Source organism: Mucor mucedo (assembly GCF_025094135.1).
Source record: "Mucor mucedo strain NRRL 3635 chromosome Unknown EV154scaffold_105, whole genome shotgun sequence".
NCBI lineage: Eukaryota > Fungi > Mucoromycota > Mucoromycetes > Mucorales > Mucoraceae > Mucor > Mucor mucedo.
This window is the reverse complement of record NW_026252389.1, coordinates 1-72,089: the sequence shown is the minus strand read 5'-3', so window position 1 is coordinate 72,089 and position 72,089 is coordinate 1. Positions and strand designations below refer to the sequence as shown.

The 72,089-nt window shown below is 37.5% G+C and overlaps 6 protein-coding genes and 1 non-coding gene across 7 annotated transcripts; 3 read left to right on the top strand and 4 right to left on the bottom strand.

The window, feature by feature from the left end:
• Positions 1 to 592: 592 nt before the first annotated feature.
• On the top strand, positions 593 to 1,057 carry EV154DRAFT_485020 (uncharacterized protein; the record flags this gene model as incomplete). Its single annotated transcript, XM_051598717.1, has 2 exons — positions 593 to 718; positions 770 to 1,057. 2 exons carry the CDS (start codon positions 593 to 595, stop codon positions 1,055 to 1,057), a joined length of 414 nt encoding a protein of 137 aa, XP_051453902.1.
• A 9,867-nt stretch (positions 1,058 to 10,924) lies between these two features.
• On the top strand, positions 10,925 to 11,323 carry EV154DRAFT_485019 (uncharacterized protein; the record flags this gene model as incomplete). The annotated part of the gene is made up of 1 exon (XM_051598716.1): positions 10,925 to 11,323. The coding sequence occupies one exon, from the start codon at positions 10,925 to 10,927 to the stop codon at positions 11,321 to 11,323; it is 399 nt and encodes a 132-aa protein (XP_051453901.1).
• Positions 11,324 to 43,946: 32,623 nt separating this feature from the next.
• Positions 43,947 to 45,518, bottom strand: EV154DRAFT_520879 (uncharacterized protein). Its single transcript, XM_051602856.1, has one exon. The coding sequence runs from the start codon at positions 45,281 to 45,283 to the stop codon at positions 44,012 to 44,014; it is 1,272 nt and encodes a 423-aa protein (XP_051453900.1). The 5' UTR covers positions 45,284 to 45,518; the 3' UTR covers positions 43,947 to 44,011.
• Positions 45,519 to 52,027: 6,509 nt separating this feature from the next.
• EV154DRAFT_427304 (uncharacterized protein) lies at positions 52,028 to 52,240 on the bottom strand (the record flags this gene model as incomplete). The annotated part of the gene is made up of 1 exon (XM_051596350.1): positions 52,028 to 52,240. One exon carries the CDS (start codon positions 52,238 to 52,240, stop codon positions 52,028 to 52,030), a length of 213 nt encoding a protein of 70 aa, XP_051453899.1.
• Positions 52,241 to 52,425: 185 nt separating this feature from the next.
• EV154DRAFT_567453 (uncharacterized protein) lies at positions 52,426 to 53,916 on the bottom strand (the record flags this gene model as incomplete). Its single annotated transcript, XM_051606018.1, has 1 exon — positions 52,426 to 53,916. One exon carries the CDS (start codon positions 53,914 to 53,916, stop codon positions 52,426 to 52,428), a length of 1,491 nt encoding a protein of 496 aa, XP_051453898.1.
• Positions 53,917 to 64,265: 10,349 nt separating this feature from the next.
• On the bottom strand, positions 64,266 to 66,590 carry EV154DRAFT_554575 (uncharacterized protein; the record flags this gene model as incomplete). The annotated part of the gene is made up of 3 exons (XM_051605206.1): positions 64,266 to 64,808; positions 65,097 to 66,142; positions 66,340 to 66,590. 3 exons carry the CDS (start codon positions 66,588 to 66,590, stop codon positions 64,648 to 64,650), a joined length of 1,458 nt encoding a protein of 485 aa, XP_051453897.1. The 3' UTR covers positions 64,266 to 64,647.
• Positions 66,591 to 67,083: 493 nt separating this feature from the next.
• On the top strand, positions 67,084 to 67,155 carry EV154DRAFT_t101. Its single transcript has one exon. It is a non-coding gene; the product is annotated as a tRNA-Asp (tRNA).
• Positions 67,156 to 72,089: the final 4,934 nt, after the last annotated feature.

Here is a 72,089-nt window from a genome sequence, read left to right as displayed (position 1 = left end):
GTAAAGAACAATATTATTACTGTTTGGATCTACGCTTATAATTAGACCCTTTTTTGCACACAATAAACTTGACACAGTAAAAAAAAAATTTAATCCCTTCATCTTTCTTTTTTTTTATTCCATCTCTTTCTTTCACTTTCTTTTTCTTTTCCTTTTTTTGTAAAAAAAAAAAAAAAAAAAAAAAAAAAAAAAAAAAAAAAAAAAAAAAAGTTTTTTTCTGTAAGTAATATTCTTTTATTTTATAAGAGTTAACATGTCAGCTAACATTACTCTTGTATAGTGTTCAATTAAAAGAGGTAACCAGCCCAGGCCTACATATGTCCCTATAGTAAGAACCTTAAAAAATGCCACGCCTCTCATTCGAAACTAATCGTCCTCCTGCCTTTTTTTTTAGGGCGTTTTTTCATACGAAAATGCCCTATTGCTTTTGTTTCTTCGCGTCCCGTTTTATTAATAGCAGTCACAAAAAAAACTGAAATACGGGTAACTACACTATAAAATCCTGTTTTTGAATTTGTCCTTCGTGTCCCGTGTCCCGTTTTATTATTTTTTTGAATTTTTTGAATTTTTAAGAAGTAGTTGTACCGGAGAAATGGGCAGACCCAAACTAAGCATCGAAGAAAAAAGAGAGCGAGAGAGACTACGCAAAGCTAAACAAAGACTGAATCCCGAAACAAGACAAAGGGAAAATCAGAAGAGACGAGAAAGATACAATAGTGTAATGTCTTATAAGAATTCAATATAAACTAAAACTGACGCGCAAATATAGAGAACACCAACACCTGCTCCGTCACTGGTAGAGAATGGTGATCCCGGTCCAAGTACATCGTCTAATGTAAGATTGAATCTAAATGTAAAGCATCTGCACTTGCTTAAAAACTTTACGTGTCTTAGGTTCGACAAGGAACTGCAGCTGAAACTCTTAGGAAGAGAAACTACAGGTCGATTGACAGTTTTAGAGAAAACGAAAATGAGGCACGTCGAAAACGTTACAGAGACCAGGTACAGCAGAGCAGATATCGATTTGTTTGGTCCTGATTTCTCTAAAGTTTTTTAAAATAATAGGTTAATAGCAGACAATCTATTATCGACAATTATAATACAGTTATAAAGCAAGGTCCAACTGAGATATGTTCCTGTTGTGGAGGTACCTGGTTTCCAGTCCAGATTAATCGTGTCCAAAGATCTATCCTAATTGCCAAAGGATTGACAGTAGATTTTTTAGCAAGGTGTTCAAGTCTGGACATAGACAGTGATATTTTAAAATTATGCGCTACTTGTCATTGGCACATCAGAAAAGGCAAAGTACCAAAATTGTCAATTTCCAATGGATTTCGTTACGCAGATATTCCGGAATGTATTCAAAAATTAAATCGTATTGAGGAAAGACTGTTGTCTGTGAGACATCCATTTCAACAAATTTGGACAGTTGCTGGGGCAAATGGTCAATTTCGTCACAAAGGAGCTGTAAACAATATACCTGTTGATTTTGATACCACGGTGACGCAATTACCCAGATGTTTATCAGATACAAATATTATTCCTGTGCAGTTGGCAAAAAAGATGTCATCCGTTAAAAATTATATGGAGGGGAATGTGGACATTGAGAATGTATGGCAAGCAGCCATGTTTTTAAAGAATAGTACGTGCTACAAAGAACATGGTGTTACTTTAGATGAGCAGTGGTGTGCCAGAATTGCGGAACACGTACGCTCCAACCCTTACGTACCACCTAATAGTTGTGGAGAGGGGGTTGTTGATGAGGACATACCCGTAGGGACAGAAGAGACTCTATTTTCAGGAGCTGATGGTGTTAGGATGGCTCCAGGAGAGGGATCCACTCCTTTATCACTTTTGACTGATTCAGATAGCGAATTTTTATCATTTCCAAAGATATTTTGTGGCGAACCTATGAGACCAATCCTTGATGGAAAACCAATTTCATACGGAAACATTATCAAATCATTGATTCGACATCATGATAGAAGAGCTGTTCGAACAGATTTACTTTTTTACATGGACACAAAAAGGTTATTAAAACGCCTAGTATCAAAAATGACAGTTGTAATGCGTCAATCCAAAGATAGGCCGAATTTGACAACCAGTGATGTGTTGAATGATGAGAGATTGAACGAATATATTAACAATGATGAAGCATTTAAAATATTTAATTCTGTTCGCAGCTCACCAGCATACTGGAAGGTTGAAAAAAGTAACGTTATGGCAATGATTAGACAAATGGGTACTCCAACGTTTTTCATTACATTGTCTGCGGCTGAGACAAAATGGCCTGAGTTAATAGTTATTTTGAAAAAAACTTGTTGATGGTGTTACTATAAACGAAAACGATGCATTGAATTTGACTTCATCCGAAATTGCTAGATTGATTCAATCTGACGCACCTACTTGTTCCCGGTACTTTGATAGACGCTTTAGGCAATTAAAATCAACGTGGAAGCCACCATATGGTCCATTTGGAAGCATGGAACTTATTGATTACTGCTATCGTATTGAGTTCCAAGCTCGTGGAAGTCCTCACGTTCACATGCTTGCATGGATTAAGGATGCCCCAATTTATACACCAGAACCGGATAACGAATTCGATGTTTGCCAGTTTATCGATACAATTATATCATGTAAAATATACGACCCCGAAGAAGATGCATTGATGGAAGAACTTGTTCGTAATCGTCAAACACATAGACATACACATACTTGCTGCAAAAAAAGAATCGTAATCCAAATGATCGTACCTGTCGTTTCGGTATTCCTTTTTTCCCTATGGATAAAACAAGAGTATTACATCCTTTTTCGTCAGATGATGATGTTATGGAAGAAGAGCGTGAAGCGCGAAAGAAATATAGCACAGCAAAAAAAAATATGGCTTTTTTCTGTAAAAATTATGTCCTTGAGAACATAAATTTATGTTCAGAAATATGGTAAAAAGTGTCAATTTTGATGTCTTTTTATTACCATTATTTTACCATATTTTTTACAATATAGTTATGTATACGTAAGTTCCATGTAAATTATGATACTTTTATGTCCTATATTTATGTAATATTTTTTGGATTTATTTTATGGTATCGCTATTTCCCCTCCTCCCATCGCCCCTCCCATTTATTCACATTTTTTTTTTCATTTTATAAACCAAAAATGCTCCAGCTAATGAAGGACCAGTCTTTTTATTAGAAAAATTCTTACATGCATCTGCTTAATTCTGCTGTAAAAATAAAAAAAATAGTAAGCAATGACAGTTATAAAAAAACATCAATATAAGCATACCTCTTCTTCTAAACTTGGAACATTCGGAGGAGTGGTATTGTTATCATCAGCACTATTATTATTATTTTTGTTGTTGCGTCTGAACTTGCTTGATTTTGAGCTCCAGTGCTGTTGACAAATGAATCTTACAGGCCATAAGCGTTGACAGCTTTTCAGAAAGTTTAACTCTGCATTTGTCTCGACGATAATGCCAGTGGTTTTTGCTATTAAAGAATCTTTTATGTTTACGTTCAATTCCCCCCAGTTAGTATTTGGATATTTAGCCTTGATACTCGTAATGTTTTGGCGACATTCTTTTAAAATAAAATGGTATACAGCTTCGTCATCAGTTACATACTTTTTTATCAATTGTCTTATTGCCTCCCTTTTGTTCAACTCGGATGGCTCAGGTATACGTACAAATCCTGCACAATTGTCATCGCTACTGTTCGATGTTCTGTTTATACACTCGGAAAGACTTGCGTTCAAAATATCATTTGCGCCAGCCAATGAGTCCACCTTTGCTTCAAGTGCCTCCACTTTGATTTTTAGCTCTCGGTTTAGTTGTAAAACTTGGCTATTCTGTTCTTTTAAGTTAGTTATAAGGTTAACAAGTTCGTCGTGTTTAGTCATTTCTGTTAAAGGTTTTAAAAAAACAAAAAGTTAAAACAAGGTGTGTGAACAAAATTTATTCCTGATCTGCAAGATGTCAAGTCACATCTATAAATTCTATTCTGCAGCACCAAGCTGCTTATTACGCTTTTCTCCAAAAATGAAATATTGTGAAAATTGCAAAATTACAATCAAAGGGAAAAGAGCCTATGAAGCTCATATAAAAGAAGATGATTCCAAAAGAAGAAGAAGGATTATCCTGGGTGAAGACAATAAGGTTAAAAATAATTATAATCTAATCCAGAATTTATTGATCTGACAGTGCTGACATACACGTAAGATGTTAAAGAAGACACTGCATGCCACTTTGACAACCATATAGAGGATAATGTGTATATTAATCAGACCGATTCTATAGTATGTGGTTCACATGATAACTCAAACGATAACACAAGTGACACCTTCGATGAATATAATCCAAATTATGATGGGAGTAACAACAATATGAGCATTAAAAGTATAAACCATGGGCCATACAAAAAGATAATCAATATACTAATAAGTATTAAAGTGGATGATACCACGAATAATACAGATGAAACCAACAGCTCTGTCCATGATATACATAACCATTTAAATAACGAAATGAGTCGGAACGAGATTAATATCATTGGCGACAGCTTACTTGAGACAAACGAAAATGTTGATAATACTATCTGGGATATGCCAGCTACTGACAACTTCTATTATACTGTCTCCCATTCGGGAAATTTGAATGAAGGTAATATCTTCGTGACTTATGCTTTTTTTAGACTATTGATACCATTAGTTTGTAGACGATGTAATTAGTAAAGATGACGAAAATATGAACTACGAAGATGATATTTCGGGTTTCCTTGATAACGATGTATACGATAAATATTTCGCATTGTTTACTAGATACAAATCTCGTATTGCTGAATGTTTCAAAATAAATTTAAATGACAAAAATCAAGAAGAGCTCACTGTGCTGGAAAATAAGGACCTTCAAATAAAACAACAACTGGCAACCTCAAACATAAGCAATGCTGATGAAGAAATTTTGCGCACGTTAATGAACGAGTATATAACATTGCTTAGTCCTGGTAAGTTTTTTTTGTAAGGCCAAGCATATTGTAAATTTATGACTTCCCACTAATGCAACGTAGATAACAGATTGCTTATGTCTAAATACCAAGGTAAAAAGTTGATCAAGCAGCTTTGTCCCATAGTTCCAATGGGGTATAGAACATGTGAAAACGGTTGCACCTTTTTTACAGATGGGATCGATTCTTGTAAAAACACAAAATGCAGGGTTCATCATGAAGGTAAAACAATAATGTTTCCATTACACCAACAGATTGCGATGCTTTTCAAGTGCAATGAACGTAGAAGACAATTATTATACCGTACAAATCGCGCTGAATCACACGAGGAGTTGCAAGATATATTTGATGGAAATGCTTACAAAAGTCTGAAAACAAGTCTCTTTCAAAATCCGTATGACATAGCTATTGGTCTATGCGTGGATGGGTTTGCACCCTTTAAACGAAATGGAAGGTCAATGACTTTAATAATGGCAGTTATTTATAACTTTCCACCAGAGATAAGGTATTACTAGCCCGGTATAGTTATCCGCTATAATTATTGAAAGACTGATATGTGCACATTTAGATATAAAAAAGAAAATCTATTGATCTTGGGTGTGACTCCTGGACCAAAAAAGGCGGATATATTCAGCTATCTGACTCCTTTAATTAAGGAACTGTTAGTTTTAGAATCTAAGGGAATGATAATTATCAATGAAAATACCAGTTACAAGATTAACGTTCACGTTTTAAATTGTATTGGAGACATTCCGGGTCAGGCCGAATTATGCTTAAGCTCATCCCATACTAGCAAATATGGCTGTAGAATATGCCCTATGGAAGGGGTCAGTCACCAAAAAGACTCAGAAGACCAGAGCACTATGAAAAAAGTAGGAATGTTCTTTCCCCCGCCTCAAAATATGTCTGAAATGCCACCGCTAAGAACCATCGAGGAATACAAACTGGCTAACAATGTAAGATATACTTGGTTATTGCATTAATAAGTGACTTAATATTTGTGAAAATTATATTTAGCGTGAGGGACTCAAAAATCCGTCGCCATTTACCATTCTTAAGTCATTCCATGGGCCAATGTTTTACAGTATAGACGAGCTACATCTTTTTGGTCATAATATTGCCAGGCAAATATGGCAAGTAATTGAAAATAACAACTATAAATACGGGAGGAAAAATATCTTGTTCTTGCAGAAGCGATTTAGAGTTGAATTAGGCTCGCATATGGCAAAGCTACAGATCTCTGAGTCAAAAATGCTGACAGGCAAATTTATCGGTAAGCGAACATGGCATATTTATAAGTAAGTATAAATAATAATTAATGATATTGTGTAGATATATCTTGTAAATCTGGATATAGCAGAGGTGTCGACTGGATACAATTTCTATTATATGTTGTGCCTACCATCTTGCCAGAAATGTATGAAAAGCAACGCCCTGGTACACGTTTCAATGAAGAGAACTTAAGTATAAAAAAAGCGTTAAGTAGAATATCAAGAGCTTGCTTTTTATGCTTAAAAAAATCGATCTCACATCTAGACGTTGAAGAGATAGAAAAGTACGTGTACATATCTTTAGCCTTTAATACATATACAGTACTAAATATTTATCAAGTTGTATTATTGAATGGCAATACTTTTTAAAAGTTAATTTCTCTCAAAACATCAATGTTTTTACTATCAATCAACATTATCTAAATCATGTCGCTGATACGATTAGAGAGTTAGGGCCCATGCGTTATACCAGCGCGAGGTGTTTAGAAAGGAGCATTGGAATGATAAAGAGTTCAATCAGATCATCATCGAAGCCGTCTGAATGCATCAATAACTTTGTGGCTGAGGACATACAGGCGAAATATACTAAAACAGCTAACATTCAACTGGAAGATAAATTTGAATCCGGATCATGCTACTTAAAACAGAAGACCTGCAATCTAAAAGATATTATTGGGAACAACGCGTATAAAAAAAGAGCTGCTTTTGAGTATTACGGCCAAGATTTTGATATGAATATGCTGGTTACTTTGTTTGGAGGATACAAACGATTACAAGATTCTCGACAATTAGGGATAAATATAAATCAATCGGGTAGTTCAAGAATAGTTACTTTCGATGGGGCCACTGAAAAAAAAGTTGGTGTGGTGTACAGCATTTGGAGATCTAACGAGACAACGATATTCCTTGTTAGAGAGATCCCTTTTACAACTGATTCACATAATCACATAAAAATATGTCGAACTTTGGACACTACCGAGAGGCTAATAGATCAGGTTGCGTACAATTATCGAATCATTCCCGAAAAAGAAGTATCTTGTTCTGTAATTTTAATCCAAAGCCTACTCAAATATGATCAATCGTTTATTCTTGATGCCCTTCACTAGTTTTGTATAATTCGTCGAATATACAGTATGCCTTAACTATGATTAACCTGTTGTAATACATATAGCACAGTACCTTGCAAAAGTTAAAGCCTTTAGTAGATTTCCATATTTTTGGCTCTAATTATCATTTGAACAATATATACCATCAATATTTTTTTTTATACAGCCTCAAAAAAAACATATAAGTAAAGAACGTATGAGAGACATATATTTTGTGTCCTTTTGAAAGCGATCATAATATTACTATTACTTTTATGTCCCTGGTCATCAAATTCTCATATCACACATGTTCTTTTTGCGGCCGACATAGAATTTCTATTTTATTAAATTATTTTTTGTGCTCCTCCATAAAAGAGACTTATTTTTTATGTCGCTTGACAAAAATGACATCAAAAAGACATCAAAATACCATTATACGACATATCGGACATAATTTTTTTTGCTGTGTAGAGAGCTTGGGAAAGTTATAAAGTCTCACCTTGAGGATAATAGCGAAATGTTAAAATCATCTGATATGACGTTTGACGATTTTCTTGATATATTTGGATGTAATGTGGACGAATACATTTACGGGGTTCAGTCTACGTTGAAACATAGCAAAATATTCCTTAAAAGATCTGTCAAAGAAATTTACATCAACAACTACAATCCAATGATTCTCAAAATGCATAGAGCAAACATGGACATTCAATATGTAGTAGATCCATACGCGTGCTGTGTATATGTTGTTGATTACATCAATAAGTCTGATAAGGGTATGACCAGAATTCTAGAAAACATTTTACAAGAGTCCGTAAATGAAGGTGCACCCACAAATTCTATTTTACGAAATCTGTCATCAAAATTCTACAACACTAACGAAGTATCTGCTCAAGAGGCCTCGTACAATCTTTTACAACTCAGGATGAGCGAGTCGACTGTTAAAACTATATTTATTCCAACTGGACCTCAAGAAAAGAGAACAAGAATAATTAAATCAGCGGCTGAACTCAAGAAATTGAATGCTACATCTACTGATATTTATGAAAATGGGTGGATTGAACATTATCAAAATAGGCCGGATGATTTGGCTGAATTAAACTTAGCTCAATTCTGCGCTTGGTACGAATTTTCCAGAAAACGCTCAAGTAAAAAAAAATCAGCTGAGGAAGACCAAGACGATCAAGAAAACATAAATGATGATGCCGATCCTACCGAAAGTGAAGATATTATACAGGGCACAACAAATGATCAATCTACATGGCTAACTTTATCCAAAGATACTGGTTTCGTAAAAAGACGAAAGAAGTGCAAAATTATAAAGTACCACAGACCACGATGTGACAAGAACCCAAAGGACTACTTTTATCATATGATGATGCTATATTATCCATGGTCTGATCAAAAACGTGATTTGGATGAAATCGATTGTGAGGGCAAATTTAAAGACAATGCAGTGTACATTCAAGAAAGAGTTCAAGAATTTTCAAAATTAGCCGATGATATTCTTTCTCAATTTATGGATAGAGCGGACAGCGCCAACAATGAGTCCGAACCGGAATTAGATGGTAATGCTGAAGAAGACGAAGAGCCCATTGATGGTAACAATATCAATGATTTTACCATGTATGCTTTGAATGAAGATGCCACATCACAACGTGATCCTGCCCCAAGTAGTTCATCTAGTAGCAATGCAACATCTTTGGCTGAGGGTTATGCAAGGCCGGACAAGCTTAGTGACACTGATTTGCATAATCTGATATCGAAACTAAATGCGGAGCAGCGCCAATGTTTAAATCATGTTATACATCATGTAAGACATGAAAATCCGAATAACATCAATCCGCTTCGTTTATTTGTAACAGGTGGTGCTGGTACTGGCAAGAGTATGCTTATCAAAGTTCTATACCAAGCACTTATACGCCATTATGACATTAGACATGAAAGAGACTTACAAAAAAGTTCAGTTGTGCTATGTGCTTTTACAGGAAAAGCTGCATTTAATATAAACGGTCAAACTATACACTCACTTTTTCACTTTCCCGTAAATCAGGACGACTTACCCGAGTTGTCTGCAAGCGTGTCCAACACAATATCAGTTGAATTATCAGAGTTAAAAGTAATCATTTTAGATGAAATAAGCATGATAAGCTCTCGTCAGCTATTGTGGATTGACAAACGTTTACGCGATATATTCGATAGCAATCTGTCGTTTGGTGGAAAGCATGTTTTAGTCTTTGGCGATTTTTTACAACTACCTCCCGTACACGATTACGCAATTTATAGTGGATTTCCAAGGAATACAATGAAACACCTACGAGTCACTGAACTATGGCATGCTTTTAAAGTACATCGCTTGACACAGATAATGCGCCAAAAAGATGATGAAAAATTTGCTATAGCTTTAAATAACATGGCCAGTGGAACTATGACTGATGAAGACGTAGCACTGTTTAACTCTAGAACGTTTGAAACAGTTCCGGAAGAGGCAAGAACTGGAAAAAATATCATTCGTTTATACCCAACAAATGACTTGGTAGATCAATGCAATAGCGAAATTATAAATACAATGAATACTGAACGTTTCTTGTCAAGAGCTCATGACACTATTGTTGGGCAAGGTGGTAATGCAAATGCTAAGAAAAGTCTACTAGACTACGCTGCTAGCAATAATATCCATTACAACAAAACTTGCGGTTTATTATATGATCTTCAATTACAAATAGACGCACGTTATATGATAACCAGTAATATAGACACCTCGGATGGATTGGTGAACGGAACTACCGGTTATTTAAAAATGGTAGAGCTAGGTCATCTAAAATCAGGCTCCCAATCTAGACCAGATACTGCACGCGAAAAACCTATGCGAATATGGCTGCAAATGGAAGAGGAATCTTCAGGAAAAAAAAAGAGAGCTAAATACCAAAGTTTAATCGCCCAGAAAGGTTACCCAACAACATGGACTCCCTTTGAACCAGTTGAAAACAAATTTAAAAGAGGAAGGAGTTCATTACAAATATCAAGATCTCAATTTCCCGTAGTAATAGCTGAGGCTTTAACCATCCATAAACGTCAAGGCGCAACTTACGAAAGGGTGTTAATAGATTTGACAAAAGGCAGACCTCCAAACCGCTCATCTTTATATGTTGCCTGTTCTCGAGCTACTAAAGCATCGGGATTATTCATCATAAAAAAGGGGCACATTAAACCTACTTCACCTCCAAAAGAAAACGAGCCTATAAGTGTAGAATTACAGAGACTGAAAGACGTGCCGTTGGTTCCACAGTTTCAACATTTGGAAGAATCAAGCAAACATTACATCCAACTGTTATCTCACAATGTCCAAAGCTTAAATGCACATTACGATCAAATTGTTAACGATCAGGCTTATTTAAACTCCGATATACTGCTGTTCAACGAAACTTGGCTTACAGAAAACAACACTATTGAGATTCCAGGATTTACAAAAGTGGCAAACGTTCATGTTAGAGGTCAGCGTCCAAAACCTTATGGTTCAGCTTGCTATCTCAAAAATGAATGGAATTCAGCGTCGCTTTCGGTAGAGATGTTGTGGCAAGACTCAAATGGAGGATCGATCTCTGTTTCAGGCTTCTATATCGGTGACTTTTTGGTTCTTTCAACCTATGTATCCCCTTCATGTGATTTTAAAGCAGCAATTGACCAACTAAGAACATGCCTTAGCGGAAATAATTACGAAAGAATTGTAGTAGCGGGAGACTTTAACGTAAACTGGAATGTTGATTCTGAAAAAAAAAGAATACTAGAAAACTTCCTCCAAGAATACGGTCTAAAATCTGATTTATTTGCCTCAGTTTCCTCGACCAATAACAGCGGTACATTAATAGACTATATATTCCATAACTTTGATATTGTAAACGGTGGAAAGTATATATCACACACCTCTTATCATGATCCGTTGTTTATAAAGTTCAATTTGCAATAAAAATAAAATTATTATGTCAGGTGATCAGTGTCCCAGTCACATTAAAAAACGCCCGGCCTTGGAAGACCTTCAGGTCTGCGCTCGGCTGATGTTTTCTATGACAGGTCTTGTTTCCTCTACATTGGCATAACGGATTGTCTCCTTTCTCTTGGCCTTAATCCCCTTCGTTGGCTCTCTCTTAACAAAATAACAGGCTTTTTTTGGGCCATCACTCGGGCATCTTTTTTTTTTTAAAAAAAAAACAATGGTAGGATAAGCACCCCTTCTGAAACGTGTCGAAGACTGACAATCATCTTTCATAGATGCCTACAATACTCTGGTTACTACTGGCTTTTTGGCACGTCTGGTTTACGTACGGTTGCCTAATGCACCACGACAAGAAGAGGTAACGTCAACATGAGAATGGGTAAAAATAAAAACCTAATTATGAACACAGGTTTCAGGCTGCCAAGACTTTATCTATAATGATTCCAACAATGCTCTTCCTTTTGCAACTTGATATCGGTAAATTATATATACCATGCTTTTTGACTATCATATTAATTGTTTGTTATTAGATTCCTACTTTTTACTGGTGCCATCTTAATCTTCGCCTACTTAATGACCGTAAAACTACTTCTTATGACTCCTTTTTGACTTTCTTCAGGGTAAGATTTACACCATACTATCTCGCTCAGCTAACTTATTGTCTTAAAAATAGATTTCCAAGCTATGCCCCAACTTCAAGCCCCCTTTTGCATTCTGCTCAAATATCATCGTTTTCAAAAACTATATACGCACTGGCTGACAAGAATAGTAAACGTACGCTCGCCTTAGGACTCCTCGTTTTTCAGTCGTCTTGCTGATTCTCTGTCTCGCTGTCTCACTGTCTCGCTGTCTCGCTGTCCCACTGCGCCAATAGCTCTCTTTAGTAAACATAACTACGAAACGCTGCTTTCTACTTGTTTATTGTATTTGACGTGAACCCCATGGTTATAAAACGATATACTCTTTTACTTCCCCTGATGACTATAGGACCCCAAACAAGTACACGGTAAGGTAAGTTTTATAATTTGGAATGTGTAAATAGATCTAGTGTGTATACGTATTTTTTTTTCAAAATAAAAAGTTTTTCATCCCATAAATCCTATTATTAAGCCCATTTGAATACATCTTTTTCTACAATTTAATCCAATGATCGTAAAGCATATCTGAATAGATGCTATAATTAATCCAGTAATAAAAAGGAATTCATCATCATCTTGATTATTAAAGCCAATGATGTACGATCATATATAAGATATGACGAATATCAAGCCAGTAATACCAAAGCTATATTATGAATCCTCAAAGAAGCAGCCAGTATCATGTCCCCATCTATAAAATTTAGTCCAATGAAACCATGCTATATATCCAGGTATTAAGATAATTAATCCATAAGGACGGTACAGTCTTTAAGATAATTAATGCTAAAGGATGGTACAGTCTTTAAGATAATTAATGCAAAAGGATGGTACAGTCTTTAAGGTAATTAATGCAAAAGGATGGTACAGGTATTACCATAATTAACCAGTCATAACCGGAGTTCCAGGTATCTGTATATTTAACGGAGTCCGGGTATGACCCATCAATTTGAATATTTAACCAGTCATAACTGGTCATAACTGTATGTAAAAAAGTACGGGTGGTGGCTTAGCAAAGCATTAGAACCATTTACAATTATGGGCTTGACAAATTTGTCAGCATTCATCCAGCCAATGAAATAGTTCCGGTCCAAGAATCCGGTACCGAGAATTACTATGACATAATAGAGCTCACGCGACCCAAAATAAGATTCAAACCAAAATCAAATAAGACAAGACCACTTAAGAAAACAAAGCTATATGTCATAAGACCAACAAGACAAAGTTATAAACTACTTTAGTTTATAAAACAATTACGTATATATGAAATAACAACCAAACTAAATAGTATAAATATCCCCATCATATTTTAAATAAAAACAGTATCTTTTATCTCATACTTTATTTTGTACTTGTACTTTAAAGAGTACTACTTCTGGCCAATAAGAATAGGTTCACGTGATTATCACGTGTTGTAATATTACGTAAGGATTAACTGGACATCTGAGGTTTACAAACTTGTCAGTCCCTGGAATGCTGTTGCCGGAATGGCAGTTACTAATGGGGGACTGAAGATCTTAAAAGGCAAATAAAAGTTATTTTATTCAAAACTGATTTACGACTATATTTATAAAACTATTTCTTAGGCTTCTTGGTTCGGCCCGGATTGATGGGTTTGAATTCTGGCTTAACATGTTTACGTGGAGGTCTGTTTGCAGGCCTGACAAACTGTTGATAAGGATCTGACTGTCTTTTATGTTTACCTTGTGTAGAGTACGAGAATAAACAATATATAAAATGATGGTTCAAGGAGACTGTAAAGACTTGATATCAGATTATACAAACAGAGAGAAGAGATTAAAATGCACTAGTAAGCAATGGAAAGCTGCCAAAGAAGTTATGTATCAAAAATAATAGAATATAAAAAATATAAACTAGGAAAAAGATAACGTTTATTCACTGTCAATAAAATAAGCTTTTATAGCTGTCAAAAAAAAATATACACAAAGATATAAATACAAGATCAGATCGACCATTGTCAAACAAATAAATCATAAGTTAAAAATACGGATAAAATAAATGAAAGTATAAAAATAAAATAAGGGAATGAAAATAAATCAGATGTCAAAAATTCAAATAATAACATCCAAGAAATATTCAATACGACAATAACTCCTCTTCTAACTGCGACAACTAGCAAAAACCGATTCTCTGGATTTATCAAAAATAGAAGATGGATTTCTCAAACTTGACGTGACTTCTAGAAAATTCATTCGGACTTTTAACACCAGATCTTCCCAGCGCAACAACAACAAGAAAAACAATTTATTCCTTAGACACCACTGAACTTCTTCCTCGCTCATTTCGACATTAACCTTCATAACACCTTCCAAAATCTTCAACCACCTTTCTCCTACTTCTTTACAATATATACGGCGGTACGCTTGTAGTAAGGGGCTTTTTAGCCAATAATATTGCCAGAACCGCTGTAAACCGAAAAGGAAACTCGACATACTTACACCGCACGCAGTTTAAAATATACCACCTGCAGCACCCTGAAATGCTTTTTTTTTTTAACTTTCAAATTCTTTTGTAAACAAATAAACCTATTTTGACAGCTTAAATACGCAAAAATAAAAGCTACACATTTTTCTCTGTCTCTTCTTTTATTTATACTTTTCGAAAAAAAATTAAAATGTTCGGCGGTAGTCCCTCTAACCAAAATGATGGCGCTTCCAAGAAAAAACCTGGACCTAGACCAGGTTCAAAAAGAGATCTTCATGCATTACGACCAGGACCTAAGCGTTTGATGGATCATCCAGGTCTAACTCAGCAAAGACTTGACAAAATGGCCATTTTTAATACAGGAGCTGCTACCTCTTCGCGTATGCAAGAAGATCGAGAGGCCTATGCTTCTACCAGTGACAATGTTGTGAGTGTCAGCAATAGCAATTTGACTGAAAGTATTGCAGCTGCTAGTGACCATAATGGGGTAACGCATACATTTTTTCCTTGCAATTCAAAACATTAACATTATACTTACAGAACGGGAATATCTTGCCTAACACCGTAACTGATCAAAATATGGAAGAAGATGTCGGCACTTTGGTAAGCTACTTACATAAATATAATCATAAACACTTACGAATCTACTAAATCCTTAGAATGAAGAAATTTTGGATGTTGTTGCAGTGCAAGATGATAATATTGAGGGCACTGAAAGTGATGCGGAAGAAGAAATTCAGACAGCACCCAACAGCGTTAGTGATCATTATGTGGATGATTCTATTGAAAATGAGTACACTGCTGAAGATTTTGAGATTGTAGATGAAGAGGCTGGTGGGAGTACTTTAGAAAATAGCCACATCGAGAAATATCTCACCAGTATTCAGAACAGGCTTAAAGGTGGTGTTACACCACCAGAGTACCAACGAAAAACGTACTGGGTGGATGTTGAGTATGAAGGATTTGATTATGATACTCGAACAAAACCAGATTTGTTCTATCGACCAAGAGTTTTCATTTGGCTCCCTGATCTTTTAACCGGCAAAAAACCCAACGGTTTGAGCAAAGTCCACTTGAAATGCCCTGAATGTAGAGCCGCTAATTTGGAAAGAAAGGAATTTGTGAAAAAAACAAAAGCCAGAAGAATTATAGATCAATTTGAGTAAGTGTATTTTCATATTGTCGCATACATTAAAGAACACAATTGCTCAAATATTATTGTACAGTTGTTTCTATTTGATGAGCATGAATTACCGATGTGTTCGGGCAGGATGCAAAAAAACATTCAGCGGGTATGATCAAGGTATCATCAAACAGCTCAATGTTGGTCATCAAAGAGCATTCCCAGCTATTCTGACTCACAAATCTGGGATTTCAAAGGAGCTTTCAAACACAATGCGACCTCTCTTTCAACACGGCATTGGTCCACATAGACTAAGCAAAATTATTCGTATCATGCACACTCAACGATTTGACGAGCTGCAATTTGTGTACTACAGTGGTATCAGCAATTTTAAACCAAACGTGGCATCACAGCTTTTAAATGGAAATGGTCCTCAGCAATTCGAACAATTCTCTGATTTTTTTGATAAGATGAAATATAACGGCTATATTCCTTCTTCCAATTACTTGAGTTACGTGTATAGCTCGTTGGTTGCTGAGTACCGCTTATTTACTGATCAGCATACAGCGCAACTCGGTGGCATTTTTCTTAAATTGGATCACAGTTTTAAATGAATACGGTGAAATTCGAATGCAGCTTCTTGTACCTTCAAAAAGCCATAGCTGTCTTCGTCCTTCGTTTGATAACATGATGGATAGCTATCGGAAGTACAATTGGGATATGCCTCAAGTTGCTTATACTGATAATGTTACTGGGGATAGAAATTTTTTGGAGGAGGTTATTCCATCACTCACAGAAAATGTTGTTCATGTTCGAGCTTCTCAAGCCGAATTGATTATAAGAAATAATCCGTACAGTATCTACCCTGTGGCAACCATTCCTGCCAATGTTAGTGTGACCGTACTTGAAACGCAGCAAGATATAAATACAGCCTGTGACATTTTTTTGGATATGGTCCGCGGTCCAGGTCAAAGTATATATGTAGGATTTGATATAGAATGGACTCCTGCTTTTGCTTACCCAGTTGGTGCCCGCGCAAGATTAAGTGGCTCTCCTGTTCCTGTAGCTCTAGTACAGATTTACCATGGCGACTCAATATACTTATTCAGAACATACACTTTTATTGCGGTCACATTTCCAGAAAAGTTGAGACAAGTAATTGAATCTTCAAAAATTAACAAGGTTGGCAGACAGATTGGTGGAGATCTAAGAAAATTTGAGCAATACAACATAAACAATGCTCCCGGTCAGTTGGATATTGGTACTCTTTGCTATGACAAGGAAATGGCAACTAGAAGAACTTATTCCTTGCAAAGAATATGTGGTGAGGTTCTAAATCTAAATATGTTGAAGCCAGGAGATGTGAGAAAAAGCAACTGGGAAATGGACTTTCTTTCACCTGAGCATATACAATACGCTGCTGTTGACGCTTATGTATCTCTTGAAGTCTACAAAAAGTTAAAAAATTGCAAACCGTCAGAAAACAAGTCGATATGTCTACCCCGTCTGGTACATTTGTAGCTTTGTATGCTTCATCTGCAGATAAAGCTTTTCCCGCGGCCTTAGGTTACTTACGTGATGTACTGTTAGTAGATTCAGCGGTAGCAAAAAGTGATCAGTTGCTTTACCCAGGAAGTCAGTATTTGATTGGAATGGAGGTGGTCAAGGTTTTAATTCCAGGTATACTTCTGGATCGCTATGTAAACAATTTGTCACTTGATGACTTTGGGGAGCCAAGGTTTATCATTTCGGTTAACAGAGCAAATTTACTTACGGCTTCTGAACACAATTATCTATTGTCTCTGGTACCAGTGGATCCTCCTGTTGCCGATCAGGATGATAGTATTATTGATGCGTCTTCCTCTCCAAACAAATCTCCACCTGTCCCTTCGAGGGTCCTTAAAGATGCATTTCATTTATTAGACCTAATCAAGGTATCTATGAGACATGTATTAAGTAAGGATTTTATTCGCAGATTTCGTGATGCTCTATTTGTGATTGATTCGGATGACAAACAAAAGGTCGAGGCATACTTGGTTTCTATTGGTACCGACTGGAATACAAGATTGCTGGTAGACCCCAAGTTCATTTTTGACCGTGTCAGAAGGTACATTCCCCCACCTGAAGAACTCCACACTATGGTCAAGTTAGTGTTCGATAAATACAAGAACGGTTTATGCTCGAGATCGGGATTACCCCTGTTTGACGACGAGGCTGTAGCCACATCAAATCGTATATTGGAAGAAATTCGTCAAGGTAATGTTTCCGATGTAGTCGGTGGTCCTGCTCTGTACACAGAGATAGGTGAGGATCAACATGGATTGATGAGATATAGATGTAGCAGAGGTACATCATCTGTAGAAGGATCTGTACACTTCAACATTATAAGAAAATTTGCCTCGTATAACGCTGGCCCAAGATTAACTGACGCTGTGCTATCTGATTACAGATTGTTTCACAATATTAGTGTAGGTGCTCGTATTTTAAATAATGATCAATCAATGTACTAACTATATATTTAAGATGGGTAGCATTACGCGTCATGGTAAAGTTCACAACTGGCATTTTTCGCCATGGATATCTCAGGCTATTAACACTTTACGTGTAAAACTCGGTCATGATCCAATTAAAAACTATTTTGGTAACTGTATCGGTGATACATTTTCGTATAGTCAAACCAGAGAAACGTTTGGAATCACGAAGTTACCCTTAGAATTGGCAAGAAAGTATGAAATGCAGCCATTGGATTATGCCACTAGTAATTTTCCAGTCGGTGTTACGCTATCAAGAAAAAGATTATTTGATTTGTGTATTCTTCCCGTAGTTAAGCTTCCATACATTGATTATTCTGGAAAACAATTTCTATACCGCTTTTTATCTCACTGCCAGGGAACTGCTTTTGCTGTGACAGCCGTTCATACTAAAGAAGAGACTGATCTTTTTGACAATCTTCTAGTTAGTCAAAGAGATTTGATTATTTCAGAAAACTCAAACAATATTTTGTTCAACATTTTTGCCAGGCTCTGGTCCAGCTATTGTCAAGCAGGCAATAGTATTTTTTACAAAACTGAAGAGCATTTGTATGCGTATTATAACATTCTCGAAGATAGAAAAAAATACGGCAATACTGTTTTAATGAATATAAACATCTCTCAGTACGTTAGATCAGCAACACAAGATCCGACACGTTGTTATGATTGTCTTAAAGTTTCGGCTATCATTCGACCTGTACAACCTTCTTCTGTAGCTATATCACAGATGTTTAGCGAGCAACGTGATGCAAGGTACCCTTTAGTGACACCAATTCAGCCAAGGCCAGTTACTACTGTAACAAGATTATCAAATAATGTAATGAGACCACAGTATCTTCTGGCAAGACCACAGCTTAATATTTTAACAAGACCACCGCCAACTGTAGCAAGAACTATTATGCCCAATTTGTCTGTTTTGAGCCCTTTGCCCGTAGTAACAACTCCTTCACAAAAGAGAAGACGCGAAATGTGTAAAGTCTGCTACCAAATTGATTGTGGAGGTAGATCAAAAAGAATACTCTGCACAAACAAGTGTGGAAAATGCCAGCGTAATAATTGCACAGGTAGATATGTAGTAGGTCGAAATGTCCCAAATATTCCATGCGAATTTAGAAGTTAAAGTGCGAACGCAATGATTAAAGTATAGCATTAGACTTTGCTATTTTTAAAAAATGTACGCTCATTATATTGTTTTACTTAATTTAATAAACTAAAAAAGTTCAGCCCTTTACTGTTACTATTGGCTAGCATGTCGTTTTATTTCTATGGAAGTATGTACTAAAATTAGAACTCGAACTTGCTATTTCTTTCTTCTAAGTGTCATTTTTGCTCTCAAAAACGCTCAAATATGCAAAAAAAAAAAAAAAAAAAAGGGACGAAAAATTCGGGTGCCCAGGGGCACCCGAATTTTCGTGAATTTTTTTTTTTTTTTTTTTTTTTTTTGTATTAACTGTAAGTTTATTAGATATATAAAGAAATTATAAAATTAGCCAGAAGGCGTCACTAGACTATCACTACGAACTAAAGGGGATTGAGCTTCTAAAGTATCAGCAATAAGTACTGAGTGATCTTGTTGAAACATGTTAAGAGCAGCCTGTGAGTTCCACAGATCACCATCGATCACACAGCGCCAATGGTATTTCCAAAGTGTTGCTAATCCAGAGCCAAGAATAACAAGCATATCCGACGATAGAGGCTTTTGGTTTTGACCGCAGAGAGATACAAAGCCGGACCAAATATCAAATTCAGTCTCGAAAGTGTCACCAATGTTTAGAAGAGAGATCACGTTACACCAGTACTGCCACTTATCGAAACATCCTACCACAAAATGGAACAAGTCTTCGGAAGAAGAGACTAAACATATAGGGCAGCTGGCACACGGATACTTAGTAGGAGACCAACGGTGTAGTTTAGCCCTGTAGCCTATACAATCCTGAAGTAGCCGCCACCAGGGAGTGAAAGCCTTACTCGTCATATCCAAGGACCAAAAGAGCCGCCATAAGGAAGGCCGAAGTAGAAACCGGGTTGGAACCACTTTAGGTATGACGGCGCGAATCTCAAAATTCGTACGATCTGGATGCCAATACCAACGAAGATCACCTGGACGTATACCAGAAACAGTAACCATGTTACCACGGCCTTGGGGGATAGTCCAATGATAAAGCGCTGGCAGCCATGCAGGGAGCAGAACATCGCGGTTTGATTGATTATGCAAAGCTGTTGGAAGAAAACCAGTTGCAGCAAACCAGCCATCGGATGGATACAAAGCCCGTCGAACCTCTTTCACTTTGCTAGCATTGACGACACGTGTATTTTGCAAGTTATCTGTAGACTGATTCCAAGAAAAAATATCGGAGACCAAATACCGAAGGGGCACAGAAGAGGGTACCAGTGTCGGAGACCAAGTATTAACTGCATCACCAACAGTTACAACACATTGCAGAGGCAGATCTAGAAACCATCGAGCAGACCATGTGTTGGACAAGGAGAGTGGAGGAAGCTTCTGTAGAATTTTGCCTAGTTGAGCCAAAGGAACTATCCGTTTCAGTGAATTTTGAAATTTAGTCGGATATAAGAACCAGGGTAAAATTGAGGCGTGACCGGTATATAACTGGATACCACGAACCAACCAAGGAGAAACAAAATCAGTGGCCTTCGGGCCGGAGATCAACCGTTGAATGTAGATGTGTTGCAAAGCTAGCTGTTGCAGATGCACATCAACCAAGCTAACACCACCAAATTTGCGCGGGACATACATAGTAGACATTGAGGGCCGGGGCCAAAAAGGAAGTAAATATCCACGAACCAGAGCTTGGACAGAATCGAGCCACTTAGGTGGTACAGACACCACACGCAAAATGTGCCAGAGCCGACTTAAAAGCAGAGAATTGGCAACAAGACCAGATCCACGCAGAGAGAGATTGCGCTGACGTAAGATATTGGAGTGCCGCAGTATTTTAAGACGAGCTTCATCCAAAAACGAATCGAGCTGCGTGGAGGTATGGTACAGAGGGTAACCAAGATATCGCACCGCACCAACAGAACTAGAATCATGCCATTCGAGACCTTCGGATTGAGCAATGTCGACCCATTCAGCATGACCAACACCAGAGAGAGACACCAACACCGTTTTACTAAGATTTACTTTGGCATTAGAAGCTAGACCGTAGCAATCCAATAAAGATTTCAAGACCGGCCATTCACCTGGACCAGCTAAAAACACCTCCAAGTCATCAGCATAACTTAGTAATTTGACAGGACGAGGAGGGTTCACCACCGACTGACTGATAAAATCGCGATCGGATGAGCTAGGAGTATCAATCCACACCGGTAGAACCAGAGGACACACCGCCGAAGACACCGCACCACCACCAAGAGAGACACCAGAGAGACCAGAGCAGGCTAGAATGGACCGAAGAAGAGGTTCAAAGGCCAAATTAAAGAGCAGAGGAGAGAGAGGATCACCTTGCCGTAGACCTCGAGACTGAGGTATAGGCATTCCTAACCAACCATTGATAGAGATGGATATCTCCGTACCAAAGAACAGAGTACTTAGACAATCCACCAGCGTCAGGGGAAAACCAAATCGAAGAAGCACCTTGCGGAGATAATCCGGATGGACCCTATCATACGCCTTTTCTTGATCCAGCAGAACTGCCACTTGAGGAGTATCAGGAACCACATCACGAGCATTAGCCATAAACATTTGATTTAACCAACCATTGTCCGAGATCAATCGATGAGGCATAAAACCAGTTTGGTAAGGATTGATCAGCTGAGGAAGAACAGTATTAAGCCTATTAGCCAGAAGTTTTGTGAACAACTTTGCATCGCTATTGATGAGAGAAAGCGGGCGCCAATTCTTGAGTAACATTGGATCACCTTTCTTGAAAAGTAAGACCATCCTAGTTTGTTGCCAAGAAGAAGGAAACACACCGATAAGAGCATCATTTAAAATACCTAGCAGCATCGTACGAAAATCAGCCGAAGACTTGAATAGGTATTTGTACACCTCAAAAGGAAGACCATCCAAACCAGGGCTTTTACCAAGGGGAGTATGACCAACCAAATCTTGCAGAGTATCCATCAGAATAGGATCTGTCAGCGAGTCTGAATCTTCTAGAGACAACACCACATCATCAGGAATACTTGCCAAGAGAGAGTCAACAGCTGCATCATCAATTAAATCGGGTGTGTATAGCTCCTGGTAGAAACCTCTTGCTTCCCGAATAATATCATCTGAATTCACCAAGACAGAACCAGTAGCGGAGCACTTTAAGGATTGTATAGTCTGTTTAGACTGACGCTCCTTTATAACTCGGTAGAAATACTTGTTGTTACGTTCACCCAGTTCATGCCAGCGAGTAGCAGAGCGAAGCATACATTCACGCGTTTCTTTCTGAATCTGATTGTCAATCAGTTGATCTAGCTCTTTCAGTTTCGAGGAATCAACCAAGATACTTCCAGAACCAGACTGAGTTAACACAGCATCACTAGTGATAATGCCCGACGCAGTTGATAGCAGAATTGTACGTTCCTGTTGTAACGAAGCAACTTTGTTCTTGAACCGAGCCTTAGCACCTCTAGTGTACTTCCGTGCGCAGCACTTCAGTAACACTTTGAAAGATTCCCATATGTCTTGAACAGGCACAGGTTCACCCCCACCACCGTCACCAGGATTATCAACACAAACAATGGAATCAAAGAAGAGCGCCACGGTCTTATCCAGCAGAACCAGGAACTCAGCATCATCCAATAAAGTAGGGTTGAAACGCCAACAACCAGGACCAATATCAACACGGGCAGGAACAAGATCGATTGATAGTAAACAATGATCTGTATACGCCGAAGGGACTTTTCGAATCATACCATTAACCAGTCGAGTAGCCAGAGAGCGATGACCAAAGACATAATCAATGGTAGTTCTTGAGTTACCCTGCGTGTGAGTAGGAAGACCAGAAGGAAAGCAATTGTCGAAATGACTACGCACCCAATCAAACCAGAAAGAAACAGTGGAATGACCAGTAACCTTGACATTATGAAGATTCATGTTGAGATCACCCATAAGTAGCCAAGGCGCAGTAGACATGTCAGAGAAAAAAGGAAGAGAAAGAAAATTGTTCAAAAACAGAGGACGGTCCGAAGACTGTGCCGGTACGTAAACAGAGGCAACGCGACACAAGACATTATGCTGAAGATCCATAACTGAACCAACAACACAACGCTCGTCCAATGAAATAGCAGTGTCATCCAGATAGAGACCAGAATGGAGACATACAATAGCACAATATTTGGAGACAACCACCGAACAACGAGGAAAAAGAAAGGAGCAGAATTGAAGCATTTGATCATCAGTAAGATGGGCTTGATGAAAAGAAGAAACTTCTTGAATGCAAAGAACATCCAGAGACAAAGAACGATTGCGCAGAAAAGAAATAAATTCCTTTTGAATTTGAGAGCTCGTCGACTTGAAAATGCTGCGCGCATTAAGTGAGCCCAAGCGAAGAGGTTTACCTAACATTGCGCCTTATCGGCAGTCTGTTGGAGTTTCTTTTTCATATGAATACTTGTATATGGCGGAGGCACACCCATTTTCTTTGAAGAACTAGATACTTTTTTCACACTACCGCCAGCAGGCTGAACAGTCTTTCCTTTCTTTGAGCCAAGAATTCGACCACCACCACCAACAGAGTTCCTTCCAGTTAGATTAGCACCAGCAATAGAACCAGCAGCAGCACTAGCACCAGCACCAGACATATCACCACCAGCACCAGACATATCACCACCAACACCGGACATATCACCACCAGCACCAGACAAATCACCACCAGCACCACACATATCACCACCAGTTCCATAGGAAAGAGCACCAAGACTAATATCACCGACCTGAGACACCTCACCAACATCAGAGATCACACCGGAACCACCACCAGACCCAGAGGCACCAACCGACACATCACTAGATGTACCAACTGCCATGTCTTCATCTTCACTCATGTCATCGCACATGCTAGACCCGATTGTCTCAGCTGACTCGCTAACCTCAAGCTGCACATGAGGGACAGACTCCATGTCCACATCAAAAATTGTAGGTCTCGAAGCCCATTTCGAAGATTTCGTGCCTTTATCAAGTGTGGCAGCTTTGTCACCAGCTATAGAACCATGAGGATCAGCCGTAGATATATTAATACCATCATCTTTTGCGCGATTGCAGGCGCGCAGATACTCGTGCAAATCAACGGCGTCGCTGTTCATCTTTTTGGCCTTACAAAATTTTGCGGTATGACCATGACCATTACAACTAAAACACACCCTTTTGGCCAGTTCAGGACAGTCCTTTCGAAGATGACCAGCCATTTTACACCAATGGCACACAGGAAGAGCACCTTTGAAAGAAGCAGCAGCAAAACAATCCCATTGTTCCAGGTACAAGCTATTCGACAGAGGTTGGGCTTTTAATGTTTCACCAAGATCATTCTGATAACCTTCAGAAACATCCAACAAAACAGACACCTCACCCTCAAAAAAACCGTGATAAGTGAACTTCTTGATCTGATACACCTTACCATAATACTTTAGAGACCGTTTCAAATCGGCAGCAAAATTCTCTTCATCAGGTATTCTTAGCATGCTCAACTTGATATGCACCAAATTACTATTTGACATACCATCATGTGAAGGGGAAGCTTTGAAACAAAGTTCACCAACCATTACACCTGTTGAGACAGCCTTAGTTGTACTTTCGGGACGCGAAAACTTCACTTCCACCAGAAGATCACCAGTTGACTTACCACCATACATACTAAGTGGCCGAACACCCGTGATCTTACCACAACTGGCCTCAATGGCAGTATAAGCTTCTGCCCGAACTTTAAAAAGACGAGCCGGAAAAGAAAAAAGAACCGAACCAGGAGTCAAAGCCTGACGCACAATAGCAGCAGCTTTACGAGCCAAGATTTGAATTTCCAGGTCAGCATGTTGGTAAATTACCGTACCAGAAAGCTTAGATTCCAAGTCTTGCACCTTGGAGCGATACATTGGACGAACAATTTTATTGGACGCCCCACGAGCAACAACAGTTGTCCAGGACAACCGATCATTTGATTCCATGTCATTCATTTTCAAAACTGGAATCAAGAATTGAAAATTGAGAATTGAAAAAAGTTTTTTGTTCGAAGATTTCTATAAATGTCGAGATTGTAGTCGAGATCGAAGAGATGAACGAAAGCGTAATAATTGAAAAAGATAGAGCTTGCAAAGACGCGTCGAATGCAAAAAGAAAATTGAATGGATGGATAGAATTCACCGAGATATCGTGGAAACAAGTTTTTGGATGCAAATACCTTTTGTAAAAATTCTTTAAGCGAAAGTAAGCCCAATTTTCGTGAATTAAATGCGAAATTCATCGAATTAGATAGCATTCTCAAAAAATACCCCTTACTATGGTCATACCGCCGGCATTCACGTGAGAGAGACACGTGATATTCACATGACCATCACCTGATTTTCACGTGAAAAAAAGTCCATGGCTATACCGGGATATGTGGCATGATTTGTTAATATTAACTAAATGTACATAAAACAAACATGCATTGACCTCGATTAAAAAAGACAAGATGTAGCATTTGTATTGCGTATGCACGTGTTTAAAATTCTTTTTAATTTAAAAGTCGGGTTTTTAACTGTTTTACGCCCCGAATCGCCGCTTAAATATGAATTTTTCAAAAAATTTTTTTTTGATTTTACTTTTTTCTGTAAAGCTTTTCAATGGGGGCGCTTTCTTTCGCTTATTCGGCTGATTTCCGTACGATGCTGCTAGGTATTTTAAATGATGCTCTTATCGGTGTGTTTCCTTCTGCTTGGCAACAAACTAGGATGGTCTTACTTTTCAAGAAAGGTGATCCAATGTTACTCAAGAATTGGCGCCCACTCTCTCTCATCAATAGCGATGCAAAGTTGTTCACAAAACTTCTGGTAATAGACTTAATACTGTTCTTCGTCAGCTGATCAATCCTTACCAAACTGGTTTTATGCCTCATCGATTGATCTTGGACAATGGTTGGTTAAATCAAATCTTTATGGCTAATGCTCGTGATGTGGCTCCTTATATTTCTCAGGTGGCAGTTATGCTGGATCAAGAAAAGGCGTATGATAGGGTCCATCCGGATTATCTCCGCAAGGTGCTTCTTCGATTTGGTTTTCCCTTGACGCTGGTGGATTGTCTAAGTACTCTGTTCTTTGGTACTGAGATATCCATCTCTATCAATGGTTGGTTAGGAATGCCTATACCTCAGTCTCGAGGTCTACGGCAAGGTGATCCTCTCTCTCCTCTGCTCTTTAATTTGGCGTTTGAACCTCTTCTTCGGTCCATTCTAGCGTGCTCTGGTCTCTCTGGTGTCTCTCTTGGTGGTGGTGCGGTGTCTTCGGCGGTGTGTCCTCTGGTTCTACCGGTGTGGATTGATACTCCTAGCTCATCCGATCGCGATTTTATCAGTCAGTCGGTGGTGAACCCTCCTCGTCCTGTCAAAGTACTAAGTTATGCTGATGACTTGGAGGTGTTTTTAACTGGTCCAGGTGAATGGCAGGTCTTCAAATCTTTATTGGATTGCTACGGTCTAGCTTCTAACGCCAAAGTAAACCTTAGTAAAACGGTGTTGGTGTCTCTCTTCGGTGTTGGTCATGCTGAATGGGTCGACATTGCTCAATCTGAAGGTCTCGAATGGCATGAGTCTAGTTCTGTTGGTGCGGTGCGATATCTTGGTTACCCTCTATACCATACCTGAAAACAGTTCGATGCGTTTCTGGATGAAGTTCGGTTTAAAATACTGCGACACTCGAATATCTTACGTCAGCGCAATCTTTCTCTGCGTGGATCAGGTCTTGTTGCCAATTCTCTGCTTTTAAGTCGGCTCTGGCACATTTTGCGTGTGGTGTCTGTTCCAACTATGTGGCTCGATTCTGTCCAAGCTCTGGTTCGTGGTTATTTACTTCCTTTTTGGCCGCGGCCATCGATGTCTACTATGTATGTCCCGCGAAAATTCGGTGGTGTTAGCTTGGCCGATGTGCATCTACAACAACTAGCTTTGCAACACATCTACGTTCAACGGTTGATCTCCGGCCCGAAAAAAACTGATTTTGTTTCTCCTTGGTTGGTTCGTGGTATCCAGTTATATATCGGTCACGCCTCAATTTTACCCTGGTTCTTATATCCTGCTAAATTTCAAACTTCACTGAAACGGATAGTCCCTTTGGCTCAACTAGGCAAAATTTTACGGAAGCTTCCTCGATGGTTTTTGGATCTGCCTCTGATTTGTGTTGCAACAGTTGGTGATACAGTTAATACTTGGTCTCCGACACTGGTACCCTCTTCTGTGCCCTTTCGGTATTCGGTCTCCGATATCTTCTCTAGGAATCAGACTACTGACAACTTGCAAAATTGTAATGTGCCTGACGTGACACACTATTATTGATTATATATGGTATCAAGTTTAAATATAAAATAAGATAACTTTTATTTATTCAATTTATTTCTGATATTTGTAATGATATTTCTAAACTGCACTAATACGTTTGTTTGATTAGCGTATAAACTAAATCCTTAGTGGCAGCTTAAGTCTACATGACATTCCCTTTGTTGCTTGACGCAAGATAATTTCTTGAAGAAAAATAAGACTTGATTCATGAGATATGGACGTTTTTGTATGATTTTTCTTGATTTTCCAGGGAAGCTGTAGTAAGAGTTTCGATTTTTGTTATGCTGAACAGTCCTATCCAGTCATCCAGTACTTTTCTAGCAGAACCTTTTTTGCGTTTGATAACTTATCGTTGTGCAAGAGAACTCAATCACCTAATTTGAACTGATTTTTGGTCTTAGGGGTGGTGGAGCTTGATTCAAGCCGATGACCGCGTATGCTTTTGTTAAATTTTCCAGTAATGTACTAAAACCACATAATAAATGGTACTGTCTACAGAAGGAAAGATGTTTTACGGATAAAATATCGGGAATAAGTAACCCGGCTTCATGGAAATTTCTTCATTATAACACAACTTTAGACTCCGACCAATGAGAGATCAGAGAATTTAAGAAACAAAAATAAATCAACGACAGCTATCTTACGATCTTCAATAAACCAAATGAATGGTCCATCATGTAACACTACGATGGATCTGTGTTGTCAAAAATACAAGCCACAATATCATCAATCTTCTATAAACATCAGGGTAAACCTGTCCTTCTAGTTTGCTCTTAATCAATTTTTATACAAATAAATCGACAAGACTTATAATTTTACTCTTTTGTTATTTATCTATTTTTACTACAAGTAAGCTTTGTGTCAACACCGGTATTTGCTGTTCTTCGGATCCGTTAGACGCTTGCTGTTCCTTCTTGTCATCGCAACGTACAGCCACTTGTGCATCTCGTCCATGTGTGAAAAAGAATGGAGTATCTTTTATAACTGGATGATAAGATGTGTTGTATGCAAAGGCAAAATGTGGTAACAATCTATCCCAGGATGTAGAGATTAATGCTTGATGAGTGTAAGCTGCCAGAAGTCTTCGTAACGTGGCCATAAATTGTTCTTTCATTCCATTGCTAGCTGGATGATATCGAAGACTGAACTTGAGCGATATACCAAGGCTAGTAGCTAGTGCTTTGACAAAGATTGCATCAAACGGTGAGCCATCATCACTAAGACATTCCGATGGAATACTAAATCTGGAGTTGTGTTGATGATAGATAATGGATGCCTTCCAAAATGCAGAATAGAATTAAATAGAATAGACTTAATTTTTTGGGTTGTGTAACGCGTAATATACCTTAAATTTTACAGGTTAAAAGTTTAAAGTTAATTCGACCCCGTGTTGTGATCCAGCTTATATACAAATATAACTCGATCATCAATTCTTTCTTTCTTATTTGATAACCTTTCTAAAATTATTATAGCATTGCTCTTTAAATCAAATACATGCTATTACGCTCTATTTACTACGCATTGATTACTCATCAATATATAAAAAACAATTGTCATACATTTATTCCTGATAATACAATCCAATGATATGATCGCTTGTCAATAACATGATTCTCGAAGGTACTATGAGATGCTCGTTCTTTAATTGACAATACGCCTATTGTATATTTGACAGGTTTCACTTTAACGATTGATATTCAGCCGGTCCTGAATATGTATATAAAGAACCAAACTTATTGTATAATAAAAACTTTAGTTTATTTTTGCAGTGTGATAACTTTACTTCGTCAAATCTCTTATTTTCATTCTTAATTCGTTGTTTTATTTCTCGAATTTCTCACCCACTACCCCTCTCCCAATTAAAAAAAAAATTAACAAAAAAATCATCTTTCTGTCAAATAATTCCATTCTGATAAATGCTAATAACGTTCAGATAATAAATATGGCATTTATGGACAATATTTATCAAAACAGTTTCTTTATTTGGCTCTTTTACGCTTGTAAAAACCGTCTTTTTTGCCCTTTCAGGAGAAGTAACAGTGAGCTGCTACTGTGCATATAAAAATGATGGGTTCTAGTGCGAATGAAAGGAGCATCATTGATAATAGTTAAACTACCTTGGTTACCGGTGTCTGGATGTATTCAGACATCATTGTCATCTGATAAAGTAGCTGTTTAGGTAGAGGTTTGCATATATAGGTGCTGTGGTATTGGACAAAATGTTACATAGAAAAGTGATGAGATAAAAGTATATCTTTATTAAAGGTAAAAATAAACTAAAAGAACTCTGCTGCTATGAAATAATTGATCCATTTTATATTGCACAACTTTCCTAAATTTTAATGATGAGTCAACCTTTCTGGTTTTGGAATAGATCTATACTTTGTTTCCCGCCTTAGGTTTAATGGATACTACTTGCTAGAATTGTTTCCAGTTAACGTTGTCCCATATCAGTGGATTGGGAGCATGAGTATTCTAATAAATCTTTAGTAATACGAGAAACTTATTTATCAGATCATGCAACGGTTACTTGTTTGTCAAGTGTAACTGGCAATAGATCATAATAGTTGATCATTTATTCATTATCTTTGTAATGAATAAATTACGATCCCAAATATAAAATGTCTTATTGATATTTGTATATTTGATTGTAGAGTGCATCTGCTTTTCAGTAGTTCCTAACGTGTTTTGTGACATTTTTGAGCATTCATATCCGACTAGTACAAGTGATATAAAAGGAAATTTATTCATAGCCAGATTTTTTTTATGTGGAGGGGGATTTTTTTTTTTAAGAAAATTTTTCAATGTAAGTAATATTGAGCCTCCGGCTGCGATTTCATAGGCCGTCTCTAAACAACTTCAAATCAATATTTCAAGCCTTTTAATAGATGAATTAAATTTAAAAAGGGTCACGCATCTCAAAAAATCTACTTTATAATATATATTCTAAATTACAAGTGCTTCTACTTAGTACATAAAAAAGGTTTAAACTTTTTTATCTTTTTTCAGGGTTGGTGATATTAAGCCTCCGGCTGTGATTTCATAGGCCGTCTCTAAACAACTTCAAATCAATATTTCAAGCCTTTCAATAAATGAATTAATTTTAAAAAGGGTCACGCATCTCAAAAATGTACTTTATAATAGATATTTTAAATTAGAAGTGGTTCTACTTTACATAAAAAAGGTTTAAACTCTTGTACCCTTTTTCAGGGTTGATGATATTGAGCTTCCGGCTGTGATTTCATAGGCCGTCTCTAAACAACTTCAGATCAATATTTCGAGCCTTGCAATACATAAATTAATTTTAAAAAGAGTCACGCATCTTAAGAATATACTTTATAATATATATTTTAAATTACAAGTAATTCTACTTAGTACATAAAAAAGGTTTAAACTCTTTTATCTTTTTTTCAGTGTAAGTAATATTGAGCCTGCGGCTGCCATTTTATAGGCCGGCTTTAAGCAACTTCAGATCAATATTTCAAGCCTTTCAATACATTTATTAATTTGAAAAAAGGTCACGAGTCTTAAGAATATTTGTTTTAATGTATATTTTAAAATTGAAATATTTCTACTAAGTACACAAAAATGGTTAAAGTTGTTTCATGCCATTGCTTGTGATTACATAGTCTGTGCGCGGTTTTTTAAATCCGTTAACACAAACAGTGGGTTATTTCTAAATCCGAGCACGGCTAATGATATTAGCGGCAGGTTATTATTGGCCTAAAAACTTTTCTGTACAGGTTGTGACATTTTTCCCCCGCCCCCACCTAAAAAAAAATGTTCAGTGATATATACACTCTATATATCCAGCCTATAATATACTTGACATTTAATAGCAACCCAGCACTGAAACATAAACCATTAACTGATCAAGATATTAATGTCTACTTCCAATCGACGCTCCCATCTGATCTTCCCGGATAACAATCTATTTCAATCCTTCCTTATAAAAAGGATCCCCTTTTCCATTTAATAAAAAGATATCTAGTTTTAGTCTCAAATAATTTAACCGTTTATTTCTTGGAATATTTCATTGAGTCCAGAATCTGTTATGTTTTTTAATTTGATATATGTAGATTCTCATTTTAATTTACATAAAAAACAATCCTAATTTTTCAGATGGGATATTAATTATAAGGAAAATGTGTTTTACCCATCTAAATATTAGTCTCTGCTTAAATTTTTTTTAGGTACCACGTAAAAGCAGATGCACTCTAGAAGCTAGGTATCCATTAATTCATAAACTATTTCTTTATACTCTTTATCAGCAGTATAATTATATCAATATATAAGTAAATGAACCATTTATACTAATAGCTGTTCTATTCTCATTATGGATAACTAAGCCATTGAGAGAACTATTAATATTAAGCTTCTCTTTCTTATAATTCTTGATTTGATCTGAGAAGATTCTCTTCTCGATCGGTGATATGGCAACTCAGCGGTATAGCTTTCTGTATCCAACTGTCATTCGTATATCGTATTTAGGCTAATCATACAATTTTTTATATAGAAGTTTGTACTCGAAGTAGGAGAAGTTGTATAGCAGTATTCAAGCGTATGCTTATATGCAACATCAACGGTTGTTTTAATTTGATAGTTTATTTATTTAAACGATTTGCTTAATTATTCTTAAGTGAATCGTACCCATATACGACAGGTGCTCTCAAGGTAAAATTCGGAATCGTGATCGAGCCTTTTTTGGGAGTGTACCCCATTTCTTAAATTAGACAATAAAATAAAATTCAATGATCAGGTGATGACGTGGCAGCTTTTCACTTTCGAATTTACTAAAGGACCAACGTGATTTTATTAAATCAAAGAAAATAAAAAAAATTTTTTCCTTTTCCTTCATCTTAATTTTTTCAAAGTACCTATTAAACATGAAGCCAATTGACGAAACTTTCTTCGACATGATGCAAGAACAACTTTGGATGGAGGACAACGCTGAACATTTCAAAAACGAAGATCAATATTTTGATGCCTTGGTGGACGAAATTAGTGAAATTGACGAAGAGTACAATTTGGAAGGGCAAATGCCTGAAGAAGACGTAGCCATTGCCGAAGAGTGCGTTGTTGCAGACTTCGCCGGCACCCAAGGCAACTATGATGTTTCCTTGTTTGAACTTTGGATCAGGAACACAATTTTACATGCAACCGCTCTTGTCAACTATGACATTTTTTATTATATTTTTATAAGCAGCCCTTGGATGATGACCTGATAAGTCCACAGAAGGGTTGTTAGAACCGAGCGTATGAACACGTATGAAAATTACTGGACAATCAAGCACCATAACCTGTCAGATGATCGTAACAGCTGCCACAGTTATAGAGCACATTATCGGGTTAACAAGAGTAACTTTGAGTGGCTCGTCAATTGTTTAAGTAGATGTTCTGCTTATCTCGGATCGATTTTGCGAGGTGGATACTCTGTGGAAGTCCAAGTTGCGTGTGTGCTTTGGAGATTTGCCAACACCCGTTTTGGTTATCGCATTGCTGAAACTCATCTTGGAGTAACTGCCGGATTGTTCCATAATTTCACAAACAGATTTATTGAAGCCATATTGGATACTACTCCCGAAATTATAACGTGGCCTATCGACGACAGAGGTAGAGCTTTAAACAATGCTCGTGAGTTTTCAAAACTTGGTGGACCTGATGCCACGAGACGTTCTGGTGTACTAGGTGCGATTGATGGCAAGCTGGTCGTCATTCAAAAGCCAGAAATTAACGGAAATGCATATCTCGATAGAAAGAACCACGCATCTATGAACGTAATGGCCATATGCGATGCCCGTACTCGGTTTATGTACGTACAATCTGGGCATTCCGGTAGGTTCGTATGGAAGATTAAAAAATGATATAGCAGCTTACCGTTTGTTATTATATTAAGTCAGAAACAATGATGCCCGAGTTTTTAATAGCAGTGTGATCTATGATAAACTTTTGTTTGATGCGGCCAGGTGGTGTCCCGCAAACACTTATATTTTGGGAGGTAAACTCATTAATCATACCATAGTGTACAAATTATTAATGATGTGACCTAGATTCGGCGTACCCTTTGCTGCCAAACCTCATTGTTCCATTTCATGGCCGACGTGAAAGCACTGCAGAAGAAAAGATTTTGAATGAAATCTTTTCTAGTTCTCGCATAAAAATAGAACATGCATTTGGTGGACTCCAATCCCGATGGAGATTCCTTTGGAAGCATTTGTATATGCTTAAAGTTGATAGAATCGCCAAAACTATCATATCTTGCTGTGATGTACACAACATTTGTATAAGTCAAAATGACATTGAAGAGGCAGTGTTGGATGAACGATTGGATTTCGAGGGTTTTGTGGAGGCAGATCGCCGAAACCAGTATGAAAACGAGGTGAATTTTGAACCCCCTCTTCCTTTTGATGGTACCAGCGCTACCATCGACGCAGCCGGGATGCGCCGTCTTAAGGCAATGGCTATTTTAAGAAGAAACAATATCATGAGGGGAACAGATAGACTTACATAGTTTTCAAACGGTTTTAATGAATTAAAGATTTTATTTTATTTTATTAATTATTGTTGTCAGTAGAAGATGAACCATCAAGATCGATATCACTATCACCTCTTCAAATGGCTGCGAATCTATTCACGATAGTCTTCATATCAGACATACGTCTACGTCTATGCTCTTCCATGTCAGCCTCTCGTCTACTTCTTACTTCTTCGAACATACGGTATCTCTCTCTGGTCTCTTGTCGCCGTCTTGCTTGCATATCTTCCAATGCAATTTGTCGAGTACGACTGATACGTTGCAGCATGTTATCAACATCGAGAAGTCTTTGTTCTCGATCTTCCCTTTGCGGTGCTGCCATGCGATTCATCATCTCTACGCCAAGTTGGCTGGCACGTGCCATATGCTCGTCTGACAAGTGATGAGCATCTTCAATAGGATCAGGAGTTGATGAAGACTGCTCACCAGAAGTTCCACTATTTTTCGATGTACGGGTAGATCATGATGGAAGTGGTGCAGATGAAGGTAGAGGTAGAGGTGGTGCGTGTCATTTATTTTCAAAAATAAAGAAGACAACCTGTTGGTAACATGGGTAGTGTTGTCACCAGGAACAAAAGGAAAACCGGTCTCTAAAATGAGGGAAGATGATACGAATGAGCTTGAGCTCCCAGAGTCCACAAGAGCAGAAGCAGATACACGGAAATTACCAGAGGTTAAGGTTACTGGAATTATTGTCAAACCAGACACTTCGCGTTGCGTAACATAATCAATGTTGAGTTCAATAGCCTTATTGATGCTATCTTGTTTTTGCTTGACTTGTTGTTTATAATTATTAAGTATTTCTTCCTTGGGACCCGGGTTAGTCTTGGCTAGATTTAATTGGTAATCGAGCGGGGTAATGACTTAAACTTGATGGTTGTTGTTGTTTGTGATACTGTCATCGTACTTGTCACCAATCAAATGGTATATATGGTGGGGTACGTGGCCTTAAGTTGTTGGTTTGAAATTTTGTTGGTGCAAGCTGCTGTGAAGTGACCGGTTGAACCACAATAAAGACAAAGATTGTTTTTTCGTCTTCGATCTTTTTCTTCGGGTGTAATACGACCACGGCGATTGTTGTTGTTGCATGATTGAGTATTGGATTGATTAGGTGAAAAGAATGGGTCGTTAGATCCATAAGAAACTTCATAAGTAGGCTGTCCAACATTGTTAATTTCCATGGTTGTGGGTTGTTGGGGTCTTGGATTACGATTGATATGTTGTTTATGTTGCATTCTTAAAAATTGTCGATTATCGTTTCCGATGGATTTGGCTATAACGGCATTCAGATCGTTGATGGGTGCTAATCTTGCTAGTTCGTCTTTAAAATGTTCTTTCAAATTGAGTATGAATTGTGAGACTAAATCGTCATTATTCCATGTTAGTTGCATACTGAGTCTTCTGAATTCTGTCGAATAACGAGTAACAGAACCAACTTGTCGTAATGAACGGATTGAAACTTCGGAATGAATGATTGCGTTGGAATCTCCAAATGCGTCATAAAGAAGTTGTTTGAAATTTTTGTAATCTTTTAAAATTTCCAGTTCTTTGTTGTTTTCAATTTCTTCGATGTAAGGTTCTATGTAAGCGAGGGCGTTTCCAGTAAGACATCCAATAGTATATAACACTTTTTTTTTCGTGTTCAAAAAAAACGTGTCTCCACAGCGGCAAAGACAGCAGGAAGTTGCGTGAAAAATGAGTCAATGTAAGAGGTCTGGCCTGAAAAAGGGGCAGGTGCTTTGATACCAGTTGAATTATTTTGTTCTGAAGAAGCCTTCTTTTGGTAATTTTCAGCCATATAAGTATGTATTTCCGCTCCAAGGTCAGCTACTTGTTGCTGGCAGTTAGTAATTATAGTTTGAGGGCCTAGTTTGAATACTGACTTCCACAGCATGTAGGCGTCTAGCGAGGTTGTTGATAATATCATTTGCCGACATGTGTTGGGTCTCCAACTTAGGCAATTCAGTTTCTTCTAACACGGTTACACGGTGGAGAAGTTGCTTGCCTGTTTCGATTTTTTTCTCCGTTAGTTCGGGCATAGTGGCTAGTTAGACAAGAGGAAAAGAAGACAAGAAAGAGAACAAGAGGACAAATATAAGGGGGAAATAGAAAGAGTGGCAGAAAAAGAAGGTATAAGATGCAATTGTTAAAGGTTACAAGCGGCAAGAAACAGGGTAAAGCGGACCAAGCAGTAAAAATTTGGATTATGGATAATGTCACGGCCGGAACGGGAACAAGACACAGAAGCTACTTAGCGACACGAGGGTGGCGATTGGTTAAAATAAGATATGTTTATTTATTAAGAGGAGAAGGGGTTAGGACTAAGATCCAGAATAACGTTTTTCTAATAAATAACTAAAATCTATTTATACTATTTCTTCTACATGCACATTAAACCCAAAAAGTCTTAAAATACTATTAAACTCTGAAAATATTCTGAAAAAACACTTAAAAAACAATCGGAGAACTGAATGAATCAAAAAAGTCGTTAATTTAATGTTTGATGTTCAGGAATTATTCAACAAAAAGTTATGGATTTCATGACTATTGTAACTGCCATTAAAAGGTCACTGAAAGCGTTGAATAGTTCAGCTCCCGCTAACACTATTTTAATTGATTTAAGGCAGGAAGTTAATAAGTTGACGGGGATGCTGATTTTAATAAAAACTTCAGCATAATTTAATCTTATAAAAAGCTTCACTGAAGTTTATTAATACGACACTTTTTAATCTTAAACACTTTATTTTAAAAAAGAGAAAAAATAAATAAACCTATGGAAAGCTTAACTCTGCGTAGCTGGAAAAGTAATCATATTCGCCTATTTGCAAATCTATTCTTCTCATTTCGGGCCAAAAGAAATATATCCTGTTCATATTCTCTAAATTCGAGGTTAATCCGCCTGCCGTACATAGAAGGTCTTCAACATCTACTACTTCTAGAACTGTACATGGGTTAATCTCGTGGCTATTACATCTTTCGCTAATATTGCAATATGGAATGCCCGTTAACCCCACAGAAACGTTTTGGTATATGTGTATAAGTGCAAGTCTCTTTGTTATTTGATAATGAACATGCTCAAAAATCATAAGCACTTTTCCAATATATGGTCTATCAGCCTCATTTGATTTCACAACTGCATATTGACATAATCGACGTTTTTTATGTGCAACGAGAATCGAACTATCAAATGATCTATATTTCTCAGAAAAAACCAATCTTTCTGCACAAGCGACTTCCTTGGAAATATTTGATGATGCTGTCTTCAACTTTCGTGATAACAATAGCAACAGATTATACTTTTGGAACTTGTCTACGTCAGAAATAATATCGAATTTGCCGAACGGATGCATCAATTCATTATAAACATCAGTGCCCAAACTTCTTTTGTGATAATTGTTATAAGCATCATGTATAAATATATTCTCAGCGTTTTTTTCAGGCAAGCGGGTACTTTTAATTTTTTTCTTCATTCTCTGGATTCGTCGCTCCATACTTCTGCAGCTAATTTGTCGCAGAGGTCCCATTGCTCTTATAATACTTGTGATATGAGTGAGATAATGTTGATTTATGTTGAACTGCTCAACAGGTAGATTGTCCCGAAAAAATGATAGCCATGAGTCTATATTTTTGTCGATTTCTTCAAGTTCACGATCGGTTATTTCATATTGGGTGGCAATGGAACATACTAATGATATTTGTTGTAACGCTTTGATGGCCGTATTTAATGCCTCGGTGTCTTTTTGGTCTATGGCACGGCATTGCTTTTGCTGATATTCGAGTTGTTCTACAACAAGAGTTGGAACTACGTACTTCAAAAACATCATATAATCAACACCTCTGATACGACCGGTATTCTTGAACACATCCTTAAGCTCGCCTTCGAAGATGTTTGGTAGGTATCTTCCTTCATCCGAAATATTATTGCCGAGCATTTCATAGTATTTCTTGGCCAAACGCAATATACCATTTTCAGTAGACTGTAGGAAGTCTCGAATTTTGGTGCTGATATTCAATCCAAATAAATGAAATTCATCGATTCCCAGAAAATAAATGCTTTGAAATGATGGCAATCTTCCAAAAATAGATGGCTGCTTGATTCCACGATTTGGATCACCTTGTTTATATTCATCAATCGTTCGAAGTCTAAGTGGCTCTTCAGTCTTATTTGCGGGGGTTCCAAAACACATGCGATACTTCATTCGAGTGGACTTTATAGTACAAAACCGGCATGGCCAGTATGACGAGTGTCCACTTAGATAGTTTACTTCTGCTACTGATGGAATATCTCCAAAGGACCCAAGAAGATATACTTTGAGATTGTATGTAGTCTCATTAACGTGAACCGTCATGCCTCTGATAGCTAATTCTTCTAATTCCGCGACTGCAAAACGTAAATAGCTTGTGAGGTTGCTTGTCTTTGGAGCAAATCCAATGTCAATGATATTCTCCTTTTTAACTCTATTTTAAGTCTTTATCAGTTAGAGACACAAAATTTGTAGATCTATCCAATTACCTCTCAGTCTCTGGAAGATTTAAAATTTGAAGATGAATTGTATTTAATTTTACGCCTCCTTTGTTCAGTGTCTGGAAACCATCATTGAATAAGATCAAGGCAATATCATATTTTCCTTGGAAAAGGCCTTGTTCCTGAAGCTGATTTATATAGGATCCTTTGATGATACTGGTGATAGGTTTCTCGCACTGTTTTAGAAAATCTGAGTTGGTGAACAACGACGCCAATTGAGGTGCAATCCGCAGCTGCTTTGTGGTTCGTCTTGGCTTAGAAGTGGAATTGTATAATGTGTACCTTTGCTCATGGCACTCAGGACACACGAGTTCACTTTTATCCGGAAATACGTAGCAAGCGTTTATACACGTTTCAAGATCTAATGGTCGGAATGGTGCATCATGCTTGACCTTTGTTTTGTACGATTTGTACGAAAGAAGAGGGGTCTGATCTGTTAAAAAAGCTATAAGAGAAGTGTCCAATTTTGCTTTACAATTTCTGCTTACCTTTGCTCTTTTGATTATTGTACCAAGCAATAATTTTGTCAATTGTGCCCTGTTTAATATTATCGTCTTCAAAAATTTTGTAAAGTTCATGATTCTTTTGGTCAACACCAAGACGATTTCTTTTAGGGTCTGTAACCGTGAAAGTTGTACTATCTGAATACAAATAGACTAATTCTTCTTCATATCCTCCTTCCTCTTGATTCTCATTAGCCTCAAAATTGCTATCATCAAAGTCAAAGGATTGCAAGGTATCAATTCCGTTATTCTCTTGGTTTACAGTTTGTGGTGCTGCGGATAATGTTTCTTCTGTTACTGTTCTACTTATGCATTGCCCTGTTATTTCTGCCGATGTAATTGTTGTTGGTTTTTTTGTTGGTAATGCTGTTGTTGTTGTTGTTGTTTTTGTTGCTGGCGTTGGTGTCGTCGTGATTGTCACGGATGCTTCCCCAGACTGGTGAACACTTTCAGAAGACACTCGCTTTCGCTTCAAACGCCCAGCCTTGATGCGGCTATGTATAATATTTATTTCTTCCTCGCTTCTTTTTTTTTCATGTTCACGGAAATGAACTGCACGGTTTTCGTCCCGCACTTGTTTATAGCAGATTTTACATTCAAATGGCATTGACAACTTGGGAATGAAGTGAAACGTATTTTATTTTATGAATGTAAAACTTAAGGTGATCCGCCAACAAGATTTAGCAGTCACATTAGGTTAAAAAAAATTTTTTTTTGTTTGATTTATAAAACCTCTTATTTCGTGTTCCAAAAAAAAAAGAGATGCCACCCAAAAAATCCAAAGATTCGGAAGTCTTAGAAAAGATAAGCTCGTTGGAAAACATATTGGTCAAGAATAATGAGATGGTAATCGCTTTGCAACAAGATTTTTGTCAGATTCAGGAGATGTTGCGCCAAAACACAAATGGATTGGAAGCCATGCAAAAACAGATGACTAGTAATCATGAAACTGACAACTTAACCAGTAATGCGACAGCAAGGGAAAGCCGAAGTAAAATACCAGTACCAACAGTGACAGGGCCAGATGGAAAGTTGAAAAAACGTAAATTGTTAAAACGTGACATATTGCAAGCTCTATCCCTACTGAACCCGGACGTACAAGATACTGCTCATATTTATGAAACCATAAGAAGCTGTGCATATTATAGGGTGAAGTCACTCATAAGCGTTACTTACAAAAACCATCCTCCGTCGTGGAGTCAAGTTTTACCATGTTATCGTCGAGAGATCATTGATATTCTAAACGCAAGAGTATTAGAAATGGACGTGGATTTATCACTTTGCGAAGAGGATTGGGTCGCGTTATATCTAGTTAAAAGGTGTTACCAGAACAAGGAGAAATACATGAGGTATAATGTCCTAATACATGTTTTAAATACGTAACTAATGCATTGTAATTATGTAGCTCATCAACAGAAACTGAAGAGCAAGAGAATGATCAACAAGAGCAACAACAGGTATTAAGCAAATATTGATTTAGTTAATGTATCTTTTAATAATATGTTTTATACAGGAGAGTACGGGTAATGACAATTAGTTTTTTTTTTGGAAAAACCAGAATTAAGAAGGTAAGCATCATGTATAGTAGGAATCTTAGTGCTAAATAGTATTTAAGGTACTGAGTAAATTCAGCTTTGTTGTTCATCATTGTGATTTGAATAAAGTATTTCGACAAAAATAATAATAATAAAAAAGTATCATTTTACCCCAAAAAAATTTGAATGAATAAATGATTTGAATAATATTAAAAATACGTTGAAATCTATGAACTGAATACAATAAATTCTGTCTGTTTAAATAAGTTAACGCATTGAACTGAATGTGATGAGAATAGCATTGAAATTCATTAATATTGTCAGTGTAAATTTTACTTAAACTACCCCCCTTCCAGTGTTTTCAGTTCAATAAATTTTAATAGTTTTGTCAGTTCTTTTCGACTTAAGGTGATGGGAGAAACTACGGTGGGTTTAAATTATAGATTAACCAGGGACTTTACAGAACAAATTCATGAGTAGATTACTGACAAGGGTGAGTAATGTAATAGAGATTTCACGAGTATTAACAGGCTGGATTTAGTTGACATTGATTAATATGAGGGTTCGGGGAATAGTTATGGTTTAACACGGGCGGGAAAACTGGATTAGGAATAAAAGTAAAAGATAATCGGGAAAAGGTTTACTAGGGTTGAGTCAGAAAGGAAGCGGGAGTAATATGGAGAGGCAGATTAATGATATGTTTTACAAGGAGTTCGGTGGCGGGCAAGATATACTGATATCATTTTTGGTACAAGATTTTACAGGGAGTTTGGTAGCGGACAAGAGACGCTGATATTAATTTCTAGAACAAGGTTTGACAAGGAGTTTGCGATCATGGTTAGGTTATGCAGACAATGAACAGGGCGAGTAAATGCATGACACAGAGCGAAGGGATGGAGGAATTGCTGGAAGAACAAGAAGAGGTCGATGAAGACGAGGCAATTGAAGAAGATACAGGCCAGGTAAATACTATTTTAAACTTTCACATTTTATGCTAACACGAGAAATTTATTGTAGAGTGCATTTAACGATATTTTGATCCCAGTATCAAAAATTAATAAAAGAAGGGCCAACATGTATTTGTCCTTGTTGCAACGGAACATGGTTTCCTTCTCAGTCAAAAAAATTAAAAGCAGGCGTTATTTTTGTTAAGGGAGCTTCACTTAATTTTGTTAAATATGTATTTGGCTCATTAGGATCATCCGTTGTGGAAGCTGATATGGACGAATTAGAATTAGAGGGGCTATTTTGTAACACGTGTTTTCTTGACATCAGAGACTTAAAACGGCCCAGATTATGTACAGCAAATGGATTTGAATTAAAGGAATTACCCCGTGCTATTACAAAATTAAATCGAATCGAAGAGCGACTTGTTGCAGCAAGGCACGTCTTTATGTCAGTATGGACTATTGCTGGTGTAAGGGGTCAGTTTAAAAGCAAAGGGGCTATTAACAATATCCCTGTGGCAGTTGACACATCAGTATCATCTTTACCTCGTCCTTTGAGCGATACAAATATTATCCCAGCTAGATTAGCAAGAAAAATGTCGGATGTTCATAATTATATGGAGAGAAATGTTAATCCCAGATATGTATGGGAGTCTATCCATTATTTGAAATCACAACCTGCATATCAGAAGTTTAATGTCACTATTGATGACAGCTGGTTCAGTAGTCATGCACGTTTAAATCGCGGTAGTTTTGAATTTGAAGATTATGAAGATGATGATAATAGCGTTGGAGACGATAATGGTATATTCGAGGATGACATACCCATTGGTGGTAGTAAAACCTTATTTTCAGGTGATGAAGTACCAGATGGAAATGAGGGTGGTTTAAAGATGGCGCCAGGAGAGAAATCAACTGCATTATCATTGCTAATGGACGAAGATACAGATTTTTTGGCTTTCCCGCAAATATTTTCTAGTCAAATATTAACACCTACTCACAATGAAAAACCTTTATCGTATGCTTGTCTAACAAAATCCCTCATAACAAGTGCTGATCGTCGTGCAGTACGTCCAGACTACCTGTTTTATATGGATAAAAAAAGATTACTGCTAAGTTCAGTTGGAGGTGTGTCAACAATAATGCGTAAAAGCCGACCGACTAATAATTTATTAAAAGCAAATCAGGTTCTACAAGACGATATTGTTCAAAACAAAATCAAAAAGGATGAGGCTTTCAATGTTTTTAGTGGTGTTTGAAGCTCACCAGCCTACTGGAAAATCGAAAAATGTAATGTTATGGCCATGATTAGACAACTCGGAATCCCAACATTGTTTGTAACACTGTCAGCTGCAGAGACCAAGTGGCTAGAATTGATTGTGATCCTTAAACAACTGGTTGACAAGCATGACATTATAGAAGAAGAAGCAGCAGCTCTGTCGAGTGATGATATTGCTAGACTTATACAAGCTGATGCTCCAACATGTGCTTGGTATTTTGATAGACGTTTCCGTCATCTCAAATCAACATGGAAACCTCCATATGGACCATTTGGAAATCATTCAGTAGATAATTATTATTATCGTATAGAGTTTCAACATCGAGGCAGCCCTCATGTACATATGTTGGTATGGCTGTCGAATGCTCCTGTCTTTGATGGATCAAATGAAGATATTGTCGGGGAATTTATTGATAAGATGGTTACTTGTACACTGAATCCAGCCGAAAACAATTATCCTGGATTAACAAATTTGGTGAAATTACGACAGACACATAAACATACACTTACCTGTTTCAAAAAGTCTTTTAAGAGAAATGGAAAAAAAATCTGTAGATTTAATATTCCTTTTTTTCCGATGAAAGAAACACAAATATTGACTACATTATCCGAATTACCTGAAAAGCCAACTGCTGAAAAAGTAGAAAAAAGTGGACAGCATATAGAATTAGGTAAATCTATAAAAAAACTATTATCCGAACAAGCCGAAACATTATCGACCATGGAGAACGGTTTATCATTTGATGATTTTCTTATTCTCTTCGACATCAACTATGAAAACTATATTCTTGCTATCAGATCATTATTGCCATGCACTAAAGTGTTGTTAAAACGAAGCTTCAGCGAAGTTTTTATAAACAATTACAATTCTATCATACTTGACATGCATCAAGCAAATATGGATATCCAGTGCATTTTGGATCCTTAGGCCTGTTGTAGGAACATCGTTGACTACATCAACAAATTAAACAAGGAGATGACAAAAGTACTTGACAGTTTTAGCTGAAAGCGTCAACAAACCCGGTCCCATAAAAAGTGTATTGAGATCATTTTTTTTTTTGTATGAACAGTAAGTTTATTTAGCAATACGTGAATTATACGTAAAACGAAAGGGGAAATTAAAATGGTTATTTTTTAACAACCTTAGTCTTCGTAAACAAATTATGACCTTTTAGAGTAGGGGGTGTTCGAGCCACCAATTTGGGAAACGTCCCTTTCACGCTCTGTTTAGAGGCAGGATGTTTACCTAAAGCAGAACGTTGCGGACTAAGATCTTTATCGGTCCCACCAGTTCTACCAACCAATTCTGCGTTTGAAGAAGGAAGAGTGGTGGTATCCATTACATGGTCCACCTCTCCAGACACACTAGCAACAGTAGTTGCAAAATTGGAAGCCTCGGAACCACGGGAAACAATCTTGGGCGATGTAGATACATCAGAAATATCAGTGTCTGAGTCGGACACAATATTGGCATCAAGACAATCAGTTGAATCCAAGTCAATATCTTGGGATACTTCAGCGGAAACAGGCTGCCTAACAACGGAACGTTTTCCCCTCTTACAAAACTTGGCTGTGTGACCATGACTATGACATACAAAACATTTGGTCTTCGCTAATTCCGGGCATTTGGAACGAATATGACCAGCAACATGGCACCAATGACACACAGAAGGAGCACCTTTAAAGGTGGCAGTAGCAAAACAGTCCCATTCGGATAGATACAAGCTGTTTGACAAAGGTACACTAGCGTGATATTCATCATCTTCATCCGTGTAGCCTACCGCAGTGTTCAGAATGACGGACATCTGACCCTCAAAGTAACGACCACAGGAATACTCCTTGATTTGTAATACTTGTCCATAATACACTAGAGATGCTAAAAAATCTTCCAGAAAGTTTTCTTGATCTGGGATATATAAAATCGAGAACTTGACGTGTACGAGAGTATTTTTGTCGGAAAAATTTGTTCGAAAAGCTTTAAAAATCTTGTCTTGAACAGAGACACCACTGGTGATAGCCTTCATAGTGCTACCATCATCCAGAAACTTAACCTCCAACAACATTTTACTGTCAGAAGGAACCCCATAATAACTAATGGGTCTAACGCCGTGTAGAGGACCACATTGGGATTCAATGGCCTCGTAAGCCTCGACACGATGCTTGAATACGGTCGCGGGGAAAGAAAACAAAACAGATCCATCAGTCAACATTTGTTTTACGATGGACATCGCTTGTTGTGTTAAGATGAGAGCCTCTAGACATTCATCTTCGTAAATAATGGTAGTTTCACGCTTGTATTCAGAATCAGTCTCATCAGAGACATGTATGGGAAGAAGAACCTTCTTGGCGTTCCCAACAGCTGCAATATCTGCCCAGGTAAACTCTGGTGAAATTGACATAGTTTAATGATCGGGAGTTATACGAAAATCTTTTCACAAATGTGTTGAATGTCGAAATTGAAGACGAGATCAAAGAGATGCAAGAAAGCGTATTAATTCAAAAAGATGGAGCAGAAGGAGACGAATCGAATGCACAAAACATTTGAACGGATAGACAAAGATTTGATAACGGATGGATGCGAACAAGATTTTGGATGGAAATACCTTTTGTAAAAATTCTTTAAGCGAAAGAAAGCTCAGTGTATTGAGTTCATTAACATCGAAATATTATAATTTTTGCGAAGTATCATCACAAGAAGCTTCATATTATCTACTACAACTTCGAATGAGTGAAACTAGCCGCTCAACGGTGCATATTCCTACCGGAAAAGAAGAAAACAGATGTCGAATGTTAAAACCTAAAGCTGATTTGCTTAGAGTCAATCCTGACTCCGAAGACATATATTTGTCTGGCTTATTGGATTATTATCAAAATAGACCAGATACTTTCGAAGAAACCAACCTTGCTCAGTTTACTGCTTACTACTCATATTCTAAAAAAAGGCCCAAATCGAGTAAAAGAGCTATACACTGTGACCCTGATTTGCAAAATGACGATCAAGAAGATAATACTGCCGACGAAGAAGAGCGAGAAGATGGTGGCAGCAATACCTGGATAGATCTCGAGAAATAAATGGGGTTTATAGGAAAAATAAAACGATCGAGAATTATCAGATTTTACAAACCCGATTCCATGAAAGATGGATATACATTCGCTTATCATATGCTTATGTTGTATCACCCTTGGAGACATCAGAAAAAAGAATTGGATGGAATTGACGTTGTTTCTTTTTACAAAGAAAATTTCGAAGTGTTGCTATTACGGCATTGAGAATTTAGTGTTCTTGATGAAGATGCGCTTGAAAAATTTGCTCGAGATGCTATGAATCAAGAAAACAATGATGAAGATGGTGCGGATGATCACGACCAGTCTGATGTTACTAACAGCAGGAATGAAAAAGATTTCAGAATGTACTCATTATCAGGAGATATTGCAGTTGATATAAACCATGAAATTAATGGACATCCCAGTCAGAAGATGAACAAACTGCTGTTGAAACTTTTCAAACCACGAGAACTTCCTATAGTGCATCGTCCAGTAGTAATGGAAATGTATCAGCAGCAAGATATACTCGACCTGATCAAATTGAAAACATGGCATATCAATAGCTGTTGGCTATGTCGTATTTGGGTATGATTTATTTGAGAATAAACAAATAAATGGAATAAAATAAAAACATGGAATAAAAACATCCTTTAGTATTGGGTAACAGCATACACCTGTATACTGCTACACAACGACTCCTACTATAAGTACATATTTCTATATAAAAAGATTGCATGATTGGCTTAAAATCAATATACGAATGACAGTTGGATATACAATTCTATACCACTGAGTTACGATATCACCTATCGGGAAGAGAAGCTTCTCCGATCAAATCAAGAAATATAAGAAAGAGAAACTTAATATTAATAGTTCTCTCAATGGATTAGCTACCCATAGAGAGAATAGAACAGCTGTTTGTATAAATGGTTCATTTACTTATATATTGATAAACACAACTTATATGACTGTAAGTGTATAAGAGAAGTAGTGCATGGAATATTTGGATGCCTATTTTCTACAACTAAATATACAAACATTGATAAGATGTTCTATATTTAGGATCACATATTTACCCATGTCTTAGATAAAAATAATTAACAGAATGGATAAATGATCAGACATAACTACATGTTCTACCACAGCCAATTAAACACAAAAACCTTATGCATCCTTTAACTAGCCGCCGTTACACAATATCTTACTGGAATTCTGTATTTTAAACAGAACAATAAGAGTGTCCCAGATCGGTTGATTCAGGGCGAAGTTATTAGAAGTCAGTTTTAACGAGTAGAATTCATTTAATGTAAGGCGGGAAACTGAGTATAGATTTATTACAAGACCAGAAAGGTTGACTCAACACAACTACCAGGGGAAGTTGTTCAATATAAAAAGGATCAATTATTTCATCGCAGCAGAGTTCTTTTATTCTATTTCTACCTCCAATAAAGATATACTTTTTTCTCATTACTTTTTTATTGTAATATTTTTGTCAAATACCACAGGCTAAGCTAAATGTAGGGCAAAGAGAGTGTTTAACACATATCATGAATCACGTCCGCCATGAAAGTTGTGACGAAAAACCTCTGTACTTGTTTATTACGGGTGGCGCGGTAACAGGAAAGAGCATGCTCATTAAAACAGTCTTTCAATCTCTCATCAGACATTACGATGTTGACAGAGATAGAGATTTGACAAGTAATTCTGTGATTCTGACTGCTTTTACTGGGAAAGCTGCCTTTAATATTTATGATAAAACTCTGCATACGGCATTTTACTTTCCTAATAATCACGCAGATATCTACGAACTTTCAGCTGATATTTCTAACACTATGACTGCTGCTTTAGCTAAATTAAAAGTGGTGATAATCGATGAAATAAGCATGATGAGCACTAGACATCTTCCTTGGTTGATAAACGACTAAGAGATATTTTTGGGCATAACCATCCTTTCGGAGGAAGACATATGCTTTTGTTTGGTGATTTTTATCAACTCGCTCCCGTACATGACTATGCGTTTTAGAAAGGTTTTCCGGGTGATGCTATTAAGAAATTAAAATTTGAAGAACTGTGGCTTTCATTTGAAGTTCATTATCTGACAGAAATCATGCGCCAAAAAGATGATGCTCATTTTGCCGTAGCCTTAAACAACATGGCTCGTAGTACAATGACTGAAGAAGATATTAAACTGTTCTCAAGCCGTACGTTCTCTTCAATACCTGATGAGGCTAGAGAAAATGGAAAGGAAATAATCAGACTCTACTCTACAAATGATGAAGTTGCTCAATGTAAGGGAGATGTTCTGAGTGGCATGAATACTGCTATTTATGAGTCGGCATGTTACGATAAAGTGACCCTACAACGTTCAGATGCTAGAGTAAAAGACTCTTCGCTTGAAAAGTTAAAAGAACTTCCGCATAACAAAACAGGTGGTCTACGTTTTCTTCTGAACTTGCGTATTGGTGCACGTTACATGATTACCATTAACATCGATACATCTCATGGACTGGTAAACAGAACTTCTGGGATTTTGAAACAAGTCGATTTTGGATTATCAAAAACAACATCTTTGATAGGTATTAAAAAACCCCTTCGCATATGGTTACTGATGGAAAATGAACGATCGGGAAAGATGCAAAGAAAAAGAGTAGCCGCCAGTAGTAGTATGCCACCCGACTGGGTACGTTTAGACTACACAAACGGCAACTTTTCAGTTAAAGTGGATAGAAATTCTCCTGTCATAAAAGTTCAAAGAACTCAATTCCCGGTGGATGTAGCAGAAGCATTGACAGTACATAAAAGTCAAGGAGGTACATACCGCCAACGTCCTTTTAGATCTCAGCAGAACTAGAGGTCAGAAGTTAGAGAGATCTAAAATGTACGTTGCCTGTTCAAGAGCCACAAGTGCTGCTGGCCTTTTCATCATCGCCAAAACATTTATTCCTACAACAGCCCCAGATCCAAAAGATGATCTTGCAATAGAATTGGCTAGATTACAGACAGTTCAGTTGAATCCTAAATTCCACGAATTACGTCTTCCCCATACAACAATGCAAATCATATCACATAACGTTCAAAGTTTAAATGCGTATATTGATCAAATAGTTCATGATGCAATCTATATGTCATCAGATATAACGTTGCTGTCCGAAACGTTGACAACCGAAAGTCAACAATTTGATATTCCAGAATTTAGCGAAATTGCAAGGGTCGATACAGTAGATTTGAGGTCTTCCAAAGCTTATGGCGCCATGTGTATCATCAAAAATTATTCAGCTCAAATCGCCGAACTTCGCAAAATACAGGTATTGAATTTATCCAGTGAAGGGAGTATTTCTATAGCCGGATTTACATAGTTCAGTCAATATGCTTGTTTTATCCATCTATATATCACCAAAATTTAAAATAGATGAAGCTCTCCCTATAATAGAATTGCATATTACTGGGAACGACAAAATAATAATTGGTGGTGATTTTAATATCAACTTTAACATGGAATCAACTGAAAGAACCAAATTTATTCAATATGGTCTCCGTTCGGCTATGCCAGATGATATGCAGTCGACGACAAACAATGGGACGTTCATTGATAATATATATACCAACTTTACTACTCAAGACGATGACAGATACATATCATTTACAAGCTACCATGATCCTCTTTATATTACATTTTAACAAACTATGAAATATTCCGCTTATCAGCAATTATGCGTTTATCAATTATTATTATACACTTATGATTTATATTTAATACGTATGCTTATGTTATAAAAAACTATGTCATATGATTAGCTTAAAAGTTCTCGCGTCGGATAGAAAAATGCCCCCGGGAAGGCTGATTAGCCTTGAGTGTGGCCGGATCTTTTTTTTTTTTTTGCTCATTCAAATAAAATTAGAATCTACTTTTTCTTTTCTTTCTTTTTTCTTTTCCCTTTTTTTTTTGTTTTTTGTTTCGTCTCTTTTTTTTCTCTTTTTTTTTTCTCTTTTTTTTTGTTATCTCTTTTTTTTTGTTATCTCTTTTTTTTTATATCTGTTTTTTTCTTCTTTTTATTTTCTCTATGTTATCATGTGTTTTTTTTTCTTCTCTAATTTCAATTTCTCTTCTTTGTTTTCCTCTCTTTAATTTTTAATTCACTTTTTTTCTTTCGTTCCTTTTCTACCTTTAATTTTTAATCTATTTAAGCTGTTTAATAGAATTAAAGCATGTAATTCTTTGTATCTCTTGAGAAATAGCGCAGATCGTCTGGTATCATTAATAATATTAAAAAAATAGAAATCGTAAAAAACAGTCACAAGGCGAGCTAACTTTCAGTCACAAAAGTTACAAAAGTTAAGATTTTAAAGGGGGGTGCGGGGGTTTCCCCCGCAAGAGGGGTGGGGGGTTTCGGGGGAGGGGGAACCCCTCCACCCAAGAATACGGCCCATAGTATTAGCATGAAATTGTTACCTTCTGAAAAACAATGTTCCTTTTTTTTTTCTACAGAATAATATCTTAAAGTATAATTTTTTTTAATACCGTGAATTTTTTTACAGCCCTATGTTTTTAAAGCGTTAATTTTTTTTACTTCGTAATATTTTTTAGCAGAGGTACAAAATTAGAGGCTGGGAAAAACCCTTCTTCGAAGAATACGACCCATAACATTAAGCATTATACTGAAAAAAAGAGCGTATATAAAAATTGACTATTTTGGAGAGAGTCATAATATAAAAGTGACTTTACTGAAAAAGTCATTCAAAAAAAAAGTAACTATGGAGATTTTGTGGCAAAGGTTACCCTTCGCCCCAGTATAGCAGTTAATAGCATTAAACATTGCGCATAAAATAGTTAATCAGATATATAAACAATTAATACTTTTTGCGTACATCAACTTTCTAGCCTGGGTTTAGGGATATCGTCTTTTATTTAAACATGTAATGAGAAACATCAAAGTTTTCTCCAGTGTCAAACTGATAATCAGCAGTGTAGCTTAAGCTATAATGGCGCGTGGGCTTCATGGTTAATTAATATAAGTTTTTGATTTCAAAAACAGGCCTGCGGCAGCACGAGGCTTTTTCGAAGCGCAGCGTACCGAACCATAGTGCAGGTCAAAAATTTACCGCAGCGCAGCGAAGGTCAAAATTTTTACCGAAACGGAGGTTTGGTTTGAAAAAGCCTCGTACGTTATTATGTTCAATGATAATCCTAAGGCGCTTAAGACATGGGAAATGAGGCCAGTTCCAGCTGGTCAGCCTGGACTACTTTATGCTTACGTTTAAGCGTGTTATAAACGGTTATTATCATAAATAATATCCTACTCTCGTCAGACTTATACTGAAATGGACACTGCATCTTCATTTCAAAAAGATTAAAAGCAAGTGCTTTCCTACAGAACTTCTTGAGCAAACACTTTTTACATAGCTTAGTCATACAGTGATAGTAACACATGCCTCCAGTGAATTATTAAGCAAAACAAATGACGAATGTAACTGTAAGTAAAATAAGCATTTATGGCTTAACCGTACAGTTATCACCATTCAGATACAAGTGCATATGCGTTTTCTAACAAACACAAAATTGTCTATAACTCAAACCGAAACGCCGTTTTTAAGTATACGAACTCACTTTGCCAAAAAAAAAATAAAAAAATAAAAAAAAAAACGCCGCACAAAAAAAAAATCAAACTGCCCGGCAAGAAAAAAAAATTTTCTTTAGCGCTAAAAAAAAAAAAAAAAAAAAAATTATACTGCCATCCGGGTATGTTGGTAAATGATGGATCCAGGTATGATCCAGGTTCAATACTAAAGTACGAGTGGTGGCTTAAAAAAGCATAAGAACCATCAACAATTGTGGGCTTGACAATCTTATCTTCTTCTTCGATAGTATAACTTAAGTGTTTATTGGTGAGGATGATGAGTACTAGTTACTTCCTCTTATGTTTCGTTTTAAATAATGAAAATATAGTAAAAAATAAAATAAAGTAAAGGTGTGTCTAAAAAACTTCATATGTGATGAAGGAAAAAAAGTTAAAAATGGGAAAGGGAAAATGTTGCATGAATTTCTTGTTATTTTGACAGGTGATCTTCAGGGTTTAATTTCGCTAATTGAATAATCAATTTTAATGTGTTGCTGGTGTTTTTTGAGATCCTTCTGGATTACCTCCGATTGGTTGTTCTTTTGTTGCTGGTTCCTGAAAAATGTCCATTGCTTCGTTCATATTTCTTCCTGTCAATATTTGTTTCAGTTGGTCTTCGGTAATAACATTTTGGCGGTAAAAGCATCTTGCTACTGATGTTTTTACCGGCTCTCTAATAAATTCTAAGGCTCTCATTGAACAGTTGTTCCTAATTTGCTCCAGTTTTGCTATTTTTCTTCTGTCGATAGTCCTGCTAGTTTGCTGTCTCTTAAATGTGAAATATGTAGGTAGTTATATTCCTTTGTGAATATACCCGCCTGTTCTAATTTCTTTTCTGCTGTGTCTTTATATTTTTCGTGTATTAATAGTAGTACTGTATCTTAATCTGGACAGTATGTATCAAGTACTTGAATATTGTCGATTCCTACGAAGGCTAATTTTTTTCTAATTTCGGATGGTTTCATTCGTCTTTTGCATGGTATATGTATGTTTATAGAGTTTTTCTCTTCCTTTTTTTCTTCGAATGTTCTTGTTGCTATTTTCAATTGTTTTTTGGTTGGGTTGTTTTGTCGAAAAAATTGATTTTTTCTTCTTTTGGTCCAATTGCTGTTGTTGTTGTTGATTTGTTGTTGTGCTATATTGCTTTTCGTTGCTTTTAAGTATGGGAACTCGTTTTGTGAGTTCATGTTACTGTTCTGGTTGTTACTTTGGTTTATTTTTTCTGCTTGATATTTGATGTTGTTATTATTTGTTTCCTTGTACTCTTCTGCTTCATTTTCTTCTTCCATTTCTCGCAGTTTCTTTTTTAGTTCAATATTTTCTTTTGTCAGGTTGATGTTCTCCCTAATCAGCTCCTGCATTTTTTTTATTTCTTTTTCTGTTTTTTCTAATCTTTTCTTCAACAGCTTCATTTCGTTCCAGACATTTATTTTTCCTGTTGATTCATCCTCTTCTTCCATCTCTGTGTCTGTAATATCTGAAATATCATTTTCGTTGTCATCTTCAAATTCACTTTTATCTTCTGTATCTATTTCCATCTGTTCCTCGTTTGTTATTCTTGTTTCATATTTTAAAATAGTTTTCATCTCCGCAAACGTTGTTCCTTTTTCGCAGTGTTTGCATTTGTATTGTGGCTTTGGTGGTTTTCCTTGGTTTCTTCCATTTTTTTGTATAGTTCCAATTGTTCCATATTTGTGGCATGCTATTTTTTCTCTACCTAATTCATACTGTTCCATAATGGCTTCTACATCTGCTGTGAATTTTAGTTCCCCTCCTTTTTTTTTGTCCTTCCCTGTTGTTCTTGTATCATCTATCTGTCTTTTTTTTTCTTTTGTTACTTTTAATGTCAACTCTTGTGCCTCGTCCATTGTGTATTTTTTTGTGCATTTTTTGCAGGATAGTACTATTTCTGCATATCCTTCTTCTCCCATTTCAATGTAATCAATTCGGTTTATGTTTATCCATGCCCCTTTACATTTGTTGCATTCAATTTGTTTCTGATGTTTATTGAATTTGATGATGAATTCAATTTGTTGTTCGTTTAGATGCTCTTTGTTTGTTAAATCTATTGTATCCAATGCTTCATTTGTTCCTATTCCAGGGGAGATCGGTGCACTCCTTTTTTTTCCTGTTGCATCGCTTTTTGGTTTTTTGTTATCTTGTTCTATATCCATTATGCCTAGCGCGGTTGATGGTGTATTGTTTCCTGCTTCATTTTTTTGTTCTTTTTCATTTGTTTTCGTATTTTTTTGTTGGGTCTTATTATTTTTTCTGACATTTCTAGTAGCTGCTGTTGTTTCATTTAAGGTAGGCGATAAATAGGGGATACGTATCGTGACCTCCTGATCGTTGGGCGTAGGGTCGTGTGACATGCTTTGCTTGTGCAGGTAATATCTACTGCCCGACTTGATTTTTAATAGTTCCTTTTTTGGTCAAATTGATTTTATCGCTGATTTTAACGGGTGGCTTAGTCGAAAAAAAGTATATAAGAAGGTGAATTTTTAACGCGCAATAAAACTATCTTGTAATATGAATATAGCTAGTATTCGGGTTATCGTCATTTGGACAATGGGTAGTGTTCTCAAACGATAAGAGGGCAATAAATGAGAGGTAGCAGCAGACTATAATACCCAGCAAATAAATGGTCATGTTAATAAGTTTCGACAAACGATCCATTAATGCAATAATACACCTACGTTATTGGATGGCTAATAGAAATGATTCAAGTAGACAAAATACCAATAGCTCACAAAACTACACACAGGTCCGAAATTTAGAGATAAAAATAAGATAAGATTTATTAAGATTCTGGCTTTTTGAGGGCCTTTTATATCTTTTACATTAATTGTGATTACATCAGATTATTCTTTGAGAAGCACGACATCTTGTACTGCAAGAGCAAAATGAGAAGATTACTCATACTATTACTATAAAGAGGGTGTATATCACACGTAAGACTAGATGTCAGGATCGATATTGCAGTAATCTAATCTTGTATGAACAAGATAAACGAGGCAACACGAGAAGAGAACAAGAAAACAGGAACACGAACACAGACACAGACAACAGAAATAATACCACCTCGCACTGAGTACAAATTGGTGACCAGCAACACAATTGACCAAAACGAGCTGAATCTAAACTTGTGCTCAGACACAAAGTATTACTCTTTATGTCCTACAGTACTACTACAAGAGAAGTACGAATACCAAAGGTGAGGCAACCCTTGCACGAGGGCAAAAACACAAAGGAAACAAAGACAAACACCAAGCAAAACGAAAACAAAACCACCTTACATTCACCTCATCACGACATTCCACACCAACCAAAGAGGATTTACCAGAAGGATCAAAAACGACTCTTGCTTCGGCCGAAGGTTTACGCGCTCACGTGAAAGTCATGTGATTGGCTCAATGGGAACAACCGACAAAATCAGAAAAGCATATGACAATCTTGTCAGTCGTTGATTCGTGTGATTCGCTGATGGATGGATGTATACCCAAAGGTTAGGGTCTATCAGCACGTTTAGAGTTACTTAAAAGATAGCTGCCCTTTATTGAAATAAACAGGGAAAATATATTTATACTACTATTTAATTGTGTCCGGGCCGGAACGGTATGATACCCAACGCTATGTATAGCAATCGCTGACGCTTAAATCGAGCTGGCGTGATTGGCTTAAAAGTTGGCCGTGTGTGTAACTTAGGTGGCCTTGGTATTCTGCTATCATAATTTGGCGTACTGACAATACCCCCTTCCCAGTCTGATGAGTGTCCCCACTCATTTGTGGTCGTATCCTTTGCATTTGTAGTGGGTCTTGAAGAAAAATTTTCTGCTTTTTCTTGACTTGTTCGTTTTCCATGGAAGCTTGGTGCTAATAATGGCTTTGATCGATAGGTAAACTTTGATTCTTTAGGCACCTCGAATTTTTCCTTGGCTATTACGGGTTTATTTGACGGTACTTGAATAGGTACTGCGATGGGTATTGATCTTGTTAGCTTGACTGGAGTAGGTATGATACGCTTCATTTCGCTTTTGTAGACCGCCGGCTTGATTTGACCTCTGGCTGATTCCTTTGTTGGAGATGATCGGGTCACCGATGATGCTTCTGGAGTATCCGTTTGTGTTGCTACTTCGATTGCTTGACTTGCCTCTTCCGCTTTTTGTTCGGGTGTTGGCGATGCGTTCCTCGAATCATTTTTCAATGAGCTTGCCTCAGATAACTCTTCATCGATGATATTATCCGCTGATGATATACTGTCATATCCGTCCACAATATGCTTCATGTCTGAATCAGTTATATCTTCAGTTGATTTGTTCTCTTCCCCTGCCGAGTCTGTGTCACCTTCCGGTTTATCTTGCACTTGTTCACCTTCAACATCAAGCACCTTGTCATCTTCCATCGCGTCAAACCATAGATCTTGAGCTTCTTCACCTAGCGCCGCTTCTTCTTGAGCCCTTGTTGCTTTCTTTCTTGCTTGTCCATCTTGATTGCTGCCCTCGTTTGAGTTAGGTACTATATCAGTTGGATTTTGTTTGTTGCCTGAGGTTTCACCGAATGCTTCTTGATGCTGAGGTCTTGTTTTTGAGCCTGTTGGTAATGACGGATCTGGACCAACTACAGGGTCTACATAATCTTGATCAGCACGAATTGGCACAATGACGTGATGTCCTCCCCCTCCTCGACCACTACGTGTGGCAGTGATGTTTTTGACTATAGCACGACTATCCGTAGGGTTATACCAGGCTTCTGTAGGCTTTGGTCCTTTGGCAAGCTTAAGTCTATCCTTATGCACCAACGATGAAAGCGGCTCACCTTGAATTGTCTCCAATCGGCAGGTTCCATATCCCTCGAGTACTTGCGTTATGATATAAGGCCCCTTGTAGTTTGGTTCAAGTCCAAATTTACCTTCATGAGTCACCATCACCATATCGCCCACCTCATAATCCACCGGTACCACAAGAGCGTCCCACCTGGCTTTATCCTTGTCACTCATGGCCTTCAATCGAAACTCGGCTGCAGCACGATGTTGTTCTAAAGATTCAAGCTCTCTTGCTGTAATATCCGCGATTGTTCGTGGGTCCTTGATTGATTTTTCGCAAATATATGGTGGGTTTGCATCACCTGGCAGGTTAGGTTGTCGTCCGTATGTTAAAAAATACGGTGAAAATCCAGTTGTAGAATGAACTCGAACTCTCGTAGCCCATAAGGCGCTTTCGACATACTCGTCCCAGCGATGAATACTGCCTTTCACGTATTTTCGAAGCATTCCTTTATGATGGCGTTATACCTTTCGACTTTTGAGTTTGTACGCGGATGAAACGCAGAGGTAAGCTTGTGATTAGTTCCAACCCGTTTTAGATACGCCTCCACTAAGCCACTACAGAAATTTGCGCCCCGGTCCGTGATAATTTCTTTTGGGTTACCGAATTTCATCACAATTTCCTTATAAATAAAATCTGCTACCGCTTCTTTTGATGCCACTGGTACCGCCATCGCTATCGGCCAATTGGTTGTATAGTCTACAGCTGTAATTAGCCATTTGTTACCATTTACCGTCAATGGTAGTTCCCCCACAAAGTCTAGATGCCACCTCTCAAACGCATGTGGAACAGGAAGAGGATGCATTGGTTCTTGATGCTTGGTGATTTTCTTGCTATTCAACTGACATGCCGGGCAAGGAGAAATCCACTGTTCAATGTCTCTTCGCATAGTCGGCCACCAGTATCTACCAACAAACAAGTTCATCATGGTTTTAAACGAAGCATGACCGTAATCCTCGTGATATTTCGAGACCAAGTCGGCTCGTTCCGAGAATGGAATAAATTTTGCCTCTTTTACCATTAGCTTCTTGTCCGCATCTTGAATTTTGATTTTTCGGAATATCAGATTGTGTTGTACCACGAATTTGTCACGTTCCTTTACCAATAATGCTTTAAGTTCTGGGTCCATCACCTTGCTTTCCCCCTGATTAAGGTATAGTAATGGCCAGTCAGCTACCATTTCTGGTGATAAGCGGTCCCATAACGAATACAAGTAGTCCGATTCCAACGATAACACGCTATCTTGCTGATGTAAATTGTCCATATCTTTTCTTGATAATACATCGGCTACGGTATTGGTTGAGCCCGGTTTATACTTGATCACGGGTGAATACATTTCTAGTTCACTAATCCAACGAACCAACCTAGGCGTTGGTTTGGCTTGTTGACGAAAATAAACCAGTGGGTTATGATCAGAATACACTACATAGCCTTCTTGACACCCATCTATAAAACACCTCCAAGTCCGTAATGCATGCACAATTCCAATGAGCTCTCTTTCTTGTGCTGGGAATTTCTGTTCTTCAGCCGACAGTTTCTTGGATTCGTATGCCACTGGATGCCACGACGTGTACTTGCTTTCCACTGTTGAGGTAGTATCTTCTAAAGCTGGTTGCAACAAAACAGCCCAAACCCCAAAATCACTAGAGTCTGTCTCAATGATAAATGGCCGTGACATATCCGGTACCTGTAGCAAGGGTGCAGTAGTGAGTAGTATTTTTATCCTTTCAAAACTTTTCTGGTACTCCTCCGTCCATTTTATGGCTCTCTTTTTATGACCTGTACCTTTTGTTAAATCTGTTAAAGGAGCAGCTATTGAGCTAAAATTGGGAATGAAGCGCCTGTAGTGTTGGCTTAACCCGAGAAACTGTCTCACTTGTTGTACTGTCTGAGGTATCTTCCATTCCTTCACCGCAACCACTTGCTCTGATGATGGCCTTATTCCTTGTCCAGATATCTCGTACCCCAAGAAGATGAGCTTTTCCTTAGCAAAATGACACTTCTTACTGTTCACAATTAATCCGGCCTCCTCAAATAGTTGAAGCACCTTCTTTACATGTTGATAATGGTCCTCTAGTGTATGGCTGTAAATCAAGACGTCATCCAAATACACCAGTGCAAACTTATCAACGTATTCAGCAAGAAGTTTATTCATCCATGTTTGAAAGCTAGGTGGTGCGTTACTTAGGCCCCTCACAAGCACACAAAAAAATTTTTTAATGGTCCAAATATAGGACTTTTTTTTTCTTCTCCGTTTTTTTTTTTTTTTTTTTGGTGAAAGGTTACCTCAGATTCCAAAAAGATGTATTCTCTCAGAAATTCGTGACGATGCTTTTTAAATGGCTTGTTATGGATGATTAAAATTGATGTTTTCTCGAATTGCTAAAATGTCTGGACTGGATTTCATTTTTTATTTTTTTATTTTTTCTTTTGCCCCCTTTCCATAATTTATTTTATTTTTTAAGTTAACAAAAATGAACCCTCTTCAAATTGCAACTGTCATGTCTCAATTACACCTTCATATTATGGAACTTTTAGAAAATTCACGTCGTTTGGAAGAAGATGCCAACAGTCTTCACTCGGTTAGTGAACTCTTGATTGCCGAACGCCTTTAATATGGTTATATTGCCAGTGACTTCCAGAGTCAATTCGGTGTTGCCATCACCAGTTTACCCATTTTTTTCGGGGGTGAGTATGTCGAGAGAACCCGAACGGTTGTTGGTGCCGATGGTCGTAGAGAGTCTCGTCGATACCACTTTTGGAAATTGGAACACCCTTTTCTGAACGACGATGACGAGAATCAAGTCAACAGTTACCGGGCAACATACCGCATGAGTAAGCGTGCATTCGAGCATTTGGTGAACGAGCTGTCCTTGCACGAGGCGTTCAACCTTGTCGCACCTAACACCATCCCGATCTACATTCAGATCGCAACGGCTTTATTTCGTTTGGCCAATAGTCATATCGGATATCGTCAAGCGTATATGCATTTGGGTGTTTCTTACGGTAGTTATAACAACTTCACCAAACGAACAGTCAAAGCAATCAAAGGAAGACTGGGTCACTTAGTTGCTTGGCCAACTGACCCAGAGGAAGCAGGTGAAGTAGCTCTCGGGTTTGGTAGTAACGATGGTCGCAGGTTGAGCCACGTTATTGGTGCTGTGGATGGCAAGAATTTCAAAATTCACAAGCCTTCTGGTGAAGCTGGTGGGATGTTCAGAGATCGTAAGAATGATTACTCTGTCAAACTGACTGCAGTTTGTGACTCTGAGTTGCGATTTACGTACATCAGAGTAGGTGATTCAGGTATTGTAACCAAAGCCAAAAACCTAAAAAATACAAATATGCTAATATGTATTAATCTATCAGGAAGAACACATGATGCAGCCGCATTCACCTCGAGTGATCTCTTTAGAACCATTCTTGCGAACCCTGAGACCTACTTCCCTGGTCGTACGTTTTTGGTTGGTGACTCTGCATATCATTTGGGTCCCAATTTAATTACACCCTTCCCGGAAAGTCAATGTTGGTTGACAGCAATAAACGTACATTCAACCATGTACATTCGGCCACAAGAATGGCTATTGAAAGAGCGTTTGGTGTACTGGTGGCTCGTTGGAGATTTACTGGTCGATATATCTACCTCTTAGATTAGCTGTCAATCAATGAGGTTATTACTTCAGCCTGCATCTTGCACAATATGTGTATTGATCTTCGTGATCCTGGCTTTACAGATGTTGTTCTGGAAAATATCCGTGGTGCTGTTGGTACAGAAGAGGCAAATTCGGATATAAATGGAAATGATAGACGAACCGAATCCCTTACTAGCTTGATTCGTACCAGAACAAACTACAGAAACAGAACAAGGGAAGTATAAAAAAAACTTTATTTATATAAAAAAAAATTAAATGTTATTATCATTAGAGGAAGGAGGGGAAGGGTTGTTGTTGTTGTCGCTAGTATTGGTGGTGGAAGGGGAAGAGGTAGGAGGGGGGTTATTATTTGCAAGAGATAAAGCAAACAATTCGGCCATTCTAGTCATAGCCGAAGTAGCTTCTCTCAACATCTCCGAATTTTCACGTCTTAGACGGTTATTCAACTCGATTTGCTCTCGATGAAACCGACGATCATCAGCTCTCTCTTGACGATTTCTTTCGTCAATTTCTTCCATACGGTTTGCCATAAACCAGACAGACACATCAACGTTTCGAGGTCGTCTAGTCACAGGCTCCTCCACATCATCATCATCTTCTACTGTGAATCGTCTACGTCTACCAGAGGTGTGTTGCTCACGATTATCAACAGTTTCACCCGAAAGTGAACTATATAGCACGTGTGGGTTGACCGTTGCTATACGGGTCGTTGCATCTTCCATGGCATCATAAAACTCCCAGTGCGGAAGAGGAACACTACCAGTAGTTCTAGCTGCATCTCGTTTTTCTCTGTAGGATGCAATCATATCATTCCAATTGTTCTTCATCGAGCTAAGACTCCTGGTAACAGTGACAGCTTCATGATCGTTAAAGTTTCTCAAAACTGCAGCGTCAAGTTCTGTCTTTCTCTCAGGAGACGAGGTGTTGGTTATTTGGATGGCATAGTCTCTAAACAACTCAATCAAAACGTACGTGCTAGGTTCGTCCCAGTTTCGGCCAGTAGATGATTGACGAGTTGCGCCATCAGAAGAAGCAGACTCGGAAGGAGTTGCTGGAGCTGCTCCAGAAGAAACAGGTGCTTCAGAAGAAGCAGGTAAGTTTGCATCGGTGGGAGCAGTGGGGTTAGTAGGAGGAGTGGGGTTAGTAGGAGGATTGGGAGGAGTAGGAGGAGTAGGAGCTGTAGAAGCAGTGGTAGGGGTAGCAGGGGTAGTAGGTACCGGGGCAGCATTTGATGTGACAGGTACATCAGGTCTGGCCGTTGCTGGTCTGTTGGCTCTGGGTCGACCCCTTTGGGTGTTGCCGTTAAAACCGTTGACAAAGTTTTCGCTGGTGTAATTTTGGAAACTCATTTTTTTTTTAAATTGGATGATAAAAAGGATAGAGAGAGAGAAAAAACGTGAAGGGGTTGCAAATAAAAATTTATTTTAGAAAAAAAAACATTATCGTGAATTCAGTAGTCCGTTTTGGGTTTTTTTTCAAATAATAGAAGGGTTTTTGGTACTGTCAGATTCTAATCCTTTATTTGGATAATTCCTTTTTTTTTGCACTGAAAATTTTTCGACCTTTTTTATAATTATCTCTTTTTGTAACATTAATTTTTTAATCATTCAAAATGGAATCTGATGTAACATTTCACCAAAAAAAAAAAAAACGGACAACGAAAAAAAAGTCCTATATTTGGACCATTAAAAATTTTTTTTGTGTGCTTGTGAGGGCCTTAGATCGAAAGGCAATACTAGAAATTCAAATTTTCCATATCTGGTATTAAATGCCGTTTTAGGAACATCGTCTTGATGAATGCGAATTTGGTGATATCCACTCTTTAGATCTAAACTTGTAAAGAAGCGAGCCCCTTTCAGCCGATCAAGACATTCGTCTATTCTTGGCAACGGACTCGAATTCCTAAGAGTGAGAGCATTTAAAGCACGATAGTCTATACACATACGCAAACTATTATCTGATTTCTTACGACAAAATAGCACGGGTGCACCCCACGGCAAGGAACTTGGCTGGATTAAACCGAGGTCTAACAGCTGCTTCAACTGTTTCTTCAGCTCGTCAAGTTCTCGAGGACTCATTCTAAATGCTTGTCTGTTCACCGGAGACGCGTCTTGTGTGTCAATTATGTGCTTGAAATCACGATCAGGCGGAAGGCCCGCCAGGTCTTCTTTAAATACCGACGGAAACGTATTAATCATGACTGATGAAAAATTATTCACGCCTTCACTACTCTCCGCTTTATCCACCACGTATAAGAGACAAGTTTCAACTTCGTTTGCTTTTCTTAGCTGATGAACCTGTTTAGATGATATTAGATATCCCCCAATTGAGTCAAATATGCTATTGAGCTCCACCGTGTCCTTGGTTTTGTTTACCGCTACCCGAGGTACCACCAAGTTGGGTTTCCCTTCAAAGGTTACTGAACCATCTTCACATCTTATTTCTGTTCGATGTTTTCTTAGCCACGAGTTGCCCAATATGATGTCAAATTTTGTTGCATATACGAAAGCGGAAACCTCTGTTCTAAAACCTTGCAAGTCTAATTCGAACGTAAGCTGTTCCTCAATATCATCAATTGTACCACCAGCTGTTTCAACTTGTCTGTCCACTAGGACTCGCTTTCCCCTAACAATTTCGGCTAAGCCAGGTGAGATATAACACTCTGTTGCTCCCGTATCAATCAAGACGTGAACCAATGTTGTACTTTGGTTTACCCATAATTGCACAGCTGCCTCATACAGGGGAAGGTCGGTTGTTGTTTTGATTGACATCAACTCAGCTATATGCTTTAGGTCTAATGATAATGTATCATCAATAATGCTGATGATTGGGTGTTCGCATGAATCCCAATGTATAGGCTTTAACTCAAAGGGAGGAGCACTTTTAACATCATCATTATACGTATACTGAGTGTATGGAGTGGTATTAGTTACACTATCCATGCTTAAGTCCTGCGAACTATGAAGAGAGTCCAAGCAAGAGTAACGAGAAGAGGGAGCTTTATTTCCATAACTGTTATTATTTCTTGCTGAATCACCAGTATCATCCAAATCAATCAAGTTCAAGGGTAGAGTCGAAGCTTGACCAGTCAGGTTGGCTTGAGTAGGCTGGAGCGGCTGAATAGGACCACGTTCTAGGTTGATTACCATTTAAAGCGCAAAGTTTCGCATAGTGCCCGAAATTACCACACGTGAAGCATTGTATGTTAGGGTTCAATCCGATACGATGGAACTGGCCTCCTTGTTTAAAGCCACCACGATTGTTTTGACCCCCGCGACCTCCTCGGTAGTTATTATTATATCGGCCATTGTTTCTTGGAACACTCGAGCCACGAAAACCTTGCTTGTTTTGGTAGTTGCTTGTACGACGATTCTGCTGGATTGCGTCCAAATCCATGGGATCATAGTGATGAGATGAGCCTCCTTTTGTATTATCTTGAGTAGCAAATACACGAGCGCCTGCATAATTTGTTGCAATTGAGTAGAACTGGCCAATAGATCTTGTCTGACGGTCTATGTTACGCAGCTCTGCCCTCAACCCATCCGATATTACCCCTCTCATGAACTTGTCGCATTTCTCATCGTCAGTAAGGTCAGGTAACGATAAGCAAATGTCCATGAATTCATTGACGTAACTTTCCATGCTTCCTGTTTGCTTAATCATAGCTAATTGATCACGGTATATAAGGTCAGCATTAGTGGGTCGAAATTCCTCTGATAATTTTCGCTTTAGAGCCTCCCAGTCTTCTACTGCCGGTGAAAGTTGACTGTGCCATAACTCAGCCCTACCACGCAGAAGAGTCACTGCATACTTGTAGATGGTAGTGGAATCCCAGGCAAAAAATTGACCATATTTTTCTATACCCCTGATCCAAGAATCAATGGTACTTGCATTCCTTTCGCCGTCGTAAGTATCAGGCTCCTTGACTTTGACTTGTCTTGCCGATTGGTTTGCATACATCTCTCTTGTCATTCTTTGATTCTCCAAGGTCGCTGCTGCCAGCTGTGCGTAGTAGCCTTCCATCCGGTAGAATGGGTTATTACTGTCTTGTCCCCCAGCCCCGCTATTACTTGGGTTTTGTGGATCACTGTTGTCCATGATAAGAATAGAATAAAATAAAATAAAAGTAAAGATAAAAAAATAAAAGTAAGAATAAAAAAAAGGGAGGGAGATAAACTCCGAAAGAATATATCAGACTATACTAGCGTGAGAAAAAATTAAAATGAAAAATGAAAAATGAAAAAATGAAAAAATGAAAAAATGAAAAAATAAATTGACTTGCTAATCTGCCTATGTCTTGTCGTGTCTCTTGCAAAATTTAGACTTGATCTTGACTTGGTTCCTTAATTACTGTTCTTAATGCTTGTAATGACTTGACTTTCCGTCTTAACTTGTCTTTCTTGAACACCTTTTCTTCTAAGTTTTTCGATCACTTTATTCCCGGATAAAAGGATCAAAAGTGTAAGATAAGCGTCCTGGTGCTACCAGTTGTCAGTCGTTGATTCGTGTGATTCGCTGATGGATGGATGTATACCCAAAGGTTAGGGTCTATCAGCACGTTTAGAGTTACTTAAAAGATAGCTGTCCTTTATTGAAATAAACAGGGAAAATATATTTATACTACTATTTAATTGTGTCCGGGCCGGAACGGTATGATACCCAACGCTATGTATAGCAATCGCTGACGCTTAAATCGAGCTGGCGTGATTGGCTTAAAAGTTGGCCGGGTGTGTAACTTAGGTAGCTTTGGTATTCTGCTATTATCATTTGGCGTACTGACAATCGCATCTCTTCTTCGATAGTATAACTTAAGTGTTTATTGGTGAGGATGATGAGTACTAGTTACTCCCTCTTATGTTTCGTTTTAAATAATGAAAATATGGTAAAAATAAAATAAAGTAAAGGTGTGTCTAAAAAACTTCATATGTGATGAAGGAAAAAAGTTAAAAATGGGAAAGGGAGAATGTTGCATGAATTTGTTGTTATTTTGACAGGTGATCTTCAGGGTTTGTTTTCGCTAATTATATAATCAATTTTAATTTGTTGCTGTTGTTTTTTGAGATGCTTCCGGATTACCTCCGATTGGTTGTTCTTCTTTTGCTGGTTCTTGAAAAATGTCCATTGCTTCGTTCATATTTCTTCCTGTCAATATTTGTTTCAATTGGTCTTCGCTAATAATGTTTTGACGGTAAAAGCATCTTGCTACTGATTTTTTTACCGGCTCTCTAATAAATTCTAATGCTCTCATTGAACAGTTGTTCCTAATTTGCTGCAGTTTTGCTACTTTTTCTTCTGTCGATAGTCCTGCTAATTTGCTGTCTCTTAAATGTGAAATATGTAGGTAGTTATATTCCTTTGTGAATATACCCGCCTGTTCCAATTTTTTTTCTGCTGTGTCTTTATATTTTTCGTGTATTAATAGTAGTACTGTATCCCAATCGGGACAGTATGTATCAAGTACTTGTATGTTGTCGATTCCAACGTAGGCTAGTTTTTTTCTAATTTCGGATGGTTTCATTCGTCTTTTGCATGGTATATGTATGTTTATGAAGTTGTTGTCTTCTTTTTTTTCCTCGAATGTTCTTGTTGCTATTTCCAATTGTTTCTTAGTTGGGTTGTTTTGTCGAAAAAATTGATTTTTTCTTCTTTTGGTCCAATTGTTGTTGTTGTTGTTTTGTTGTTGTGCTATATTGCTTTTTGTTGCTTTTAAGTATGGGAACTCGTTATGTGAGTTTGTGTTGCTGTCCTGAATTTTACTCTGATTTAAGTTTTCTTCTTGATAGTTGTTGTTGTTGTTGTTATTTGTTTCATTGTACTCTTCTGTTTCGTTTTCTTCTTCCATTTCTCGCATTTTCCTTTTTAGTTCAATATTTTCTTTTTTCAGGTTGATGTTCTCCCTAATAAGCTCCTGCATTTTTTTTGTTTCTTTTTCTGTTTTTTCTAATCTTTTTTTTAGTAGCTTCATTTCGTTCCAGACATTTATTTCTCCTGCTAGTTCTTCGTCTTGTTCCATTTCTGTGTCTGCGATATCTGGCACATCACTTTCGTCGTCATCTTCAAAATCACTTTTTTCTTCTGTACCTGTTTGCATCTGCTCTTCGTTTTTTTTTTGTTGTTTCATACTTCAAAATAGTTTTCATCTCAGCAAATGTTGTTCCTTTTTCGAATTGTTTACATTTGTATTGTGGTTTTGGTGGCTTTCTTGGTTTCTTCCATTTTTTTGTATAGTTCCAATTGTTCCGCATTTGTTGCATGATATTTTTTCTCTTGCTAGTTCATATTGTTCCATAACAGCTTCTACGTCTGCTGTATACTTTACTTCTTGTCATTTGCTGTAACTCTTGTATCTCCTATCTGTCTTTTCTTTTCTTTTGTTACTTTAGTGATTAATTCTTGTACCTCTGCCGTTGTAAATTTCTTTGTACAGTTTTTGCGTAATAAAACAATCTCTGCATATTCTTCGTCTTCGATTTCGATATGATCGATTCTGTCAATGTTTAACCATGTACCTTTGCATTTGCTACATTCTATTTGTTTCTGATATTTGTTGAATTTGGTGATAAATTCCATTTGTTGTTCATTCAAATGTTCTTTATTTGTTAGTTTCAATGTGTCTAAGGCCTCGCATGTTCCTATTCCGGGGAAATTGGTGCACTCCTTTTTTTTCCTGTTGTGCCATTTTTTGTTTTGTCCTGGTCTATATCCATTATGCCTAGCGCGGTTGATGGTGTATTGTTTCCTGCTTCATTTTTTTGTTCTTTTTCATTTGTTTTCGTATTTTTTTGTTGGGTCTTATTGTTTTTTCTGATGTTTCTAGTAACTGCTGTTGTTTCATTTAAGGTAGGTGATAAATAGGGGATACCTATCGTGACCTCCTGATCGTTGGGCGTAGGGTCGTGTGACATGCTTTGCTTGTGCAGGTGATATCTACTGCCCGACTTGTTTTTTAATTAGTTCCTTTTCTGGTCAAATTGATTTATCGCTGATTTTAACGGGTGGCTTAGGTCGAAAAAAAAGGATATAAGAAGGTGGATTTTCAACGCGCGATAAAACTATCTTATCTTCTTCGATAGTATAGTGGTGAGTATCCCCGCCTGTCACGCGGGAGACCTGGGTTCAATTCCCAGTCGGAGAGTTTTTTTTTCACTTGTCGGGTTTGATATAAGTGTTAAGCTTAGTTATAGATATTTAAGTAGAGTAGTAAAAGAGTTATCGTTTTATTGATTTTTCTTTATATGGAGACGTTGTCTCGAGTTTATTAGTGAAAATTTTAAAAGGTAGCCACAATCTTGTTTTTGGGTGTAACGTTTAGCAAGTCACGTTTGTGGTAATTCAAATATCAACTACTATCGACATATGATCTTTTGCCCGATAAGATCATTATTTGCCATCCATGCGAATTACTATGACAAACTACATATATCTATGCTACTACATCCGAACTTATGCCTTTTAACTATTATGAACAATATAAATACATCGAACATTTATTCAATAAAGAAATAAATATTCTATATTTTACTTTTAACAGTCCCTAAATAGTCCAATTATTACATTGGGTTTTTATGTGTTATCTGTGAGCCGTAGCTTCTTTTTTTTTTTTTTTTTTTTTTTTTTTTTGTTTAATATACAAATGAGAACAACAATCGAAGCCCGAGCGGTCTTAGTTTGTTGCTAGACAAGGAAGAGGGGTATGTGGAATACCTTTTTTGATGGAGGATTCTTGGCGCATGCGAAGGAGATTACTTGTGAATAAGGAGATGGTGGCGGTGGCGGTGAATGGAACGTTGTTAAACACGAAGGCCCAGTGCGACGACCAGATAGCTTCAAGAGTAGCAGGAAATGCCATTAGTGGGGAGGGTATTGCTGTTGTACTTAGATGATCAGGGATTTGCAGGGTGTGAAGGATATATTGGACTTGATCCAGTGAGAATGTAGATGTGGAGGGACCAATATATGTATCCCACATGTGCTGCCATACTTGTAGTTTCGATGGACATGTGAAGAGGAAGTGCGAGAGTGATTCTTCGGGATGTGAACAGATGGGACACGCGGGCGTGGAGAAGTGCTCCGGCATAAATCTGTAGAGAATGGAATGATGCGGGATTTTCTTGTCGATTAGTCGATACCAGATATTTCGAACTGAGTGAAATAGTGGTAAAAGCCAGAATTGAGACCAAGGAAAATATGGTTCTGGCGAATAAGGTGGCGGTAGAGCGTGATGATGGGTAAACTGGGGGGGAGCAGGCTTGACGGAATTGTTTGGAGGTGAAGCGCATCGAAGGAGAGTTGATTTCTTGGGTAAAGCCAATGGCTTGTATAAATGGTACTATGTTGATAGTGCGGTGATTTGTGACTTGGGTAAAGGGGTGTAGACCTCGGTTAGCTATTTCAGCGGGGATAAAGCATCGAACAAAGAAAGGGGCCAGAGTTATTTCGTTGTTGGCAACTTTTCGAAGAAAGGTTTTAGCAAGTCTTGGGGACTCGATGAGTTCTGTAGTTTTAAAGGGTTGAATGCAGTTTGTTCGGTCTGTGTCGAAAGTGTATGCCATATGACTGATGAGGGATGCTGTAGTTCGGCTTAAGTTTGCTGGCGAGATGACTATGGATGACAGTGGGATTTCTAAGCATGTCGCTGAGCTGTCATGGGGATCAGGGTTTAGTTTTTTTTGGGTGTTACACCATTGATTTTGTATAAAAGCCGTAACGAGAGATGCAATAAGTGAGAAATTCGAGAGTGATAATAGCGAATTAAGAATAAAATGTGAAATTTAACAAAGTGAAATTATCAAACTGCAAAAATAAACTAAAGCTTTATTAAACAAATAAATGGGGGTCTTTATATACACATTATTTCAGACATTGATCACAGATGGGCTGATGACGGTTGTGGGTAGATTTATCCAGATAATACTCGGATGTAATGATCCCATATAGAAAGACCATAATGAGATGTCAATAACAATAACAATAACATTCATTCTTAAACTGTGTATGTCTTGTAGCACAACATTCAGGGGAAAATGTAGTTCTTATTAAAGATAGCTGTGGCACCTCAACGTGGCTGATGTAACCTTGATATGTTTTCATATTATGTTATTATTTAAATGTATGCCTTATACTTGTATGAAGGATGATATGAGATCAAGCCTGTACATAAAGTAAATGATCAGTATTTAATATAAAGTACCAATAAGAATTATATTTAGGATTATCAAAATGGAAGATTTAAGAAGTGTAGATAGAGTCATATATTAAGTATATAGCCTCGATCACGACAATAAGGAGCCTTTTTATCTGCTCCTTATATAGAATCTTTTGCATCTTTTGTTACAGGTAAAATTAAATAATAAAACGCATCTGCTCCATATATTAAAACGTTTGCATCATTTGTTACAGTTATAAGATCATTTCAATTTTAATTCAAGAATCCAGTTACATTTACTATCAAAGTTATTATCCCCGCAACAGAGCTACAGTAATAACGACATTGGTAAAATTGTGCGGGATAAGGTCAATAGCTTTAAATACTAGGGATAATGAGCTAGACAATTTACGAATAGGAGAAGGTCTGCGTAGTGGGAACAAAAAGAAAAAGCGATGGTCTAATTGTACGGCAGGGGTGTGGAGCGAACGGCCTTCCGAGTAAATTTCTACTCGTGAGTACATGAAACTAAGAAGTCGTGGGAGCACAATTGAATCTGCAATAGGCGCTTGACCAGATAGAAGTTCTTCAGTTGGAGTACATAGGATAGGTTGTAGCCAACGTATTTGGAGTGCGGCCTGTTGGATGCTGGGATTGATGTGGCCTAAACCACCATCGGATCGTGGTAAGCATATTGTTTCAAAACTAATCTTTGGAAAGATTCGATAATTAACAAACTGTGATATTATGGACTGTACCGACTTGAAGAATGTAGCTGGTACAGATGCTACTCGAAGAACATGCCAACGTTTGCTCAGATTAAGTGAGTTGAGGACTGTAGATCTCCCACGGACAAATAATGACCTTTGACGGTGGATGTCACAAGCAATTCTGATCTTGGATAGGATTGTCTCTAGGAAAAAATTACGTTGTGATATCGAACGAACAGAGAGGGAAGCCAAGGTATATTACTGGTAAAGTTGAATGACAGTCGTGCCAGGTTGCAATATCGTAAGAGTTCAGTGCACTGCGCCACAATGTGTTATAAGTAGTGGGTGAACCAGATAAGAATATTGCCTCTGTCTTATTGAAATTGATCCGAGCGTTCGATGCTTGTGAATATAATGATAGGTGTGATTGAAGACGGTCCAGTTCATTGGGAGTATTCAGAAAACATATAACATCATCCGCATATGCCAGTAGTTTTACTGGGCTGATTGCAGATTCTTGGAAATGAGGGCCAGATTGTGGTATTTGACAAAAATATTACAATGAAAAAGTAATGAGAAAAAAGTATATTTTTATTTGAGGTAAAAATAGACTAAAAGAACTCTGCTGCTATGAAATAATTGATCCTTTTTATATTGCACAACTCTCCTGAGTTTTAATGATGAGTCAACCTTTCTGGTTCTGGAATAGATCTATACTTTGTTTCCCGCCTTGGATTAAATGGATACTACTCGTTAGAATTGTTTCCAGATAACGTTGTCCCATATCAGTGGATTGGGAGCATGAGTATTCTAATAAATCTTTAGTATTACGAGAAACTTATTTATCAGATCATGCAACGGTTACTGTAAAAGATACATACTTGTTTGTCAAGTGTAACTGGCAATAGATCATAATAGTTGATCATTTATTCATTATCTTTGTAATGAATAAATTACGATCCCAAATATAAAATGTCTTATCGATATTTGTATATTTGATTGTAGAAGCTAGGTATCCATTAATTCATACACTATTTCTTTATACTCTTTATCAGCAGTATAATTATATCAATATATAAGTAAATGAACCATTTATACTAATAGCTGTTCTATTCTCATTATGGGTAACTAAGCCATTGAGAGAACTATTAATATTAAGCATCTCTTTCTTATAATTCTTGATTTGATCTGAGAAGATTCTCTTCTCGATCGGTGATATGGTAACTCAGCGGTATAGCTTTCTGTATCCAACTGTCATTCGTATATCGTATTTATGCCAATCATGCAATCTTTTATATAGAAGTTTGTACTCGAAGTAGGAGAAGTTGTATAGCAGTATACAAGCGTATGCTGATATGCAACATCAAAGGTTGTTTTAATTTCATAGTTTATTTATTTAAACGAGTTGCTTAATTATTCTTTAAGTGAATCGTACCCAAATACGACACAGATATCCACTGAGGTAAGACGTAGCCTTGTATCATGATGTCTTTTTGTATACTTCGGAGGAGAGGTTCAAAGGCCAAATTGAATAGTATCGGGCTCAGTGGGTCATCTTGTTTAAAGCCACGACGTTGTGAGACACTATTCGTCAAGAATCCATTGATGTTGATTTGTAGCTGGGTACCAAGAAAGAGTCTATCAATGCAATTTACAAGTGGAAGAGGGTATCCAAAGCGAGTGAGAACAGCACGGAGATATGTGGGGTGTACTCGATCATACACTTTTTCTTGATCCAGCATTAGACCGATGCTTGATGATTTTGATAAGGTCGAGTGTTCCATGATCAGTTTCATCAGTAAGCCATTATCCGCAATGAATCTGCCACGAACAAAACCAGTTTGGAAAGGATTAATCAGGGCGTTGGCTGTTTCAATAATCCGGGAGCTCAGAATTCTTGTGAACACTTTGGCATCCGTATTGATGAGTGATATCGGGCGCGAGTTTTTCAGTGAGTCGAGAAGACCTTCTTAGCTAATAGTGTGACACATGATTGAAGCCATGTATCAGCGATATTTGCAAATAAGAGGGCCTTATTGTATGTGGCCAGTACTATTTCACGACAATCTGGATGCATGACAATCAGTTTTACAATGGAGTACGGAAGACCGTCCAGACCCGGAGATGACTTTGATGGGGTCCGAGAAAAGGCCTGTTGTAAATCATCGAAGGTGATTGGGGCAATGACCGATTCTGCTTCAGATGATGATATCT

Coding starts and splice junctions, on each gene's coding strand:
- EV154DRAFT_520879 (XM_051602856.1), bottom strand. CDS start 45,283: ATGTCAATTTCACCAGAGTTTACCTGGGCAGATATTGCAGCTGTTGGG.